The 72089-nt window shown below is 37.0% G+C and overlaps 1 protein-coding gene and 2 pseudogenes across 1 annotated transcript; 2 read left to right on the top strand and 1 right to left on the bottom strand.

The window, feature by feature from the left end:
* The first annotated feature begins 37140 nt into the window (after window positions 1-37140).
* LOC149214455 (lysine histidine transporter-like 8) lies at window positions 37141-44327 on the top strand. The gene is made up of 5 exons (XM_089392310.1): window positions 37141-38150; window positions 41009-41142; window positions 41451-41878; window positions 42745-42876; window positions 42982-44327. The coding sequence occupies exons 1-5, from the start codon at window positions 37600-37602 to the stop codon at window positions 43465-43467; spliced, it is 1731 nt and encodes a 576-aa protein (XP_089248436.1). The 5' UTR covers window positions 37141-37599; the 3' UTR covers window positions 43468-44327.
* Window positions 44328-53248: 8921 nt separating this feature from the next.
* On the top strand, window positions 53249-53713 carry LOC149214454 (cytochrome P450 94B1 pseudogene; annotated as a pseudogene).
* Window positions 53714-58493: 4780 nt separating this feature from the next.
* LOC149214453 (chaperone protein dnaJ 10 pseudogene) lies at window positions 58494-60117 on the bottom strand (annotated as a pseudogene).
* Window positions 60118-72089: the final 11972 nt, after the last annotated feature.

Here is a 72089-nt window from a genome sequence, read left to right as displayed (position 1 = left end):
GTGAGCCAGTTGAAGCTACCATCCTCACTCTCCTAGGATTGCATCAGCCAATGGTAACAAATCATGCTATTATAACTCCCTGCACCCAAACAAGCTCGAACCATTGGCAACCTTCACCAAATGGCTTCATCAAACTCAAATTTTATGTAGCATCCAAGGGAAACCCGGGGCCTGCAATGTTGAAAATGAAACAAGAAAATCCTAATTTAATTTTGTCTTTGAATTAATTAGGAATAAAATTGTAATTTAACGTCACAAAACAATTTGTACGAGTTAGCTAAGTTAATTTTACTTAGTTGGCTCAGTTAATTCGAGTTAAGGGTCTAACTTGATTCATGTGGAGTGTCTCCTACTTTATAGGAGCCTTGGTTGAGTTTATTTTGAGTTGTAATTAATTAATTCAGTTTAACTGAGTTAAATTCAGCTAAGCTAGTTCCAACTGATTGAGGAACTAGTAGGAGGTCAAACAATGGGGTGTTGCTTCATGTGTTCAACAAGTTAACTAATGATTCACTCACAAATAACTCATGCATGTCAAATCTGAGAGTTACCCAGTTGAGATTGGAGTTCAAGGGTAGTGTATTATCAGTTGTATAATCATCTAAACTGTACATGTGGTGCATGCAGTTAGAGGAATGCCTATGAGGATTGTACAATTCATATTGAGGAATTTCCCTAATTAATAGGGGGTTAATTCCCAAGGAAATGACGTAAGGAAATAGGGACTTGGGAAAGTGAAAAATTGGTTAAGTATTGGCCTAGGCTTGTCTAGGAAGCTATGAGACATATAGAGATAGTTCAAAGGTTGCTCGAGCTTGAGCAAAGCATTGTAATCTTCCCAGATTTTCTGATTAATGCAATATATAGGTTGCAAGGGTTTTTAGTTGTGGCTTTCCCCAGGAAATCATTGTGTAATGTGTTGATTTAATTCTTTCTCTTGTATGCTTCTTGGTTTTGTGATCGTTTAATTATTTTCGTTGATGAGTAGAGTAGAGTCAAGTCTTTTGTTTTAGAAAATCACATAAGCAATTTGAATCTACAAGGAATTTCTACATGGTGTCAGAGTAGGAATCACTCTAGAAGAGAAGAATATGATTTTTTCTTTTGTAGTTGAAATCGAATTTGTAGTATGATTCTTCAGAGCCAACAGGATGTCATTCTACAAATTGAGACTCGAATATGCCCTTGAGGGTAGTTCGAACTATATTGCTTGGAAGGACATGATGGAGGTTGTGTTGGAAGACAATGGGCTGAAGGAATTCATAGACAATGATATTCCTAAGCCTCCGACAACATATGCTCAAGATCTGGCAGAGTGGAGGTAATGTGTTGCAAAGGTGACAAGGATCATACTATAAGGATTTTGATATCATATTGTCTCAAACCTCCACAGGAAGGATACACCATATGCAATGTAGCAAGCCTTGATTGACTTGTTTCAAAACAACTGTGACCACAGGAAGATTGAACTGAAGGACAAGATTTGGAAGATCAAGATGGAGAAGGGTGACACAATACCACAATACTTGAGCAGGTTCACCCAATGTCAGGATGAGTTTGGGAGTGTCGGTATCATAGTTGTTGAAGATGATATGGTCCACTTATAGGCCTTCCCAAGAGCTGGCATAACTACCAGGATTCAGTAAATGGGAGGCATCATCTAACAAAGTGGGAGTGTTTGTGGTATGACTTGGTGCAAGAAGAGATAAGGCAGAGCACCAAAGATGGAACCTCATCCAAGCATGATGATGAGGAGAACCGTGCCTCAGATGGAAAGGAGAAGAAAGGGAAAGGAAAGAAATTCCAATCCAGAGGATATTCTGATCAGGGTGGCAAGAAGAAGGACTTGTCGAAGATTAAATGTTTTCACTGCCATGGGTTGGGACACTATGGCACAAAGTGTCCGCATAAGAAGGTTGACAAGAAGCCCTCATGAGGAGTGTCAGGTGAAGCTCTTGCTTCACAATTCGAGTTAGATTTCACCCTCATTGCTTGCATGGTGACATCGGTGATGGGTAGTGTGTGGTATCTGAATAGTGGAGCTTCATTCCATATGACAGAAAACAAAGAATTTTTCAATGACTTGGTGGAGAAGGACCTCCAGATACACATTGAGATGGGAGATGATGGAAGGTAAAGTGCAACCGGAATTGGTATTATTACCTTTTAGAGGGATTTTGGTTCTCCTCTCACATTAAAATATGTCATGTATGTTCCGGGAATGAAGAAGAATTTAGTTTAAGTTCCTATGTTGGAGGACCGTGGCTACAATGTGTTTTTTTATCAAAGGAAAGATTTTCCTTTGTCACATAGCCTCAGTACAAGTGAAGTGGATGGGCGTTCGGGTGAAGAACCTCTACAAATTGGATGTAGAAGATTGTGTAGCATTGAACACAAAAGCAAAGAAGGTGTAGAGCTGAGACATCAGTGAATTATGGCATAGAAGATTGGACCATCTTCACTATGTAGCTTTGAAGATCATGAAACAAATTTCTATAGGACTTCCCAAGGGTGCATTAGAGTAGAGAGATACATGCAAAGGGTGTACATTGGGGAAGTGCACCAAAGCCACCTTTCATGATAAGGACAATCGATCGCAAGCAATCCTTGAAAGAGTTCACTCATATGTGTGTGGATTGTTCTCGACATCTTCCCCGACCAAGCACATGTATTATGTAATATTTGTAGATGATTTCTCACATAAGTGCTATATTTTCTTCATGCAAAAATAAGATCATACGTTCTCTAAAATTTCTGAATTTAAAGCACTTGTTGAAAAAGGCACTGGCAGGAAAGTGAAGGCTCTTAGGAGCTATAATGGTGGAGAATATGTGTCAAATGAATTCAAGAAATTTTGTGCATGAGAAGGAATTCGACGAGAGTTAATAACACCCCATAACCCACAACAGAATGGGGAGGTTGAAAGGAAGAACAAAAGTATTGTGGGAGTTGCACGGGTGATGTTACATGCTCAAGGCCTGTTGTTGCACTTGTGGGTTGAAGCATCCAACACAACTGTGTATGTGTAGAATATGAGTCCTCATCAAATTCTCAAGATGAGTACACTAGAGGAATCTTTTTCAGGGATGAAACCAGATGTGTCACACTTCAGGATCTTTGGTTCATCAATTTATTGTCATGTTACAAAGGATACAAGGAAAAATCTAGAACTGACAGTTGATTTGGGCATATTTGTGTGATACATTGATAAACCTCACAACTATCAAGTGTACCTACCATCTCACAGGATGACATTGATTCATAGAGATGTGAAATTCGATGAAGAGAATGCCATGAGATGTTCCCTTGAGAGGGAGATTCAATTACATGCAGATGAGGATATTTTAGCTCCAAAGGAAGAACCTCGAGATGTTGTGGAGCAGCCACAAGTAGAGGAGAAGAGAGTGGAAGCACCCACTCATGTAGAGACTTCCAAAGAATGAATTTCACCAGAGAAGCTGAAAAATTGATGCATGATTCTAGAGCGAATGTGGGAGTGCCCACATCACAGCGCAGGTAGAGGAGATCGCTAGATCGGTACACTGGCTACATGGATCTAATGAGCGAGAGTGTAGAGATTGAGCGATCCTCATTCGAGGAAGTAATTCAGCAGCCAATATGGGTTGATTCCATGGTAGATGATTATGACTCCATTATCATAAATAGTGTTGGGAAGTGGTCCCAAGACCATCAGACAATTTAGTGCTGAGTTCCAGATGACTTTACGAGGTAAAGAAAGCAGTAGATGGGAGTGTCGAGAAACACAAGGCCATGTTTGTGGCTAGAGGGTTCTCTCAGGTGGAGGGAGTTGATTACGAAGAGACATTTGCTCCAGTAGCAAAGTACTCTGCAATCATATCTATTCTAGCACTTTCAACGCATATGGGATGGAAGATACATCAAATGGATGTGAATACAACATTCCTCGATATATTAATTGAGGAAGAGGTGTACATTGAGCAACCGGAAGGATTTAAGATGTTCAACAGAGAGTTGCATGTGTGCAGACTCAAGCAAGCATTGTATGGATTGAAACAAGAACCTTGTGCTTGGCACACCATGATTCACAACTATTTCACCAAGTCGGGCTTCATCAAAAGTGAAGCAGATGCAAACCTTTACCATATTGTGGTTGAAGGTAAATTATTGATTATAGTATTATATTTCGATGATTTAATTCCAACACGTGATGAGAAGTTGGTCAAATCTTGCAAAGAGTATCTTACAAGAGAATTCGAGATGAAGGACCTGGGGCTGGTGCATTATTTCCTCGGTATGGAAGTATGGTAAGAAGATGAGGAATTATTTGTATCTCAGGGAAAGTATGCCAATGAGATATTGAAGTTCCACATGGAGAGCAACAAACCCATGGAGACTCTTCCAGCAGGAAATTGGAGGAAGGAAGATGTTACTTCATGTGAAGTAGTGGAGGCTACTATTTACAGGAAGCTTGTGGGTTCACTTATGTATTTGGTGAACACACGACTGGACATATGTTTTGCAGTTAACCAACTTAGTCAAGCAATGGTTAAGCCAACCAAACTCTATTGGAAGGTCGTTAAACATGTGTTGAGATACCTCAGCGGCACCACTCAGTTTGGTCTGGTACATATGCACAGAGGGAGTGAAGTTGCAAGGCTTCATAGATGTAGATTGGGTAGGGAGTCCATCTGACATGAAGGGAAATTTAGGGGGAATCTTCAGTATTAGGTGAGTAGAAATTTATTGGTACAACAGGAAGCAGAGATCAGTTGCACTCAGTTCGACAAAAGCAAAGTACATGATTTCTATTCAAGCAACTTGTGGGGCTATATGGATGAGAAAAATCCTTGTTATTTGTCAGCAGATGGATCCTACAATGATTTACTATGACAATCGGAGTTGTATCAAACTCTCTGAGAATCCAGTTTTTCATGATCGGTCCAAGCATACCTAAATTCGGTATCATCATCTACGATATTGTGTGCAGAGGAGAATCATGTTGTTGGAGTAAATTCCTATAGAGGAACAAGATGTAGACATCTTGAGTAAGGCACTGTCAAGAGGAAAATTCGAGTTTTGTAGAGGCAGAATTGGGGTATCTGATAATCCATTTCTTGTTGAGAGGGAGTGTTGAAAATGAAACAAGAAAATCCTAATTTAAATTTGACCTTGAATTAAATTAGGAAGTGAAATTACAAACCCAAGAAAACTTATACAAGTTAACTAAGTTAATTTGACTTATTTGGCTCGGTTAATTTGAGTTTAGGGTCTAACTTGAGTCATGTAGAGTGTCTCCTACTTTATAGGATCCCTAAATGAGTTTATTTTGAGTTGTAATTATTTAATTCATTTTAACTGAGTAAAAGTCAATTAAACTAGTTCCAGCTGATGGAGGAACTAGTAGGAGGTCAAACAGTGGGGTACCACTTCATGTGTTCAACCATTTAACTGATGATTCACTCATAAGTAACTCATGCATGTCATATTTGGGAGTTACCCAATTGAGATTGGAGTTCAAGGGAAATGTACTATTAGTTGTATAATCATGTGAATTGTACATGTCATCAGAGGAAGGCCTATGAGTATTGCACAATTCATATTTAGTAATTTCCCTAATTAATAGGGGTTTAATTCCCAAGGGAACAACGCAAGGAAATAGGGACTTGGGCAAGCAATAAATTGGTTAAGTATTGGCCTTGGCTTGTCTTTGAAGTTGTGAGACAGATAAAGATAGTGTAAAGGTTGCTCAGGATTGAGAAAAGCATTGTAATCTTCTCATATTGTCTTACTAATGCAATATACAGATTGCAGGGTTTTTTATCTATGGATTTCCCTAGGAAATCATTATGTAATGTGCTGATTGAGTTCTTTCTCTTGTATGCGTCGTGATTTCGAGATCGTTTAATTGTTTCCGCTGATGAGCAGAGTAGGTTCAAGTCTTTTGTTTTAGCAAATCACATAAGCAGTTTGAATCTATAAGGAATTTCTACATGCAAGTTATGGTGGAGTGTTCAAAAGTGAAATATGAGAAATACAACATGTTTATGTTGGATCTATTGACCATGACACCAACAACACGACAGAGCTTTATGAAATTGAACTAGGAAACCTAATTACAAAGAGAATAGGTATTGACATGTTGATTGTAAAAGGGGATTCAACCATAATCATCAATATGCTCAAAAAATCCAACATGGCTCTAATCCAACCAAAGTCACACAGAGTTGGAGACTATTGGCCAGCCTGGAAAATATTGTAGAGTAGCTGAAAAACTTCACTGCACTCATCCTTTAACACATATTAAGAAAAGTAAATAAGTTAGTGGACAAGCTTTCAAATGAGGGCCTCAATCACAATTCAAAGAATTTGGACTCATGTAGAATGTAGCTCACATTAGAGAAACTAAAAGAAAACTTCCATGATCTAGCGTAGTAACATATGATTCCCTACGGAGAGCATGCTTCAACATCCCATCAAGTTGAAAATGACATCCCTAACAAAAAGTGGTTCTCCATATATCTGTAGGTGCTCCAATGCAGGTCTCTGTACCTCGCAATGAAATGACTCAATGTGGCACCAAGCATGATCCTAAAATCACGAATGGTCACTATAGCAAATCCACTCGAGCATGGAACCCAATGATTTTTGTGTCATCGATCAAGTACATAAAATCTTGGCCATCGATCAAGCACATCAAATATTTTTGGTCAAACGAGCACATCAAATCCTAGCCATCAATTATGTGGTACAAATCTCAGTCACTCATATTTTACATTGGAACATTGTGATGGATCTGTGAGTGCAAACCCATCTTCCCTCCATTGATGTCAAGGGGGGTTGCATTCCACCCATTTCATTGATCTCGAGACTCAATTCGCAAATGTCCATCAGATCTATTGTAACCCTACAATGGATTTGCAAATGTGGACCCCCGACAACAAATAGTTGGCCTACCAATGGGCAGTAAATGCGTCAGGGTTGTATATGCCCATCGTTGGCTATTCTACTTGCTTAAATCCAACGGTGAGCACATACACCCCCAGTGCATTTACTTCCCATTGGATGGCCAGTCATTTTTAGCCCCCGCTAACATCACAAGTTGAGGGGCTCTGTACTCTATCCAAATCATTGATCTTGTGGTGCAAATCAATGTCATTGATTGATGTGGTTCAAATCAATGTCATTCAAATTGATCTAGTGCCAAAATAGAAAGAGCAAGGGACTTGGTCCCATGGAAAGCAAAGGACTATCGATTGGATATTTCCTATAGGTGCAAGGTTCTAGGAGAGATAGAACTTGCATCTGGTCTATGGGAGTGTTGACTCTTCCAATTGTTGATTAACCTAATGCACTCATCCTATTGGCTATCAAGTAATAACGGAGCCCCTAAAATCATTCTTCCTCGACCACCCAATGAGATCTCCATGTCAATTTTGTCTAATTGTGACCACATATATTCAAGTTCCAACCCTTGAGTAAGAGATCCTCATCCTTTATAGTGGAACCTGGCAGAAAAACCAAAACTTGGTGGTATCAAGGGAAGTCACAATGGAGTATATCAATAGCGAGACCCACACACTAGCACCATCCAAGCAGTCATTATGAAGCTAAGAGGTTGAGGATACTATAATTATTTTATGGCATGGGAGGAAATTGAATGTGAGATGAGTGAAAGAGGATTGGAGGCTTGGAAGCTCTTCATTTTGGATTACTCTATGTTTTGGTCCATCCACTCATGTAGCTATTTCCATGCAAATAGTTTGATATGTTTATGGTTTAATCTTTTTTATTAGCAACTGAAAACAACAAGGGAAACTTAAAATCTTTATGTCTATGTTATTGGTCCGGCCTTCCTAGCAACAGACTAGTAAGCATCATCTATGTTGTAATTTTGAATTTTTTTAATTAATGCAATCCTTCTAATCTTATAAAAAAAAGAAAATTATATTTGTTATATAATTTTTTAGCTAAAATATTATTGAAAAAAATTATGAAGTTTTCTAAATTTCCTAAGAGGTATTATAAAAATATTTAAAAATAATGATTCAATATTTAAGGCTTTTGTGCATAAAATATATAGTGACAAGGATCTTTGTTAAGACACTCTGTAGTGAAAAGGTCACTGATTCGAAACTCCATGGCAAAATATCCAGTAATGTTAAGAGTTGGTGTGGCCCATGTCAGGTGCGATCCCCGGGAAATTTCGACAACTTAGATGCCTCTAGATCGTGGCAACTCAAGCCAGGTTAGAAAATCAGAAAGACATAATTTTTTTCTTATACTTGATAATTACTTGTGAGATTCTTGTGCTCTTATTAATTTTATTATGTTCTTCTTTATCTTAGTTCATCAAGCAATTACCAAAATAATAGCACAAAGATCAAGGACACCAGATGTAGGCGGACAGCTAGGCAAAACCCCAATCTTGGGGAAAACCCGATCAACAACTCTTCCTTCAATAGTTTTTCTGAGATAATCCAAGACTCTTGACTTAGACATAGACTTACTCCACACCAAGTCAGCCCTTTCCTTTTTCAGCAGATGATCACTTTCCAGTATTGTATTCGACCTAGATGCAGTTGTAGAAGCAACAACACTTCGATGCAATAGTATCTTCGACCTAACAACTTCAATCTTAATGTAACAGCTTCGACCTTGAAGCACTTAGCTCTTCGAACTTGAAGCAAAACTTCGACCTGGATGCCATACTTCGACCTTGATGTCGTACTTCGACCTTGATGTTGTACTTCGACCTTGATGTCGTACTTCGACCTTGATGTTGTACTTCGACCTTAATGACGTACTTCGACCTTGATGTCCTAGCCCAAAAAATCACACGTTTGAGAGAGAGAGATAACCCAAAACCTTTGATCTTGCAATTCTCCTTCTTCCACTGCAACTTCACACTTTTTCACGGCTTCTTCTAGGAGATCAAACTTGTGTGAGTGATTTTTCTCCAACTGCTTCAATATATAAGCTTCTGGTGAGGTAGAATTACCTTTCTTAGGGCCGACTTTATCTTCTTGAGGCCGACTTGGTGTGGAGGTGACATAATTCATTTTTGACTAAAAAATAATTCTTTTTACATTATTCAAAAGCCCAAGAAGGGTCTCTTTAAATGTACAATGACTCTATCGACTTAGAATAAATCCTAGAAGTCCTCAATGGGGACTTTGACCTAAAACATGACGACCCAAGCATGAAACCCATGCTTTAATAAGTCATAATAATAATAATAATAATAAATTATTTTTCATTTTTTTTCATAAGTACATTTTATTGTGACTCAAATACAATTATGAAGACCGAACCTAGTTACATTTTTCAACAAGCCACATGTTAAGCGTGTCAATCATCTGACGACTCACCTTAACTAACAAACAAACAAAAATATTTAAAACTTATGTTATATTCTCTACTCTCAAATATGAAAATTAACTATCATCTCATGCACACCTTCAATATAACTATACACACCTAAATGTAACTATTAAAAAACATAAATGGATGGTTCAACATGAAAATAGGTGGATTTTCTCATTTCCCATCCAAGATGGAATTTCATTGAGGCGGGATACAATGGGAACATGAGAAAGTTTTCACTTGCATATTTAATAAAATTTTATAAGGAGCATGTTTTGAGTTGGATATAATAGGAATATGGAAAAGTTTTCACTTGTGTATTTAAGAAAATCTTGTGGGGAGTATGTTTTGAGTATTGCACCTATTTATAATGGCAACCTCTCTTTAGTTAACAATAATGAAGGAGATTCAAAGTATGTAATTGTTATGACAAAGATTTAAGTTCAAATCTTGTAAATGTGATTTCAACTTGTATAGTTTTTTTTGAGTATGACTTGTGGTTTCATTCTTTCTTATAAAATAAATTGTCTACATTGGTTTGTATTCTTATATATATTCATATGAACAATGTAAGTTATAATTAACATATTATAATTTCAACATGGTTACAATAAATAAAGAATTAATTCATTGATCAACTTTCATTATCTATATATATCTATAAAGTCTTTTTTTTTTTTTTGGTAAGGTAATTATTCCATTATCAAAAATTCAAACAAGTACAGAGAACAAATAAGTATTCAACACTACTCTTCCTCCAAGAATCCTTATAACTAGAATTTCAGACTATGTCCTAGGTACAGTGTAGATAAGAAAAATCTAATAAAGTCCTAAAAAAACATGCCTTAAGCGAAACTAATTTGGATAGAGTCAACCAATATTAAGTCTACGTATACAGATGTTCAAACAAGCAAAATCACCAAAATAGAAACCAAAACCACCAAAAAATACTATGTTCATGGACCCAAACAACTAACGCCTTGAAGATATGCAATCAAAACTTGAAACTAATAACTTGGAGGAGTCAATTTGGATAGGTCAACTATAGGGATATCAATTGGATGCTCCTTGATTCCTATAATCGATTCCTTGGTGACGAATCTGTTGTATTTCTTTGCAATCCAAGAAAAAATGGTGAAGAGAAGCCATCCCTATTTTTATAGACAATCCAAACAAGCCTTGAGTTTATTGTGATCAACTTCTTGTCCAGAGAGTGTGTGTGAGTCACAAACAACTTGGTGTGCCAATATAACTCCAAAGTCCTAAAGAACTTCATGTCACAGGTACAACTAGTGCCCAAGTTTGGAATGAATTCTACCATTCGTAAGTGGACATCCTCATCTTAAGGGATGGCCATTCGGATTTCACCGCATCTTCTAGCAACTTGAGCTTATTTTTGGACATCGAAGAAGCAACATGATGAAAGGTTTGGGTTGCTTCATGGCAACTGATTCTGCGTGGGTGCTATAAGTAGGAGGGTAACCTCATTGACCTAAAAGGGGAGCATGAGGGAGAAGGATAGTCAAACACTACATATAAAGGATTGGAAGAAGATGGAGTTTTCAAATAGAAAAACAATAAAGTAAAAGTGATAGCTAGGAGATTAGCTTAGAAACCCACCATTATTAAAAAAAAAAAACCAAAAACATTGAACAACTGGCATGTGTGATTGATTAATGTTGTTAATTCTAAATATCATCTTGCAAATAAGTGTTATAGGAGCCCAAAAAAAACACGAAAACAAATCACTTCATAGTTATTCTAACTTAAATTTAAAATAAAATTAAATTTAAATAAAAATATCGGCATTCCCATTTAATAAGCAATAAATACTCTTAGTGATAAACAACCATACACTAAAGTTTGAAAAAAAACCGGTATATAAAAAAATAATTTGATTGTTCACTAATGAATATAATTCCACTATAAGACAATACAGATTAAAGATCATGTCACTTTATTTTTTAAGCAACCTATAAATTCAATGAGATTAGTACTTTTTAGTGAATTGTAATTTCATATTTGAGATACCTTACAATAAGATATAAGTGAACATAAATTTGAAAACGGAGAAGTTAATTATTATATTTATACTAAAATGGATTTATTATATTATTTTTTAGAAAAGAAACTTGTATTTACATTTATATAATAAAAGAAAATACATTGTATATATACACTTAAGGTGTATTTTTTAAGAATTAACTTAATTTTTGTGTGGAAAAAATTCAAACCAAAGATCCAAAATATTGTTCTAACACATTTTGTAACAGATCAAAATATAGTCATGAACCTGAGTTCACGATACATCTAGTAGCATAATATAATTGCATACAAGAAGCTGATAAATAACCATACAAAAACTGTAAGCATAAAATATTAAGAAGTCATATATAATAAGTTAAATATCGACTGTGGTGAGCTCATCTAGATAGGGTCGATGGTAAAATTGAAAATGATCGGTCCTCGGATCTCAGTCACCAACTAGAGTCCCTAAGCCAAGAGCAATCCATCTTTAGAAAGTGCATCAACGAGCCCATTTTGTGCCCTTAAAACATGGCAACATGAAAAAGATTTAAAATTAAATTTAAGACACTAAACATCCTCCACAAGATGAACAAGTAAAATATTTCTGCAACATTGAATCATGTTAATCCAATTAACAACTAATAAAGATTCCTTGAAACACTGTAGTTGAGTGTATCCTTTCTATGTTGCAAAAGAAATAAGGGAGTGACATGCAAGAACCTTCGCCCAATTATTAGACCCCATGCTCAGTGCCATCCTAACTTGAAAGCTATGTCTTTTTAAAAGATGAAGCACAAATACAGCCCCCAGCAAGTTTTCCTCCCCTTGTGAAGCACCATTGAAAAATCCCCATGGGATAGAGACATCAAGATGTTCGATGCGGACAGGATGACCACTCAAGGAGACTTGAGATTATGGATAATGGGAGAGAATTGCTACATCCATATCCACTTGCTCTACTTAAGAAGAGAAGTCCATGAAGATAGCCTAGGTGCGAGCAAGCAAAAGCCCCCAGCAAAGGATAATAGGAAAAGCCTGAAAAGGTTGAGCCACCTTGCACTCAAACCAACGACGCCATGTAACTTCGAATGAAACACCATCCCATATACAGGTCATCCCAATCATTGGGAGAACAACATCCCACACCCTCCAAGTGAAGGGAAAGAAGATAAATAGGTGATAAATAGATTCCAAATTTTTCTTACAAAGTGCACACCAGCGCGGCGCCGTGAGAAATCTACGTTGCAGAACTTTCCATGTAGGGACCTTTCGATCCATAATACACCAGACCAATCATTTTTATATTAATAGGCACTTAGATTTCCATAGTGCTTGCCACCACCAAGCCACCCCAACATTCAGATGATCCTCACTGAGACAAAGATAGCCCATTGTTGGAGTATAGAAACCATGAGGGGTGGCCGCCCAAATCAATTCATCCTTGCCAACATATAGTCTAATATGAGCATATCTCAGAGCAGAAATGTAATAAGACCAAACCTCCCAAAATTGATTCAGTAAAAATAGATCATTTGCATTCATCTAGCCCTATTACCAAATTATGGACCGAACCGAAAAATTAATATGTGCCAATTGATAGATACAACAATCCCTTAAGAATGTGATGATCCCTATGTTACAACTAAGCCATATATCTAATCCAATCCCCAAATTATTCCCATCACCAATCATCCAATCCAAACCGGCTACCACCAGGTCAAAATAATTAAGGACAGAATGCCAAATCACCAAAATATTCAATCTGGATTTATTTGGTACCCATGCCCAGTCAATCAGAGTGAGTGTAGCAATGTATTTTTGAAAGATCACCCTCATCCAAAAACTATCTATGGAGAGGAGTCTCCAATCACACTTAGTAGTGAGGGCTTTTGAGAAGAAAAAAACATTCTTGAGTCCCTATCCTCCCAAGAGTTTTGGAACACCTAGTCGACTCCAATGGACCCAAGGAAGAACAGAATGATCTTGAGTACCTTCCCATTAGAATTTAAACAAAATCCATCTAGCTTGATCCAAACCCCCCTTAAGTATCTAGTATTAGAGAAATTTTGAGGTCTAAAATGGATCTCATAAGGGATATTATAAAATAATAATGGAAATAATAAAATAAGATTAGATTACATCATCAAAATTTAGAGGGAAAAAGGAAAAAACTACTTTTTCTACTTGTATTTCAACTTACCTTCCTACGGTTTTACTCAAATTTTGAGCGAGAGAACTTGCAATCATGTTTTTCATGTATTTCTCATTTTTCATGTAACAGGGTCCATCAAAAGTATGAAACATGGGCACTCCTTGGATGAGGAATTAAATTATGCATCTAACGAGTGATCTTGCTTGAAATTTTAGTAAAAGTGTAGGGAGATAAGTTTAAAATACGAGTTGAAAAAAAATAGTTTTTTTTTTTAATATTTTTACTTTTTTACTCCAAAAATGGTGAATCATCCCCCATGGTTGCCATCATCATCTTGAATCCTATTAGTTCTTATAAAGTTGATTTTGGTTGTCCATTTTTGTTTTGAGGCCCATTTTAGACCTCAAAATTTCTCTAATGGGTCAGAGACATCCAATATACTACGATAGCCTTAAGTATAGACTTAACCAAAACCAGTCTACATGCTCGGGACAACCATGTGAAGCTTCTCATTTTTTATTTTTTCCATCTTGGCCAACAACCAATGCCAATCAAATTTTTTATAGCCATTGGGTTTCAAATGGAAACCCAAATATTTTAATCTGTCATCTAAATTAGAGATTGTATAAGGGAAGATAGAATGAATAAAATCAGTCTCCAGAGCATCCAGTTTTGTACAAAAATGGAATATTTACTATCATTAATCACCATCCCCTTTGTAGTCCCAAATATAATCAAGAGCTCCACCAAAAATAAGTGTGTGATCTTGAGCAACTATGTCAAAGCAATACCATAAAAGTCCATTTTGCAACACACATCCTTTATCATAAGACTCATCCCTTCAACTATAAGAGTACATAATAGTGGGGATAGAGGGCAGCCTTGATGCAATCGTGCTACACATGGAAGAAATTTGAGGCAACATTATTGATTAATAACGCAAAGGATACACTATTCAGGCATCCCATGATCCAATTGACAAATTAAATGCCAAAAATGACATGAGTGAGGAGTAGTTTGATGAATGACCAATTAACCCAATCGTATGCTTTAGAGAGGTCGATTTTAACAACAACTCCCTTCAACTTCAATAATTGGATGTTGTGCAAGCCCTCCCGTGCCACACCAATGGCCTCATGAATTTGGTGCCCCACCAAAAACCTAAATTGTTCTTGATACGTCAAGCAATCACCTTGGATATAACCTTATATACACAATTTCACAATGAAATAGGATGAAAATATTCAAAATATTTCAGATTATCGAACTTGGGAACCAATGCATTGAAAGACGAGTTGAAAATAGGGAGAACCCTCCCTTCCCTGCGTGAATCATTGACCACCCACAACAAATTCCTCACAATTGGATCAGAAAAAATAGAGAAGAATTCAATAGCCCAGCCATCAAGACTCAAGCTCTTATCTTTTTAAAATATAGAGAGAGAATATTTCAAGTCCCTCTCTATGAATTCAACCATTAGCTCTGCATTATTTTCCTCCTCCTCGAAGCATGGAAAAAATTGAGCCACTCGAACAATCACTGCTAAATTGACCCTCTGAGGCTCCTTAAAGATATTATTGAAATGATTTTGCCCCAAGGAAGTAAGACCCTCGAAGGATGTAACATCTCAACCCTCCACATTAGACATACTCCAAATGGTGTTATTATTTTTCATCCTTTTGCATAAGCATCAGAAAACTTATTGTTTTCATTACCACCATCTAATCAAATGGCCATGCTTTTTAGCTTCCTCACCTCCTCATTTTTTGCAAGAATCAAATTCCTCATGGCCACAAGTCATTGTAGGGCTTCACGAGATTCAATATAATGCTAATCGTATGTTCCATTTTCGGAAGAAACTTCAATCATATGTTCCACATCCCTCAATTCCTTGTCCTCCCGGCGCCTCACAAAAACAACCTAATCCTTGATAAGAGATTTGACCAATTTTAATGCGGGAAAATTAACTGGCAGTAGAACGCTTAGAAATGCCATCAAATGGCCACCAATTGTCTCTAACCAATTCAATGAACTCCTTTTCCTTGAGCTAAGTGGCATTCATTAAATGGGCATGCAAGCTTCTAAGAATCCCCTAATATTTCCAACACAATAGGAGCATGATTTGAGCAGCCCCCAAAACCAACCCATTCTATGATAAGAAGAAATTTTTGTATCATAGTATCAACCACTAGAAATCAGTCCAAGAATTTGGCAACATGATCTTCCCCCACTCACTTATTGCTCCCAGTGGGCTTCAACCTCACAGGTTCGCTATCAATCAAGTGACAACATGATAACGTATTAGTGAAGAAATTTTTAAGAGAATCAACCCTCGCATTAGGTCCCCATGATTCTGCGACACCCAAGGGAAAAGTCAAGTCAACACCCAAAACTGAATGATCATTCTTCAATAAGGAAGACTTTGTGACAAAACTCCAAAATGAGGCATGATTGTCATGAGGCCCATAAATGTTGATTTAGGTAAAAGTCTGATCCAATTCCAAGGAGAAACTCACTAGACCCACCCCTGAAGAAACACTCCAAGTGTTTAGAACCTGGATCTTACAAACATCCCATCCAAGTGCCAATCCCCCAAACCGACCACAGACATCAATAGAAAAAAGTGCTAAGAGGAAAAGGAGGATTCTAGAAAATGTATGATACAATAACATTCCCCAAGGGCTTCCTGGAGGAAAATAACATCAAGTCTCTTAGAAAGTATAAGTTGTTTAACTGCCATTTTTTTAGGATTATTGGCTAACCCACGACAATCGAAAGATAGAGTCTTCATAAGGTAACCTCATGAAGGGCCTGCATTGCTCTAAGTGCCCCACCAATAGATGTTTGACGAATCACAGCCATGTCCACATGGGCCTTGGCTTTGGTCAATGAGATGTTTGATCTACAACCTATCCCTCTACTTGATGATTCAAGCCCTGGAAACAAGCCAAAACCCCTAGGAGACCCCCCAGCTCCTGAAATGACAACTTGGGACCTCAAACTGTGTAAAATATCACCCTCACAAGAATCACCCGAACATCCTGACAATTTAGATGCCCACATGGAAGAGTAACCGAAAGACCTTGATGGGATAGCACAAGGAGCATGGGTAGGAGGAGGGAAAATAAAAGGCAAGGTAGGATGTCCCAATCCCATCATTGAACAAATATGCATCCCAATCTCAAGAGATTCATTAGAGTCACCAATATAAAAAAAAAAAAAAATGGAAAGGGGATCTGATTTACCAGGAATTGAAGAGACAATAAGAGACTGATCAACCCATGTTGTAGTAGTCGACAAAGCGACCACTAGAGAATATCTCAAGAGTGGCACCAACATCTCACAAGGAATGACAAAAATAGTCGACACATGGTCTCTCTCCCAGCCACTATCATCAGTAAGAGCACCTGGATTAGCATTATAATGTGCCCCCCCAATCCTCTGCTTTTTTGTTGATTTTCCCTTGTTTGAATGAACTTTAAAGGGAAGACCACAACTATTCACCAAATGTCCCACCTTATGGCATCTACGATAATGGAATGATATTCCTTCATAGTCTAGATCATCTAGGCACACCTCACCTTTCCCAATATTCATAGTTGCAACATTTTTTTACGAAGGTCAAGGCATACCAAGATACAAGGAATCGACATGTCTCGAGTCCCACAAAATGTGTAGTCCACATCTAGAAAGTGGCCCAAATTGTTACCTGGATTAGTGAAGCTTTGAAAATTCCACATATTCAATGGAAACCCATGAAACCAAACCCAAACCAACATCTCATCCATGTGTTCCTTCCATGCATCAAATAGTGGAGTCCAAAACTTAAAGATGACTGAAGTATAATCAATAGCCCATACCTCCTTAACCACACACTCCACATCTTCCTTAGACTTGAAAGATAACTGGATCCATCCTTTAGCCAACAGAAATATTTCAGTGGAAACAAACACAATAGGGGAAATGGCAAGGTCCCACCACCCCATAATGGTACGTAGGAAAAATTCATGCCCACAGGCTCTACTAACAAGTGTCTTCTATGCTAAATCGACAACAACCACCATTTCAACCTTGTAACTGAGGCATAAGCTGTATGGAGTGGGATAAATTTCACTTCAAAGTGCCCATAACTTATTTTTTATTGTTGAAGTAGCTTCCCCCTCCTCTTCCATGATACCCTTAGATGGAACATCTTGAGCATAAACCCCCTATCCAAGCTTGGGTGACGACATGAAATTGGCCCCTCCTGGTTAACAAAAACTTGAGGACCCAATCCCCCAATAGGTGGAACCCCGAATTTATTATCTCCCCCAATGGATATACCTGTCACTAAACCTACAAAAAAATTTGGAAGAGAAACCAACAATGAATAAACCCCACAAATATTTTATGGAAACAGAAAATTTTCGTTGGAAAATCCCCCACAAAGGGGCCTTAAGAGATCAAAAATCCCATCCTCGTGCAAAGAAGAGAATTGTGGAGGAAAACCCCCCACTAATGCTATAATCTAAGAAACCATCAGAGAAACATTAAGGCTGCAATGTGGCATCACCAGAGTGAACCCTGGACAAGTGGCACCCAAAGTTGAGTGCACCTGAACCCCCGAGGAATGGTTCCACGAAAGCCCAAGATTTGAATTGGAACCCCATTTGAGAACCCCAAATACTAAGGGAAAAATCCATTTGTGGTAGAAACACCACCACCACCCATTACAAAAATCAGACCCCGACTCAGACTCATAGTGTCATAATCAACCACATCTTTGAGACCCATTTTGGACCACCAAAGTATCCATCTCACCAAATACTGAAAAACCAACAAATACTAGACAAGGCAAAGCTCCAAAAAAAAATCGAGGATATTCTAAAGAATAAACCCACGAAAGGAACACAACAATGTAAACCCCAAAGGATATTCCAACATTTTGAATATATAATTAGAAAGACCACCATTTAATCTGACATCATCGCCCCAAATACGAAACGTCGTAGAGCATAGGAAAACCCTGATGTCGCTATTAGTAGTGATGTACAGTAAAAACCCTAACCTCAACTTGTATCACCTCGCATCACTCTAGCGCTTAATCCCTCCCTTAAATTTTATTTATAAAATGATGTTTATAATTATAAAAACAAAATTTAAAATAAAATCAGCCTAGATCCATCTTAACTTCAGATCTACCAACCGTCGAGAGGGATTAAAGCTCTCCCTTGAGGTGCAAACCTCTTTTACAACAAAAAAATATTTGATCTTGCTCATAGTTTTAAAAACTAGAACCGTTACCAGATCGGTCCACGTAATAAATCGAGTTTCAAATCGGAACCAGTCAAACTGGGACTGGTCAGATCTCAATGAACTAGTTTTTTTATAAAATACATTAAATAACCAATTTTTAATGAAAAAAACTATTTTTAAGATTTAAAACCATGATTCCAAGCCAATAGAGACAAAATATGAAAAGTTTTTCCATCTATATATCATGTAAAGGTGAATTTTGGAACACTGCCTCGCATAGGGAGGGTTGTCTGAGAACTTTAGTGGAAGTAGTCGACGACGGTATGGAAACATTACATGTTGTAATGGAATACATGACGATAACTTATTACATGTTGCTTTGGAATAAGAAAAGGTAGGTTTATTAATGATCTTGAGTCAAAATACACAAAATACAAGGGATCTTAGATCTACGGTAAAGGGAGAGATCTAAGGTAATGGCGAAGGTCTGTGATGATGGAGGGTTTGAGGTGATCTAGGTTTGTGGCGATGGAAGATCTGAGGTGATGGCGAAGATATGTGGCTCTCTTCTGCATGATGATGTGAATCAAATCGTTGGTTGGCTTCAAGGGTTGGAGAACGCTCGGGCTTCTCTGCTCTCTTCAACTGAGGGGATTGTCGACTTTGGGGTTGGGTCTCTTAGCCAGTATGTTGAAAGAAAGATCCAAAACCAATTATCTGTGCCAAATGGGTTAGGGCACAGTCGGATCTCCCTCCTTTGGCTCTCGAGCATCAGCTCTATACCCTTGATTGTCTGTGAAAGAGAGCAGATTTTTTCCCTTTTATCAATTTTTTGTTTTGGGCCAAATCTGCTCTAGCAGCATTGTGACATTCACATGGATCTCCCTTTTATGCTGCTTATGGATATATCAATGTAACCGTGAACAATCTCATTGGGAACTCCAAAAAAATTACTAAGGTTGTTCTTCTTGTCGACATTCGCACGTGATCTGCACAGGTCATACGTGATGAGTGGAAAACCTATTCAATGATAAGATGTTACATGCTATATCTGTCGTTCCAGAGGTTGGCTGGTATAGATCTGATCACTTCTTCGTCTCGGTCTCTTGTCTCAATAGATCCGCCACAAGAACTTAATCAATGGCCCAAATACATCTCATCAATATCTCCCATGTCGGATCTAAAACCTTCTCCCATCTGGCATGCAATAAGGCTCAGTGATCCGGATTTAAACAGGAACGCAATAGATTACAGAGATAACCATAAATACAGAGATGCGATAACCATATACACAAAGATGCAGCGGAAATAATACTTCATTTCATTACTGTAAAATACTGAAATATGCTTACAAACAGAAATGGAAAGAAACCAGCTAGGGCGATGGTAGCTTATTTCTGAGAAGAGATGTGGCGGCTACATGCCTCTGAACTGTTCCGAACTGTATTACAATGAGGCTCGAAGGCCTATTTATTGTTGAGAAACAATGGAAAACCCTTCACATTCCAAAACCTAACCCTAGAAGATGAAACGCCAAATTGTGGGCCCCGTTTGGGTAAATTGGTACATCAATTTCCCGGGGTCGTAACTTTGGCATACGATCTCCGTTTGACGCGTACGATAGCTCGTTAGAAAGATCTATCCGAGTACTACCACTTTGGGAGGCAACATCAATCCATGGACCCATGTTGCCCCAGAATCCCAAAAAAACGTCGTTTAGGGCCTCAAAACGGCTCCGGAAGTTCAGGACCCGAAAAACTGCTAAAAATAGTAAATTGTGCTACAATTTAGGAAACTGAAAGAGCTGAAAGAGACAGTTGTGGGGGTCCAAATAGGATAGGTGGGTGGCCACCAACATCCACCTGGATCACTCAGGCAAGATGGATCGGGACAAATAATGAGGTTATTGGAACCCTTGTCATCAGTTCCTCCCTCAATCATAACAGATCACAAAACAATACGAACTTCGCAGACGCAGAATATACCCACAGTATAGTCTCCAATGCAGGCATCAGAATCACCATATGACATTGATCCCAAACTCGTTTCATATGACCTCTTGGACTAGGAAGAACATAACATTATCCAAAATTTCTTGGAGACCCTCGTAGGTAAATCTACATCAGTTTGGGTACAGGCTTATGACAAGGTATTACAAATGAAGCAGAATATTATGCACAATCTGGGCTATCCATCTCACCTACAAAACTTGATCTGTGGTGGTAGATCTCTATAGGATGATCACAGTCTACATGAATACAACATTCTACTAGCGACCACCATCATCCTCAATTTGAGATTGAGAGATGGAGCAGCGGGATCAAGTAAGTCAAAGGCAACAAGAGGTATTGTTGGATCTAGCTTACCCAAAGGTACAAAACCAAACCAAGAACACATAAATGTTGGAATCTCCTTCAAAAATATCCTCCAAGGGAAACCAACAACTACAACAAATCCAGAACAAATACATAATACTCCCAGTCCCTACATAGTGGAGCAAGCGAATTATGTTCCAGAACTGATCATAGATACTCCAGAAAAAAATGATCTCCGCACAACCTATGAAGCACAAGCCATCATCTGTAGATTTAACAGTTTCTGGCCAAAACCAATGGATCTCTTCCACTGGATCTTCACCAATTGGACAACAAACTGTGAAATACACCTCTGCTCCAAAGGTTTCTTCATTGTAAAGTTTGCATCATCAGAGGAATGAGAAGTTATCCTTTAGGAAGGCCCATGGTTTTGGGGATTGACGGGACTTTTCATTACCCCATGGTTCCCATATTTCGATGCTAATACCATGATTGTATCAAGAATGTTGGTATGGGTTAGGCTACATAACCTCCCCTTCATTTTTGGCATAATCAAGTGCTAGAAGGCATTGGGAATATCTTAGGACGATTCATAAAGACAAACATACAAAGAATGGAAGAACAAATCTATACTTTCACACAAATATGTGTGGAGGTGGACCTCAGTAAAGGCTTACCAGATCGCATTCAGTTGCCACATGACAAGCAAAGTTGGACTCAATTCCTAGATTTAGAGAACACAACTTTCAGATGCAAAATATGTCGACAAACAAGACATCTACAAAATACGTGTCCTGATACCAAGAAAGATCCGCGAAGGAAGAAGAAACCAAGAAAGCAACCCAAAGGATGGAAATTTCCCCTAAATGAGCCAAAGGAGGAAGAGGATGAAATAGAAAAGGATCCCATTCCAAATGTGGAAGAACAAAACAAACAAGAAAAAGAAGGGAAAGGGGAAACATCTCAAGAACTAGAATTACAGGTCGCTATGACACAGCTAATGAGGATTCCTAAAGCAAAGGATACTAGAGGATACAAACGTCATCATGCATCTGATAATTTAGATCCAAAAAAGGAAACTACAAGAATGGAAGGAAATTAGTTAGCTATTGTTTCATCCATGCCATCTCAAGGAGAATGGCGGAAGGTTGAAAAGAAGAAATGGAGAAAAGGTTAACCTTTTCTCCTCATCTTTTAGTTGATTATCATGAACTTATGATCATCAATCTTTGACTAGATGATGGAATGCATGTAAGCATCTACAACATGTAATTTCGTTTTCATTAATAAAATTATGATTTTTTCCTTGGAAAAAATAAATATACCATGTAAAGGTGAATATATCAAAATGGCACCAAGTGCAATACACATCATCGACAAAATGCATAAGCAATGAGGCTCTAAATGGCTTATAAAGTCCAAAAACAATGCTACCAGTTATGAGGCCATTGTCCTACTGCAAGACTACAAGTCTACACATGATCAATCATAAAATTCATCGCCACTACTAGACACATGATCATCAACGAGAGCTACATAGACATCATCTGGATCAAAGTCTAAGGATGCCTCAGCCTCATCTGCAACTTCAGTGGTAACACTGCCACCAATAAAAATAGAAGTGGACCTAATGGAAGCACGAGTTGGTCGAGTTGCATGACTAGTGCCTTCCATTAGTTGTTTTCCTTTACTTAATGTGGTTACTAATCTTGGTTCTGATGGCATTACCAAATCTGCTTCATCCCCCCTTAACAACATGTCAATGTCAAAATCAACATCAAACTTAGGATCTTCAGTCTCCTCCACCCATTTTGATGTTGGATCAATATCTTCCAGCACAATGGGATCTATATCAGGTATTATGTTCATCATTTGGTTGTGCCTTAGTCGAAGGTTGTATTGCACGAAGACAAGATCATTTAACCATTTTTGTTCCAAACGGATTCTCTTCTTCGTGTGTATGCGCTAAAAAATAGACAAATTGCGCTCACAACCTGAAGCAGTGCAAGTTTGGCTAAGGAATCTAATTTCAAACTTTTGCAATTGAGGACATTGGCCGCCAAATGACTCCCACTAATGTGCTGCAAAGAAAAAGACATTAATTGGCAACTTAGTTCATTTCATTACTTATTTACAAATTACAAGTATTTATAGATAATTTGAATTGTAAATTTGTAAACAATTTAACTTGAAAAGCAAAAAAAAAAATTGGAATTGCTTACCTGGTTGATCCACATCTCTTTCCATCTTTGCCAAGTTTTTCCAAGGGTACCAATTGCCATATTGAAAAGAGTAAGTTGTTTATGTATTTCCAACTGGTATGCATGGTTAGGGACCATGTGCTCCAAGCAATCAATCAATCCATCTCTAACCTGCATATCTCCTAGCCGAGCTTTATAATGATGCTTTGGGATCAAAAAATACCCAGCTTCATGTATAGGACGATGGAGTTGATTGTTCCATTTGTTATCAATAATCTCCCATATACGACCATATTTAGATAACTTATCCTTGTAAGTTGCCCGTATCTATTCCTTTGCCTAATCCATAACCTCATAAATGTAGCCCATGGCCAATTTTTCCCCATCCACCATCCTTAGCACCTTAACAAGGGATTCGGTAATTTTCACAAGCTCTGCAGACATTTTCCAAAAACAATTGTCAAAAACTTTACTTTTTGTGTCTTTGTCATCTTGTTTATGAGTCCACCGAGATTCAGTCCAATCATCAGAATAAAACATTTTATGCAGTTTTTTTGTTGAGAATTAAGACATTGCAACATGAGGAAGTGAGTTGCAAATCTCTTAATTGTAGGCCTAACAAGCTCTTTGCCCCAGTGTTTTTCCTTATTATGATCAATACCCATGAGTGGTCATAGATCTATTTTGTAATGCACTTGGCATGATCTACAATGTTTTTTACCCACTCCACTTTGCCTATGTCCTCAAGCATGAGGTCTATGCACTGTGCAACACATGGTATCCAAAATATGGTCTTCTATTTGGACTCAAGCATCTTTCTAGAAAGAACATAGCTTGAGGCATTATCTGCGATGACTTGCACAACATTCTTCTGCCCCACTTCCTGAATAATATTATCGAAAAGTTCAAACAGAAGGGTTGCATCCTTCACCTCATAAAATGCATCAATTGATCTCAAAAGCATGGTTCCTTAAGGGAAAGAAACAATATTAATGATAGTGTGGTTCTTTCTATCAGTCCATTCATTTGACATGATGGGACAACCTATTTTGAACCATGACTCTCTATACTCAGCCAAATACTCATCAATGGAAGAAATCACTTTTTGCAAAAGAGCTCCCCTCAAGTCATGCATAGTAGGGCCTTTGAAGCCCTTTCCTGCATCTATAACATAATCCCACATAGCTTGGTAATAAGGTGAGCACGCAACATTAAATGGGATATCTGCATCATACCACCATTTAGCAATGTATTGATAAGACTATTTTTTGCATTTTTTTTCCAATGTTCATCCAAAGTGGGTTGACGACTTGGCGGGGAGGAAGTGGGATTAACAGAGGTAGTGGTGGCAGAGGATGATAAATAACTATGGATGTTTGTTCTCTTTGTTCCTTTGTTCTCTTGAATCTCATAAACATCATACCCACTCTCTTTCATGGCCTGTAATAATTACCTCTTCCTTGAAATTTCTTCTTGGATGGCCTTCTCCCTAGCCTTATTCTCCTCAAACTTTTCAAACTTGGCAAGGTATTTTGCCCTAACAGGACCTAACACTTCCTTTGGTGCTTCACATGGCTTTACTTGGCCTCTTATCCCAACCAAGTGTTGTTTCAATCTGAGAATACCCCCACCTCTAATAGATTTATTACAAAATTTGCATATCATTTTTCCATCAATCACATCACAGTGAACCCATGCAGTGTCCTTGGCTTTTGGAGCCATGTTGGCTTGAAATAATAATAATTTGCAAAGAAATATGCCATTTAAAAAAAAATTGCAACTAAGAAAAATGGAAAACCTAAGATAAATTTAGGGAAAAAATGCATATGCAACCTACAAAATTTGATAGCATAGAACATATAAAAAAATGTAATACATGGACAACAATGAAATGAGGAAATTTTCAAGTGAAAATCCTTATCTGGAAATGCAAACTAGCTTCCTTAGCCTCCTCTTGAGGATGTGAACTCTACTAACAACTCCAAAATATCTCCAAAATATCTCCAAGTCCAAGTCCAAGCCTCTAAGATGACTACTCCAGTAAAAACTCAACACTCTCCAAGCTCCCAATCAAACTCACAAAAACTCCAAATTAGATGTGTGAGGCAAATAAGAGGGGTGAGCACCTTTTAAAGGCTTGGAGAGGGTGTTTTTGGAGGGAAACATCCCTTACTTTCCTTCCAAAACACCCAGGAAGCTTCCAAAAAGAGTTTTTGTATGTCTATCACCATCTTTCACGGCCTTGGCAATGAACAAGCTGGTTTAGGACGGAACCAGCTGGTTTGACCATAAACCGGTCGGTTTCGTTATAAACCAACCGGGTTGGTCTGGTTTTTGTCATTTTTTGGCAAAGTCAGCTTAAAATGGGTTTTTTGCTCGGTTCGACCCGATTGCCTAATGAACCAGTCGGTTTGACTAGTTTTCAGTTCATGTCGGCCGATTTTTCAAACTATGATCCTGCTTGGTAGATCCAGAGTTAAGATGAATCTTGGTTTGTTTAATTATGAGAATTTAAAGATTCCACATTAGAGAAGAATACCATAGGAAGACATCATGGTTTTAAAACATCATGGAAAAAATGTCATGGTTTGAATTCATTTATTTATTTTTTTAATATGGGCATATCACCGAATCACCGAATCACCGAAAGAGCGGAATCACCGAATCTTTAAGGATCATCTTCTCCCCCAGGAGGCAGTATGGAAAGGGATCATACAAAACATTGGGGAAACAATTCTGGCAGAGAAGTGGCACCCAAAGGACTGGCACGTCCCCCTCCATGAGGCTAGAATTATGCAGAGATTGAACATATCACCAGCAATGATAGCCTCGTCCTCTTGGAAGGTCACCTTGATGGGAGCTGACTCTCTCAACTACTTCACCCCCCCCCCCCAAAGTGATTTATGAAGTTGAGCTTCGACGGAGCTTCGAAGGGCAACCTGAGCCCAACAGGCATGAGAGGACTATTCCTGAGACCCTAGAACCAACACCACCGTTATCTATGCTGACCATTGTGGGTATGATAGCAACAATGAAGCAGAATTTTCTGCTGCCAATCAAGGCCTACAAATCGCTATCAAAATGGGATACAAGAATATTGTAGTTGAAGGCGATTCGAGGCTTGTAATCAACACAGTGAAAAAATTAAATCAAGGAACTAAATGAGAAAATCTCAGCCATAGCTAAAGAATTGTAAGGTTAATCCAGGAGATAGGAAACCTTATCATCAACTTCAACTATATAATGACTAACCACACAAGAAGGGATGGTAAATGAGCAGCAGAATTCCTTGAAAATTGGGGTTGCAGTCATCAAAATGCGCCTCTTGAGAAAATATGGTTGTGTCAACCCCGGGATGAATGATTTTGGCCCTTTAGAGAGATCCTAGAGCATGATCGGAGACATAACTCCCAGGACATACAAACCCTCGATTGGGGTGGGAGCTGTCGGACGGAACCAATAAGGCAGTCATTATGATAAGGACTCAGAGGAATGTTGCCACCATCCCTCACACACTTGAAGCGAAGGGTGTGATGACCTTCGACATGCTTAAGGCAACATGAATGTGGAAAGTGGCAAAAACATTTGGGCAAGTTTATCGACTATGGTGAAGGATAGAAAGACGGGGTTTGGAAGAGCAGAGGTTCCAAAGTTGAGAGTGGAGCAGAGGCTTCGGAAGGAACAAGGGCTCCATCGACTCCAAACGTTGGCTATCGGGTATGTAATTTGGATTCTCCTCCACTACACCATGATTCCCTACCTCTGGTTTGATAATTGGGGTATGTATGGGGGCAATGGGTTTGTGGACGAAAGTGATTTGGGCTGGAAGAGATGCATGGTGACGGGTGTCTGCTGGAATAATCCCAGCTCCATGGGTTCCTCCTTGGTGTCAATCTGTTATGGGATTTACCTCTCTCACATGGGGCTTATCAGGCTTTGCAGGGAGGGTGACAGTCTGGGGGAATACCTTTGTCTTATCTGCATGGAAATCATGCGGGTCGAGGACTGGGATGATATCATTGTCTATGTCTTGGTGAAATTCAGTTTCCTGGTCTGCTCCATGGGTGTTGAGGATAATTGGTAGGGATGGCTCCTCAGGGTCGATGCTAATTTCCTGAGGAAAGCTAGTAGTGGGGAGGTTGTCGTGGGTAGGGGTATTATGAAGTCTGAGAATTGACATGAATTGAGTGTTGGGTGTGCTTGCCTCAGCTGGTGGAGGGGAAGTAGGGAGGTAAGTAGAGTTTGGGTTGGGTGCATCTTGGAGCCGAGGGGTCATATTTTGCATTGCAATGCTGGTCAAGGCAAGGCTAAAACGGTGATGAGTCAAGGTGGGTGGTGGTATGGTCATACAAAGGTGGGTAAGGAAGGTGAGGGACTTGGAACCCGTCAGCTTGGCTACCAGGCTACAAGATTTGTAGCTGGCCAACTGTTGGCACCTCGCTTCTAAGGCTGAGGCCGAAGCATTTACAAATTAATGGGCATGTCGGGGCGTCTGCTGGGGAAAAGCTACCAGGGTGAGGGTCATGGTCATGTTGGGTGGGGGATCCTGCATTTTGGGGGTCATACAAATGAACCAAGGGTGGCGAATTTTTTGAAAAGGCAGAGCTTTTGGGTGTTGTAAATTCAAATCATAATGTTATGGCAATCTTGTTTTCTTGTCCCCTTAGCAAGTCCACAAAACGGTAATCATTCTCGAACGTGAAGAGCACAGAGGCGATCTTCAGGCCATCCTAAGGATTTAGCTGGCAGGTACTGTGACAGGGTGACACTGGGCAGAATGGAAAAAGGTAAGGGCCGAGGAAAGAGGCCACGAGCGACCGAGGCCGAGACTGAACCAAGCACCTTGGGTAAACGCAGAGGTAGAAAACATGTGGCCAACCTAATAAGTGAAGTGGTCGCTGCATGGAAGGAAGGCACCAAGGAGGATATCAGGCGTGATAGCAGAATGGGAGGAAGACATAAATTGACAAGCGAACTTGGATGACACTGAGCTGGAGGATTGGAAGCTCTTGGTTCCAGATCCAGGCAACACAAGAGGAAGAGGGACTCAATTTAAACATACCATGCATCTTTATTGGCTGAAATGCCTCCTTGGCAAGGCAATGGAGCAAATTTGGATGACTGTTATCCAGGATTTCTCATATTATAAGCAAGAGTTTCAGAAGTTGCAATTTCAATTGCAGAAATAGGACGGTCGCCTTAGCTGCATGGAGAGACACTTCCCCTGCATGTTCACGCATAGAGAGTTGCCTGGCTCCAGTGCTAAAGACTCGACCCTGATGGCATTGGCCTCCGCCGAGAAGGATGGATATAATGTTGCCTTTCAGTTACTAGTGTTCATGCGAATAGCTTTTAATTTCCAGATTACAGCTATACATATATATAGGCAAATAGAATATGGATGTGGACATGACAATTGAACTTATCTAGCTTGGATAGATAGACTCAATATTTTTTGTTACTGGATGGCTTATCATGTAGTTAGGTGGTCAATAGACTTGGTTTCCCGCCAGGCAAGTTGAGACCACCTAACCTAGTTCTATATAATTCTAACTTGCTTGTTTTATAATGAAAAAAAAAAATCTACCCAACTTAACAAAAAAAATATTTAATAATATTATTAAATTTTATAAAATATTTTAAATTTTATAAAAAATAAAAAAATATTTAATAATATTATTAAATTTTATAAAATATTTTAAATTTTATAAAAAAATAAATTTAAATATTTTTTATTATATTCGAAAAATAATAAGCATAATCCTTATCATTGAAATTGCTTTTCCTTTCGGTGAACATTATTTGTGAAGTGTGGGGAACACATGAGGACTCTTAAATCAAAGCAAAATGATCATGTTTTTATTTTAAAAATCAAAAGTTTACTTTGTGAAACATCAAACTATAGATTGTATTTTTCCTCGCATCATGTTTTTATTTTTAAAACCAAAAGTTTACCTTTACGAAACATCAAAGTGGAGAATGTATTTGTCCTCACCTCACGTTGGGACTTGAAATTCAAGCAAATTATACTTCTAAAGAGGATAAAATTTGTCAATATATTTGAAATATATATATATTTTTATTTATTTATTCAAATAAATAAATAAATTATTTATTTATTTGATGAAATGGTTAAATAGATTATAATAATGATATATTTAATATAAAAGGTAAAATAAATAATAGATATAATGAGAGGTTTTTAAAGTTATTCCAAATTTAATTTAAAATTATTATCGCTCCCCATAGGTGACACGCATAAACATATTTAAGTTTTAACTAAATTAATAAATTATTAGGGAGTAAGAAATGATTTTATGGTCTAAAATGAGAATAATATTAAAATTATTATTATATTTAAATATAATGAAAATTAGGGATGTTATAAATTATTACAGGATAAAAAGAAATTAAGATATTATAAGGAAGAGGTCAATCTTAATCTAGAAAATCAAAATTATCTTTCTCTTTTTATTAGCGCAAATAACATATCAACATAAATAAAAAATGAACCAATTTTCAACTCTCATGAACTGTATTGCAAAACTACCCAAAACACCTAGGGATTAAAAAATATGAAGGTTGTTGTCACAATATCAATCTTAAACCTTATAAGCCATCCAAATTATGGTGATTTTGAAACGCTTCTTTGAACTTTTTAACCACAAAAACTAAAATCTTAAGAAAAAACTAAATAATCTCTTATATATATAATTGTATTATAATAATGATGGTAATAGTTAACAATTTTATAACCCCACCCTTGAAGATCAAAAGTATCTCTCTATTTTAACTAGCTCAAAGAAGAAAACTAATATAGCAAAGATTAGAACGAATTCTCATGAGCTCCATAGTGAAACTGGCCGTTGGGCAGTTCCTAAAACGCCATGGATAGAAAGGATCTGCCGCATTTGTGAGAATAGGAGCATCGAGGATGAAAACCACTTCCTCTTAGAGTGCCCTGCATACAACCACATTAGATCTCAATTTCACAACCTTTGTTACAATACTGACCTTCCTAGCCTTTTACAATGCCAAAATTATAGTGAACTCGGGAAGCTTCTCTCCAAACTTTTTGAGCATAGGAATAAAATCTTAAATCAAAATAAATAATTTGTCTTTTTAGGTCCGATAGATCATTATTTGGTCTCATCGGACGTTAACCATCATCATCATCATCAACAAAACATTAAAATTATCAAACATTATATTATATATATCGTTAAATTTAATTTACTTTATATTCAATAATATGTACAAAACATTGTATAATATTTAATAAATTTAGTCTAACTCATAGACAAAATGATCTTGTAACTTTTTGAGTTGGTTTAGTATGATCCTTAGAAAGTTGTGACTAACCAAGCAGGAGCACAAAAGGCACGCATAACATAGGTACTAAGGGTATAACATAGGTACTAAGGGTCAAGTCAACAATAGAAAAAGCAATATACCACCAATTTTATCAAAATCCGGTAGAGATTTTTTAAGAATAATAAATTTAAGTGGTTTAATTTGCAAAGTTCAAGTGTTTTGGGGTTTTTTAAGGTGTTGAATTCGTTTATGCATTCAAAAACACATTTTGAGCAATAAGAAATCATAATCTCATTTGAAATTTTATCGTCAAATCATATATAACATTTAATACTCTAACCATATATACAATCACATAATGTAATTAATAGATGAAATGACATTTTTCCAGAGTTTTCTTCTTATTAATTTTAACTTATTAATTAAACTATATCTATTTAATATTCTTCAAATTTGACAAAATATATAGAATCCTATATAACATTTAATATTTTAACCATATATAAAATCACATAGTGTAATTAATAGATAAAATGATATTTTCGGAATTTTTTTTCTTATTAATTTTAACCAAAATCTGGCAGATATTTTTAAAAACTTGAATTTAAATTGTTTAATATATAAAATTCAAGTGATGTTAAATCCATTTATATATTCAAAAATATATTTTAAATAACAACAAATAATTGAAATTATATAACTAAATTCATATGAAAAAACATTTCATTTAATAAATTAAATTGTATATTTAATATTTTATCATAAAATAATTATTATATAGACCATAATAATCCCATCTATATAGATATATTTCCACATATATATCTATATATATTAGTTATTACATATATAATATATATATTATTTATTATATATAAAATAATAATCCCTCGAACAATAGAATCGCATTGGATGATTTGTACCTTTAACGAACCATTTTCTCAATTAATTATAAACGGTTTCATTTAGTTATACCTATCCCACTCATTAATACATTGAAACCTCCCAAAAAAAATATATATCACCAAACGAATACCTAATTTAGTAACTGTCAATGTCAATTGATCATTTTAACCTCAACATAATTACTTCCAAATTTCTTTTCTAATTCTCATTACTATATAGAGGAAAAAAACTGCATTGATTTACCTACCGTGTAACCATTCACCTACCTTTAACTTTGATAGGTAATTAATTAAGTTAGCCTACTGACAACGTGGAAATCAAAATGCTTTCATTTTATTCCGTGCTCAAGTTAAGTCCACTGACATCGTGGCAAGGACCACTGACAAAACATATATATATATATATTCAATGGATTATCAAAATGTAATTAGACACCCATCTTACTAATATGGTTTGTGAAGTCTGATTTAGTTCATAGGATTATGATTATAATTTTTAATTTTTATATAAAAATTATAATTTTGTATTAAAATTAATTAAGAGATTTGAATTAAAATAAATAATATTAATATTATTAATTTTAATGGCTAAAATTATTTGGTAATGGGTAGAAATTATTTTTTAATTTTAATTTTATGAGAAATATCTTTATTTTTCTAAATCATAGTGATTTGGTAACTCTTTGAAGTTATATGGATAAGGCCCACAATAAAACCTTGAGTCTACCACTATAAAACCAAGAGTATATCCAACAACTCACAAGTTAGATATACCAATAAACTTATGACTTAACAAGAGCTGAGACATCCTGACTCCATCGGAGTGGACTCTATCCCACAGGGCACATAACCCCACCGGAGTTGACTATCTCCCAAGGGACACATGACCCCACTGAAGTGGACTCTATTCCACGAGGCACATAACCCCACCGGAGTAGACTCTATCCCAAAGGGCACATGACCCCACCAAAGTGGACTCTAACTCTATCCCAGGGAATACACGACCCCACCGAAGTGGACTCTAACTCTATCCCAAGGAATACATGAACCCACTAGAGTGGACTTTATCCCAAGGGACACATGAACCTGCCAGAGTGGACTCTATCTTAAGGGGCGCCAACTCTTATAGCATCATCACAATCGGCCAAACATTTCCCTTAACCTAGATAGATGAGAGAACAAGTCGTGCTCACAACCACTCCATCCACTAATTAACCAAAGCTTCCGTGAGAAATATATTTATATCCTATATACAGAATATGCATGATTGTTTAGACAACAAAGTTGGAGATTAGCCCCAAGGGTTAGCTTAGTTGGTCGAGTTCCTGTTGCTAAGTACCTCACCAGTTGGGAGGTCACGAGGTCAAATCTCCTCGACGCCCTTGGGGTTAGGCCTTGCTTGTTTGGCCGATGGGTAGATCCCTTCAAGTTGATCTACCTGGATTTTCCTGTGGATGTAGCAGCCACTGGTCCCTTCAAGTTGATCTACCTGGATTTTCCCGTGGATGTAGCAGCCACTGGTCCCTTCAAGTTGATCTACCTGGATTTTCCCGTGGATGTAGCAGCCACCTAGTGTCTGTGAACCACCCTTAAAAAAAAAGCAAAGTTGGAGATCATTATAAGAAATACAAACAAAGGATATTTTACTTTATTTTGACTTTTAATTATACTTTAATATAATTTATAAATATATTAATTTATTAATAATAATTTTACCAATATATCAGTTAAAATATTTATAAAATATTAATCAAATTTTTTTTATTTTTTCACTGGCACAACATTGTATATTCTTTATTTTTTGGTAGGTAAGCACCCACGGGGAATTTTAACCAGTGACCTATCACAAGGAGTGTCTTAACGGTGCACCCATTCACTGTCAATCCAAAGCCCCATGGGCTTGCACAACATTGTATATTCAATATGTGGGATAATCATGTCACTTCCCCAATCGGGGTGAGAGTTGGGAGAAGGATTGCGGTCAATTTTGCATCACCACCATGAAATTAGTGAAGGTACAATGAGGGTGGTGGTGTGGCCATCCTCACACAAGCCTCAACATGTGTAAGTTGTCCAGACGATTTAGATCTAGATGGAGAAGGTTTTTGGGGAATTTGTAATTAAGATTGAGCAAACTTCTTGTAGTTGGCAAACTCGTTCCCTCCATAGGTTCTCGGTGGTATACTAAGCTTTGGCAGGGGAAATATCAGAGGTAGAATCTATGCTCAGGCTTCGGCGACTAAGGCCATGACAACTACCTTCCATCCCAACTCTACCTTATATGTTCACATGGGTTTCTTTATGAGTCCAATTCTTTCAGTGATATTTATGTATAACATATGGTTAGGGGTAGTCAGTCCCAATATGGTATTATGGGTTAATGCATAATGTAGTCCTTCGATAGCTTGGGGGGGTACGGTTCACCCTTCTACCTGCATATTGGGGGTTTGGAGGCCTTGCGATTAGAAACCCTTGATTGATTTTAGTAATATCCACTCCCAAGGAATTTGGAACCCTTGGGATATGGATACTTTCTGGTTTTTTATAGATTACATAATAACACTTTTCTTTTTTTATTTGTTTCCATGCATTTTCTGAGAGAGTCAATTTGGGACTGGTTCATGAGCGAAATCCCTTTCTTTTATGATGAATCCATATACCAAACAGAAAGGAACTCACAAGAGAACAGGGATTGGTCCTTATGTCAAATCCATGAAGCTAATATGGAACTATTCTATAGAAGGAAAATTAATAGTTTTTTATGTTATGTTTATGCTCGTGTAGACCTTGCAGGCCACCTAACCAGACGTATTGTCAGGCCAGACTATATAGGTCACCCTCCAGATCACTTCTCTAGGAGACACATTGCGAGACTTGAAAGTAAGACTCCCTCCTCCTTGGTTTTAATCTAGGTCTCCTCATAGCAACAATCAATAAGACTCATGGCTTGCCCAACCACGCACCGTGGTTGCACTCCTAGTACAGGTAGGGGGAGTGGACGTGGTCGCAAGAGTGGGCAAGGCCAATCTTCCAGAGGTTAAATTTTTGGGACCAAAACTCATTCTATTATTGCAGCTGCTAGAGCATATAGAAATAATACCCTCCTGCAGGCCTGCCAAACAGTCAATGCATGGGAGACTGAGATTGTTAACGAGGCTAACATCAGTGGCCAGGATATCTTGGAGGAGTTGGAGGACACAATTCCAAACCCGGGACATACCTGTGGATGATGATCCCAATACCAACAGTCCTTATTTATATTTTGGTCGATGAAGACCCTACTTGCGAAAACCTTGATGATGAGTAGTATGGGCATATTAGGCTTGACAGCTAACTCCAAGAAATTCATTAAGAATTTCAGTTAATCCAACACCAGATCCAACATTAAAATGCCCGCCCTTGCACACATAGAGAAGCACATTCCCTGCTTGCCTCAAACTGAGCGCTGAGTTCCAGTGCCAAAGAACTGACCCCAGTTGAATCTTTTGATGATTAGTATGGTCTCTAGAAGCGTATGGCTTTATTGTTGTTTCAGTCTCGTTTTGTTTAGATGATTAGGAAAATATTCTGGGACATATGGTATAGGTCTTCGATTAATAGTGGTTATAATGACTGTCAAGTTTATCTTGCTTTATTGAACAACCTTAAACAATTCAGATTTTGGATGACCTATAATGCAACTAGATGGTCAAAAGACTTGGTTTCCCTTTGGGCAGGTTGAGACCATCTAGCCTTGGGAGTTGACCTTGTAATGCCTACTTATTTTTGAAAAGTAATAAAAAAGTGTTGCCAAGCTTACAAGAAAAAACATTTATCATATCACTTGCAAAAATTGAATCTAAATAGAAAAGATTTCATTCCTTCCTCTGACTCACTTAAAATAACTCCAATTAACAAAATATTAATCAAATAACTATTTTAAATTATCTATATATATATAAGACATCTCAATTAAAAATGTTATCTATATCACATTGCCGATACTAACACACATTTCTCAAAATGACCTGTAATTTTTTTTATTCGAAGTAATAATATGATGGAACATATTTTTGTAAAAATCAAATGGTAGTTTAAAAGTTTTATATTTATTGTTTTAAGATATATTATGTGATTAATTTATATTAAAATTTATTTAAATAATAAATTTAAGTTGTTAATTTTATATCATTTAAATGCCTTAAAATTTATGTTGTATTATTTATATTTTCTAAAATATAATTTAGAAATTAAAAATTTCTATATCAAATTTTAATTTCAAATTTAAAATGCAAAATATTTTGTTTTTACTTAAATAATTCGTTATTTTAATGGTGGAGTCCCTGTTACTAAATACCTTGCCAATTAGGAGGTCACGAGGTCAAATCTCCTTGACGCAATTAAGGTTAGGTCCGACCACATAAGCTGACGGGTAGATCCCTTGAAATGAATCTACTTGGATTATTACCCATGGATGTAGCGACCACTCAATGCTTGTGAACCGCAGTTGAAAACAAAAAAAGATTGTTATTTTAATATTTTATTTCTATGATTAAAAAAAGGGAAAAAAAAATCCTAGATCATGATAGTTTTGCTCACTTAACAAGTCAAAAATGTTGATAGTGTGGCAAATGTTTTGGAAATGAGAACGGATATGAGTGAGAGTCGAGCAATCCAAGAGAAAATGTTGTTCATTTAGTGACAGATTCTTTTATCCCAATATATGCTCCGTTTCACTTTAAAATTTATGTGAATTAGTTCTTATATTAGTAATATTCAAATATCTTTATTTTCAAAACAATAATAAAAAAATACACGTAATATTAATTTTAATGTCTATTTAATTATTAATTTTTAAACATATAACTAAATTTGATACATTAAAAAACTATTATACTACTTCGAATTATATAATCTCTGTGATTAACATTTACCGTTATTTTAAATTATTAATTAAATTTCATATATATATATATATATATATCTATCTTTTCTTAGGAGATTAAGTATCCTTATGATTGATGTTACCATCATACTATTAACATAAATGTGCCAACTTACTTTTAACCATGCAATTAATCTGTACCCTTTTAAGTCAGAGCATGCGGATGAGGTGCCTGAACTATGAAGACTTTCAGCAAAATTTTCAGCAACATGACACTAGCCGACCTGGCATTCAACAACCATATAAAGTTACAAGGTCTGATTGAGGAATCCCTTGTGGGTTGTTGGTGGATGTCCTCACTATGTCTGAGCTGACAGTTTAGGTAAGTCCTTAAATTTACAGCCCTCCGGTGTCTTTCACTGTTGTATCCATGGCAATTCATCGCGTTGAATATCAGAGCCGATAATACCGTAATTCTGTATTATTTTGACTTTGAGGGCATCTACGACAAAAAAAAATATATTCCCTGTTTTCTACATGGTCCACCTGCTTTATTTTATTGAATTCTGGAGATATTTCAGCCAGTAGTTCACGCAGTGCTGTAAAAGTCCTGAATTTGGACCTGGAGTATTATAACAAGTATACCTAACAATGGAGAAATACATGTACTTCCCTTTTTGTTTTAAAATAGAATGTCCATTTCAACAATATACATACTTTTGCCAGTTGTTTTGCCTGGATAAAGTCCCCACACACCAACCCACCTGCAGGTTTTACTGGAATGGAAGGATACACAGTTAGCATAAACCGCAAATGAAGAAATAGATGCACCAATACTACTCGTTTTTCAATATTTCAAACTACCCACATGGATTAGTTTAAGGGAATCCAATAATAAGTAATCTTGATAGTTGTTTTGAATTTTCCAGTCAGACCCAGCGATAGTGGCCTGGATGGAGTCCCTACACACCAACCGACTTGAAAGTTATGTAAGTATACACAATAAGTATATTTAAAGATGAAAATTAGACAGATAGTTCATTTTCCCAAGGTCCATATTCCCCGCTTGCATTGGATTAAGTCCAAGAATCAATGCAACCACCCTGCATTGTTTTCCAGTACTGTACTACAGTGGCCTAGATGGAGTCCTAACACACCAACCCACTCTGGAAGTGCTGTGCTTGGAGTATGCACAGTAATTTTATAGACATTCAAGAGGCTATTTGCTGATCATATTGCCATGGAACCATCAAGAGATGTTCAAGAGGCCAGTTTCAGACACCAGGTTTTAGCGGAGCAGCCAGCAATGGAGGAAAGTAGTGGAGCAGGGGATCAAGTAATAAGAGAAGTGGTTTCAATCCCACAGACACCAAAGGGCAGTGCCACTCCCAATGGCACACGTTCCCCTCACCATAGCAATCATGTGTCCACGGCACAGTCCTACGCAATAACACCTGCCGGAACTCGGCCTGCTTCAGCATTGGCATCTCCTTCTATGTCAAGGTCTCCTCTACTCAAAACACCAAAGACTCCCAGGACTCCTAGAACTCCTAGGACTCCATGGACCCCCTCACTCAGTCCAATTGGGACTCCGATGAGGAGGGTGCTGACAAATATGAAGGCTTATCTGGAAGATATGGGTCATATCACAAGGTTAAATCCTCAGGATGCTTGGTTACCCATCACAGAATCTAGAAATGGAAATGCTTACTATTCGGCTTTCCATAATCTCAATGCTGGCATTGGGTTCCAGGCCTTGGTTCTGCCCGTGTCTTTCACTTTTTTGGGATGGTATGTCTCTTTTACTTCAGTTATAAGTTCTAATACTCTGTGTGTGTCAACTAGCTAGATTGCCCATGACTCTCAAATTTGCAGGTTGATGTTTGCGACTGATCAGAGGTTGGCTCTTTTCCTTTGTTCTTCAACATGTTAGAATGGCCAAACATCTGAATTTTAGGAACGGATGGGTGATTTAAGTAAGGGCGGCCATGTTTTGTTTCCCCCTTGAGTTGAATGGCTAGACCTTTCAAACTTCAGATATATTGATGTCTGCAGCAAAGTGAAGCAAACCTCTGGCTTTTCTATTTTCTTTTTGCAGCTAGTTGGAAGGCCCATGCCACTTAAGAGTTACAGAGTGATGCCCGTGACTAATCGAAGCAGACCTTTCTAATTCATGTGTATGTGTCTGGGTCTATATCTAAATGTAGACACACATACACCACAAGTTTGGATAGCAAGGTCCTCTGAATTTTAGTGTTAGTGTGGCTTTTCATTCTTTTACTTTTTGGAATGCTAGTTGTGCTTCCTTTAAATTTACCAAGAGTTATGCCAGTGAACAATCAGAGCTAGGATTCTTTTATTCATTCTTTATTTATTTATATGTACACACACATACACAACTAGTTTGGACAGTAAGGTCCTCAGAGCTGGAATTCTTCTATTCATTCTTTATTTACTTATTTATAGTTGCACACATACACAATTAGTTTGGATTCGAAGGTCCTCTGAGTTTTACCATAAGTGTGGTTCTTCATTCTTTGTCTTTTTGGACAGCTAGTTGCGGTCTTTTAAATTTTCCAGGAGTGATGCCAGCGACCAATCAGAGCCAGATTCTTCTATTCATTCTTTCTTTCCTTTTCATATTTGTAAATCTAGTGGGAATGGTTCTGCCCTCTGAATCTATGAGCGATATCGGAGATTAGATCAGGGTTGTCTTCTTTTGTTTCCCTCTTGACTAGGAATGGCTACACCCTTTTAATTTTTCTGTTAGTGATCTCTATGACTGATCAAGACGGGCCTTCTTCCATAAGCAAATTGGAATTGTCAGGTTTTTGAAGTTTAATAGCAATATCAGTAGTTAAGCAAGCTAGTCTTCTTTTAATTTCTTTTTGAGATGTATTGGCTGGGCTGTTCAAATTTTACATGAAGCAGTATGTGACTCCGCAAGGCAGCTCTCTACTTTTGTTTATACTTACGAGTCGTGATCAATTGGAATGTTTGAGCCCTTTGAGTTTCAAAAATAATATGGGTCATCAAGCAACATTAGTGCTTTTTTGTCTTCTTCCTGAAAGAATGGCTAGACCTTTTGTAATTTGTAGAATCATGATTTGCTTGCTTTTTTGGGCAACTAGTTGGGCTGGCCAAGCCCTTTGAATTCGAAGAGAACTGTAGATTGAACAAGGCTGCTCTTGTTTGGCTCTCTTCACAAGTTGGATTATCCTAGTACTTTGAATTCTACGAAAAAGGATGTATGTGACTAATCAAGGGATAAGTCCCTTTTACCTCTTTTTGTCAACTAGTTGGAATGGAAAAACCCTTTTAATTCTCTTAGGCGATGTCAGAGTCTCAGACTCAGCAGTATGATCACCATTCTTTTTCTTCTTGACAACAGTTGTTATAGGCTATAGCCATGCCTTTAAATGTCACAGAGAATGATGTTTGTGTATCTATTTTGTTGCTTTCATGGGCTCTTTGGAATTGGTTGGGACCTTGGAATATTAAGATCAGCTATATCTAAGTGAACATGGTAGATTCGGAGAACTAGCTCAGATAGCTGGACCCTGCTAATTTTGAGCATAGTGAGGTATAGGGCTGAGCAAGGCAGGTCTCTACTTTCGATATTTTTCATACACAACAAGTTGGAATGTCTAGCTCTCTTCAATTTTAAGAGTAATATTTGCAACCAAAGAATGCTATTTGTCTTTTATTTGCTTATAAAGAACTAGTTGGAGTTGTTAGAGCCATTGGTAATGCTTACGTAATGCAATACGTTTTATCAATGCAAAGTATTTTGTGCCTTTTTAACTACTAGTTGGGGCCAGGTCTTTTGTATGAACCAAGACGACCATCTCTCACTTTCTTCTCAAACATTAGCTGAAGGGCTAACGATTCCTTGTTTTACTGAATAATATGTGATAAAAGCTAAAAGAATGTTTTAATTTCCTGTGTAAGAACTATACGGAGTTTTGGTCCTTGAGACATTAGTGTGAACAATCACAACAACTAGTTGGCATGGACAAGCCTATTGAATTTCCATATTGTAGGTTGTGTGATAAAGCATGGGAAGATATTATTTTTTCTGAAGGACTACCTGAAGTGGCTTGGCCTTTTGAAGATAAATTTGTATGATGTTGTAAGGCTAGTTATTACTAGTCTTTTTCTCATTTTAACCAAGAGGACAAGTAGGCAGGTCATTTATATATCACAAAGCTGTAAATGTGATCAAACAGAGAGAGCCTTCCCCTGTTTCATCTCAACAAGGGAGTCTCATACCTCAATTTGGCCTCTGGCTAGTCTGTAACCTTAAATTATTATTATTATTATTATTATGCCCCCTTGACTTTTATAGACTACTCTCTCTATCCCAAAAAGGCCCGCTTTAGCTCTCTTGACAGGCACTTTGAATTTTGGACAAAGTAATATGTGTGATTAAGCTAGACTGCGCTCTTTTATTTTATTTTGGCAAGCCCTTAAGGTTATGCCTTTTGAGTAACATAGTATGTCACCTTCTCTTGGTCGAGTTGCTGAAAGTCTTCTCTTTTGGAGACACCTTGCCTTTCTTTTATTGCTTTGAAAAGTTTGCTCAGGAGTCAGAACACAACTTTGAGTTCTTGCAAGTCAAGTTGATTTCATTATGTTGAATAATACAGGACATGGGGAATCATCTCTCTCTTGGCAGCATATATATGGCAACTGTATACTTTATGGCTTCTGATTAGATTACATGAATCTGTGCCGGGGAAACGATACAACCGATATGTGGAGCTTGCTAAAGCTGCTTTTGGTAAGACATAAAATCCCTTTCTTATTGAAATTATTTGCTTAAGCAATATTTTTTCCAATTTTGAGAACTTATTTGGCCTTTCTTGCCTATCAAATCGAACTGTTTCTCATGATCTCTTTACTAGACATACAAGGAAATGATAGTAGAATTCTCTTATTCATAGATTTGGGCTGTTATCTACAAAATAAATTTTCATTTTTGCAAAAAAATAAAGCCCAGTGTGGAAGTTGTTCTGTTTCTATTTAGGATGTTATAGAGTCACCAAAAGACTGAAGAATGACTTGAGTTAAATTACTTTAATGGTGCAGGTGAGAAGCTGGGTGCCTGGCTTTCCATTTTTCCGACCCTTTATCTATCAGCAGGCACTGCAACAGCTTTAATCATCGTTGGTGGGGGCTCAATGAAGCTATTTTTCCAAATAGTTTGTGGCACAATTTGTCAATCCAATCCACTAACAACAATTGAGTGGTATTTGGTATTTACATGCCTTGCACTTGTTCTCTCTCAACTGCCAAATCTCAACTCCATTGCATGGCTTTCCTTGATTGGAGCAATAACTGCTGTGACCTACACTACACTCATTTGGGGTTTGTCAGTAAGCAAGCCCAGGCCAATGGGCGTCTCTTATGACCCTCTCAAGTTGAAATCTGATGTTGCAACAAACTTTGCAATCTTGAATGCATTGGGTGCTATAACTTTTGCCTTCAGAGGCCACAATCTCGTCCTTGAGATTCAGGTGCAAACTCTGCCCATCCTCTTTGTTTGTGTTTATGCTTTGATGATCAAGATTACATGTCAAATAAATCTACGAAGGCTTATGTTTAACTCACTGTCTGTGTGAACTACTATACCCTACATAATACATAGGTTTCCTACATTTGAACGAAGTAACCTACATCATGGTGTTAGTGGACCTAGTTCCTCATATGCATACGCCTTTTTAGTTAGATATGGTTGTTATCATACTAATTACTTTGTCTTAATGTAATGTCTTAACCAGGAAGATTCGACTCAGACCATTTGCATCACACCTTTCTACACATATGGGAACACTTTAGAATTGTATTTTCATCACTTGAACAATAACCATTCACCCAGTCGGCGAGGATCTCTGAAACCCTTGCATCCTCTCTAAAGTTTTAACTCTTGCACATGTCTGTAGGCAAAGGCCAAACGCTATGTATGTGCACTATAGTTGCATAGTGTTGAGTGAATCTGCCCTCTCTTTCATTCAATGTGCACCCAATTTAACTCAGCTTTTTCTTTAGTTGTGTTACATACACCTAGGCAGCATTTCAAGGTTAAGAGGTCCTTCAATAGAACCTCTGTGCCAGTGTGCAGATGATAGGAAGCTGGAATAGTTGGTAATCACATTTTTTTGGCTCTAATTAATGAGCTCCACTTCATGAGTCAAAACCCAGGCATACTCTTTTTTTCTGATCTGCAACAACCTAGTTCAAGATGTAGTAGGCCCATTCCGGCTGAGTATCAGTACCTGTTTGGATTTTTGGTCAAATTTGATTGTGAGTATTTATTCACAGCAAATGCTATTTAGATAATATGTTTCTTAGTCTGATCAGATTCATGCCCATGACATTGCAGGCCACAATGCCATCAAGCCTCAAACATCCAGCGCATGTACCAATGTGGAGAGGAGCTAAGGCTGCTTATGTATTGATTGCTCTCTGTTTGTTCCCTCTTGCAATAGGAGGATACTGGGCCTATGGCAACATGGTGAGTGTTGTTTTTCCAATTGGAAAGTATGCACTGATCAAGAATAAGCTACAAAATTTTGAATGATTTTGCAAGTTCTTGAATTTGGTCTCGGTGTAATTGCAGATACCTCAAGGAGGAATTTTGAATGCTTTATATGGATTCCACAATCAAGATATAGCACGGGGACTTCTGGGCCTAACGTTTCTTCTCGTTGTCATCAATTGCCTAAGCAGCTTTCAAATTTACTCCATGCCCATGTTTGACCTTGCTGAAGCAGGATACATCAACTCGACCAACAAACCCTGTCCTCAGTGGCTTCGTTCTGGGTTTCGTATTGTATATGTGTTCTTTGCCTTCTTTGTTGGAATTGCACTTCCCTTCCTTACAAGCTTAGCTGGTTTGTTAGGAGGGATTACACTGCCAGTGACCTTTGTGTACCCTTGTTTCATGTGGTTATTCCTCAAGAAGCCTGAAAAATACAGTGCTAGCTGGTATTTAAATTGGGGACTCGGGATATTTGGCGCTATATTGAGCATAGCATTTTCAGTTGGGGGAATTTGGAGTATTGTTGACAATGGCTTAAAGCTTAAGTTCTTCAAGCCAAGCTAACCATCGAGGAGGTTCCATCTTCAATCCATTGGATTTCCAAGATTCAGCCGTAATATCATAGGTTTCTTTGTTTTTCTTTTGACTTGTCATTCTAGGTGATAAGAGTCCATATAAGACTGCAGGCATTATGCAGTAGGCACAGTTAATATGTATGCCAATGCCTGTTCTATGTGGAAGCATGGTGTGCATCCTAGGCAAAATGTTTAGTGGGCTTTCCCAATTCAAACGCAGGGTTTGGGATGCAAGCTTCCAAGTTGTTGTGTCAACATCATCCCCTCCCCATTACTAACACCACTTAATTGGTCTGTTTGAGTGTATCCCTTTAGATTTGTAGTTACTTTACTTGTGGTTATGGTGCAAGGAGGAAGGAGGTGTATCCATTCCCACCATTGTATGTTTCCTTGCTCTAACTATGCACATTGCTCAATAGCCCATAGCTTTGAGGGCACCTGATAGCAATCGTTGAAGACCCTAGTCTCTTTTGTGTGTCTAGTCTCGTTTGTTTCCTGTGTACATAACATGGTGAATTTGGGATGGAAGCCCTGCACAACCTAAAATGGCTAATGCCTTAACCTCTAAATCAGGCCACAAGTCTGCTTGTTTTGTGTTGTTGTTTCTAAACTATATGGATATTGCTCAAGGTTCTAGTTCTAATGTAATTTTGGTTTGGTGAGTAAGGAATGAGTTATTGTTGATCTGAATATTCATATTGAGCATGGAGCAGCTAGTTCCTTAATTATAGAGGAGAAACACAAGAGAACAAGAGGAGATTATTGTGTTGAGGATATCCTTATGCCTAAATATTGTGAAGTGTTGGTGTTATTAATTTTGCATCAATTTATAAGGATCATCATTTTCCACATGGAGGACAAGTAGTCCTCATCTATATTGTCTTCTAAACTATCTTGTGTGGCCCAGTTTTCACTATGAAGTAAAAAAATCATCAATTAAAAAACCAGTAGAAATAGTGGTTTGAAGCCACAAAACATAAGTTAGTCCTACCAATAACAGTTACTAAGCATAGCATTTAAAATTATGCACATTTAATAATAAAAGATAAGTCAACCTTTATGGGAAACTAAGAAAGAAGAAAACACATGTGATCAACCAAATATGCAATTGCAATTTGGAACATGGCCCATCATCCAAATCAAGGGATTACATAAAAGGGCCAAAAATTGTACATAATCTTGTGAATTTAAAACAAGAAGGTTTTGAAAGGACTATTTGAAGTCCAAAATGCAACTCAACTCTCATCCAGCAAGTTTTTAAGCATTCACTTCTCGAAATACGGTCACCAATGCTTCTCACATACTAGTTCTAAGTTGATTTTGTGTACATCTTGATAAATTATACAAACAAAGATTTTATGCACATACATTTTTCTTCTTCAATGAATGATAATTAAAAGTATTTTATTCTTATAATTTACCATATTAACTTGTTATTTATCTTTAACTCTGTTTTTTTTTAACAAAGAAAACAGTGCTAATCTTATCTATAATAAACAAAATCGCATTTCCATATGCTTTAAAGCATTCATAAAGTGCATTGTAGTTTGATTGAACATAACAACTATGTATACATGGCTTACATATCATAACAATTATGTATACATGGCTTACATATCATAGAGCTAGAGCTAAATCAAAAAAGAAGAGTTGTTCCTCGACTTAAAAGAAGCTAAACTACATCATTTAATAGTAAGATCTAAATATTGTCCACTATCACAAACTACATCATTTAATAGTAAGATCTAAATATTGTCCACTATCACAAACTACATCATTTAATAGTAAGATCTAAATATTGTCCACTATCACAAACTATAGCAAGATCTAAATATTGTCCACTATCACAAAATTAGATCTAAATATTGTCCACTATCACAAAATTATTAGAATTAGATCTAAATATTGTCCACTATCACAAAATTATTAGTTGTATTAGTAACCAAATATCATTTTTCATGGTTTTAAAAGACAAAATTACATTATTGCAAAGATCAAAGTAAAAAATGTAGTCCCTTTAGAAAATTCATAATTCATATCCACATTGTATGAAAGAAATCATTTGTATACATATTTTGAAAGATGGAGACGGTCCAAGCACCCTACCCCAATGCCTCTTTGGAAAGGGGCTATTAGCTACCATGTTCATGTCCTTGTATATCTGAGATAAAGACGTGTGAGAAGGTTGTTATTTATTGTTGGAGAGAATAAAAAGTGGCTATAAAGTGAAATTTTTAAGCGATGCTTCCATTGAATAAAAAGTAGAGAATCCCCAAAAAATTGTAACTCTCTAGTACCATGTTCTTGAGCCAATTGTAGGGCTAATTTCAGAAGGATTAGTTCACAGTGATTGTTAGTTTCATGCCTTATCCTAGCGTTGAAGGTTATATTGTGATTTGAGGAGGAATATTGAATTCCTCTCAACTTCATTTTGGGGGATGCCCTTTAAAAGAAACATCAAAGTATGCTCAAGGATTGCCCTTATTAATGACTTATTCTTTTGACCCATATATTTTTAGCTCTCTCTACATATGCATATGCATTTAGTATATTTAGAAATTGGATTGTACATTTGAAGGAAGTGCCTCCATCCTTTAAATAGCTTCAAGTTTATGGCAAGCCATCTTTTGCAAGCTTTTTAAAGTGGAAGAACTTTGATCTTTTTTGTAGTATTGTTTATAAAACCAAGTTCTAAAGGCTTCTTTAATACATCCTCTTTCACATGCATTCTTTAACTTTGTTGTGCAACAAACTTCTTTCTAGACATCTTTGGAGAAAGGACAAGCCATAAGTAAGTGTTCAATTATTTCCTTTGCTTGTTGGTATAGACTACACCCTAGACTAGTAAAATTATTTTTTTGTAGAATATCCCATGTGGGAGTCCTGAAATTTGACACTGGCCACATAAGAAATTATTTTTAGAGGGGCAATTTAGCTTCCAATTGATTCTCCACCATCAAGCTAGTTGTCCATCCTGTTTTCGCCTAAGATGTAGACCTAAATGCGGGAAAAGTTTTCAACCCCACAAGGTATAGTCTTTAAGGTGCAACGCTTAGAGAATGGGTTGTCACTTGTTCCCAACTCTCTTCGTTTAAGCTCTCTTCTAGGGAAACTATGAGGGATAGTCCCTAAAGATGATTGTTAAAAGAAAACTTGTTGAAGACAACAAGTTCCAGGAGATAAAGGGCAAGACGACTACCTCTAAATATAACTTGAATTAAGGATTAATTAGCAATTATGAAGAGTAATGAGCAATATTAATATGAGAGATTTCATTAGATAAAATCCAATGAGATAAAATGATGAGAGATGAGTGCCTTATAACGATGTTCAAATTAAATTACAATATTTGCAAAATAAAATGAATTTTCAAGTTACAAATAGGCAATGCTACAAGACAAGTGTTAATACAAGAGATCAAGAGATTATATGCAATTAGAAATATGAGCAATAAGACTTGAGATAGAACTTGCAAGAGAAGAAAGCTTGTACTTCAAGTTGATGATTTATTATAATATGGCATTCAAAAAACACCAAGTATGAAATTGACAAGTACAAGGATATAAAGTAAAGAACAAAGTAAACTATTAAATGAGAAGTGTACTAGGTACCCATTTTTTGAGGTAGCGAAAAAATCATCTGATTTTGAAAAGCGCTGATTCAGAATACACTTTTTTTTTAAAGTTATTTTTGACACTTTAAATTTTCTTTAACCTATTTTTGACACTTTAAATTTTCTTATGTATCAAGTATGAACATTTTTTTTAAATGTTAGTGATTTTCATGTTGATTTTGAAAAGGGGTTGATACCGCATCAACCCTTTTTTTAGAAGACTTATTTTTTACACTTTAAATTTTTTAATGTATCAAGTCTGGATAAGTTTTTTTAAATGTTGGTGATTTTCATGTGGATTTGAAAAGTATCAACATTTTTTTAAAGCATATTTTTGACACTTTTAAATTTTCATAGTTTTTTTTATTTAAATGTTGATTATTTAATCATTTTTCAAGTTGTTTTATTTATCATCTTGTCTTTTGTCCTAAGATGTTTGTCTTTAAGGGTTTTCCAAACATGTGTTTTTTGTTTTTATTTTGCAATGTATTTTTATAATTTAATTTTATAATTTTTTTGCAAAGTTTAAAAAACAATAATAATATTAATATTTTGAAATTAGGATTTTTTATATGTTTATATATCATTAATTAATATTTTAATAGATATAAAATAATTGTCATTAAAAAATAATAATTATAAACACTGGACAAAAAATACAAATTTTGCATATAGATATTATTAAAAAAAATACATTTTTTGGCTAAAAATAACATGTTAAATAAAAGATTTTTGTGAAAAATTGAATAAAAAAAGTTGGAAAAATAGCAATTTTTTTTTTTTTAAATTGAAGTTTTTTTCCAAACAAAAATGATTTAGATAAATTTTAAGTAAAAATTAAAAAAAAGAAAGACATACCATTAAAAAAAAAACAAAATCTTTAAAAATTAAAATTAAAAACATAAAATAAATAAAAAATAATAATACAATTAAATTAAAAAAAATAAATAGAAAATAATAAAAACATGAAAATAATTTTTTTAAATACATAAAAAATAAAATATTAAAAAATAATGAAAAAAATCACTGCGCCACGGGACTTATGTGGGGCCAAGCCCAATTCCTAGAAACATATTTGGCACGCTCAAGGCCCATGGGTCGCGGGCGTGGGCTTCGTGCAGTCACCCAGGGCCCGTAGGTAGCGGCCTTGGATGGGTGGGGGCTTCGTGCAATTGCCTGCCCCCCAAGGCTCGCGCAACGCGACCCGTCCAAGGCCCGTGGGTCACGGGCCTGAATGGGGCCAAATCCGATTCGCGGAATTGGACTTATAAGGTTATGTGGGGCCAAGATTTTTAAATTTTTTTAATTATTTTTTTTAATTTGTTTTGTTTTCTAATGTTTTTTTAATTATTTTTTAATGTTTTAAATTTATGTTAATATATTGTTTATTTATTTTAATGTTTTTTTTTTGGTTAATTATTCAATTTGGTATTATTATTATTATTATTATTTTGTTAATTTTTTAAATGTTTACCTTATATTACGTTGTTTTGAAATATTTTCTAGTTTTTTTATTTTATTTATATTTTCTTAATATATATATTTTTTTTTAATTGTGTCTTTTATAAATTAATTTTGGTTTTTACATTTTTTATGTTTAATTTCATTTTTGTCTTTTTTTTATAGTTGGTAGTAATGATATATGTTTTCCTTGACCAAAAAATTATGCTGCTTATACATAATTTAACATTCAAAATTCAATTTTTGTTATTTTTATTATTATTTAAATTTATTTATTTCTAAGGTGATTGGTTGAGGTCTTACTATGGGTAGTTTCGTAACTTTGATTTCTATTAGTTACTAATTTTATTTATTTATTTTATTTTTTTTCATGAGTTGTAGTTTTTCTCTATATTTTCAATTTAAAATGACTTATTATCATATTAAAAAAAAATATTGTAATAAATTTAATTATAAAAAATTATATATCTTAATAAAAAATAAAACACATGAAAAAAATACATATATTAAAGTCTATATATGTTAATATAAACCATAATAGGTAATCATATTTTTAATTTTTTGTTATAACATTCAACAATACATTAATCTCTCTTTATTAGTTTTAGTTTAATTAAGCTAAACAAAGCTACAATGTAACCCTTGTTTATATATATATATATATATATATATATTTATTTTTATTTTTATTTTTTTCTTGTCATTTTTTTTTAATATATATTTTTCTTTACTTGTTATTTTTTTTAACTTTTTGTATGTGTGCGCTTTTTTTAGGTTTTTAATTGACATCTGGCTGACTATTTTTAATAGATCATAACATGACATCTGTCCAATTATTGATATTTTATATCATGATGACATTTGTAAAATTACGCTTCCTGTTACACTTGTCGAGCTTGCGAGGGTCGATCTCTACACTCGGCGTACGACTCGTGTTGTTTGCCATCTGGATGCGCTTGCGAGGGTCGATCTCTGCACTTGGAAATCCGTTAATTGTTCTTCGGCGGACGACTCGGGTTGTTTGCCATCTGGATGCTTCCTCAATTATTTGCCTATGCACTAAATTTTCCAATGCCTAAGTTCCTTCAATCGCAGAGAAAGGTCATGGCCATGGCCTGGATGGCTGCAGTGGCTTTAGTCATACACGTTTTCTTGAGCTGGTTCTTTATTTTGAAGCTGGGATGGGTTTTCCCAGGAGAAGCCATAACTCTCAACCTTGCATGAGTGATAGTTGATGCAAGGCAACTGATATATATAATGTCGGGTGCCTTTCCTGGTTCATCCAGTCACGGTTGGCATTCCAGGATTTGCCTGCTGCCTTGGCTTCCGCTGTGATGCTATTTCTTCAATCATTTATTGCTATGCTCTCTGGTTTTACTATTTAGTTCGTTCATATCTTAGCAAAAGTACTCGTTCTCATCATGTACTCTTAAATTGGCAGCGTAGAGTTCTGGTATTTTATGGTACAATAATTTGCAAAATCAATTTATGTATATAATATTCTTTATCGGTACATCAATCTTACAGAGTATAGTAATTATCTTACTGGAAACCATTATGCCTTTGCAGTATGAATTTGAACGGATGAGAAATGATGATAGCCCTTCGATTCAATGATGTTGTCAGGTCTGTTGGGACTGTTGGGTGGTCCCAGTTCTTCCCTATGATAGTCTAATTGAACCAAATAAAATCATTTGAGTGGTGCCCAAAAACCAGAGTATGACTATCTATCTCTCTCTGTATTGGGTGTGTTGTGCTGCAGTGTGAGAGTATGGAATGAACTTGGAGTTGGGTGCCCAAATGCTGGACAGTTTGCAGTAGCGGTGGCAACCTTGAATGATGGATGACTTCACCAATATTGCAGAATGTGAGGAATATTTCAAGTTCATTCACAATACATAGAAGTTTTGGCCAATGTGAACTTTCTACAGCCGAAGCCTGAGATAGTGTTTGTAGCTAATCGAAAGTCAAACAAGCAAGCAAAGGATCTTATGGAAGACGGCAACACTGACGGCAAAATTTGCAAAACCCTAATGAGGTTTCTGGTAGATTATAGAAAGTCCTCAGAATGTGTGGGTATACTGTCTGCAACATCACAATATCAAAGAGGTTTGAAATTTTTGTGTAAAGTTTAAACTACAACCTGGCGATGTATCAGACATGGAGAAGCATTTTATATGCGCCATAAAACCGTTATGGAAACTGACAGCGGTGTCATTGATCAATATAATCGTTAAGCTGTCTCCTAGGTGTGAGACAAATGCATTAAAAACATACTCTGAGGCAATTACACCTGAAGGAGATTATTTTTCCCCGAAGCAACCACAAAATTGATGCAAGGGATAATCAGCAAGGACATTATGCTTAGCTTAAATATACAAATCATTTTTTTACCAAGGTGCCCCACGGAGTTAGTTTTGCACTCTCTCCTTTTAGATAACTAATTAAAAAGAGTCGTATTTACAATTTAATAGAGGTGTGTTTCATCATCTAAGAAGGTTCGATTCTCTCTGCGTATTAAGATTTTGAGGGAGCCGGTTAGGGTGGATTTCGATAGCTGTACTATTATGGTTTACAGGTTTGGTTTGGTTTGAATCCGCTGGGTGGCAAAATCTTAAAGCGTACACTTCCAAATCTCATATTAATCTAAGTTTCAATTTTATATTTATCATGTATTAAGAAGTATAAAATAATTGTTGTCTACGTTATATGAATATCGATTTTAATTTTAAACAAGAAGAGTTGCACAGCAACTAGTCCCTGCGTTAAGTGGGAGAAACAGGGAGCGGGTTAAGTGGGAGAAACATAATTTTAAACAAGAAGAGTTGCACAGCAACTAGTCCCTGCGTTAAGTGGGAGAAACAGGGAGCGGGTTAAGTGGGAGCGGGTTAAGTGGGAGAAACAGAGAGCGGGTAGTCCATGCCTTCAGCGGGTGGTTGAGAACTGCATACTGCAATATACCAGCGGGTGGTTGAGAACTGCATACTGCAATATACCAATATAAAAGGGCTGCATCTAAATCTTTGTTTTAAAACTTAAAAGATACGAATCTTTGTGATGCGAAAGAACATAAATCCCATGCTTATATTTCTATTACTATTAGAAGCTTCCGGAATTCCAAGACAGTCATCTTGGTTCAAGCATTTAAAAGAACCGGCCTCAATATTATTGCCTGGTTTGGAAGAACACGTGACTTGCATTTCACGGTGAGTTTTACAAAGTTTAAAACAACAAAACTGCGATAAAAAGGAAGGAAATAATAATACAAAGTTTAAAACAATAAAACTGTGGTCAAGGAAATAATAAATATTAAGGTAAATTGAATAAGATATAATGTCATTTTCTTTTATAAAGAAATGCAAGACATTTACTTTAACATAAGATTAGCAAAGGCATTGCAAATGAATACCAATCCCACTTCTTAGGTTTCAGAGTAACTAGATAGCATGCCAATACCCAGCTAACAAGTCTTAATCATTAAAATGCCAATACCCAGCTAACAAGTCTTAATCATTAAAATGCTAATAAATTCAGCTACTGCAAAATATAGTAAAGGAGACAAATTCTTAGAAAATGAAGAAATATATACCTTATTTATTTGACATTGTGACATAGGGAAAAATTGTAACCCATAAATAGAATCTTAAGAATGAGAAACCCTTTCTAAGGAACTACGATTACACAATATTATTTGAAACGAAACTCAGAAATAGAATCTTAAGATTGACACTAATGCCCGTATAAAACTTGAATTAAAAAAAAACACTCCTACGATTACACAATACTATTTTGAAAAACGGAACTCTACAGAATACTATTTTGAAAAACGAAACTCAAAACTCAAACAATCTTAACGACATGGCATATAATAGATGCTATAATATTGTAGATTTAAAAATAGAAAAATCTGTTGTTGGGTTCATCTAAAAGGGAGTTTTACCAACGAAAAAAGTTTATATAATGAAAGAAATGATTCATAAATCAAATCATATAGATTCTCTGTGACGAATAAAATAAAAACATCATTTTTTCAGGAAGTGATAGCACTTTGTTATATAAACTTTGAAAAAAATTGCATGATAGAAAGTCAAAATAATATGCACATACATAGCTACAAGTCTTAAGTGATTTTATCTTTTAACAAGGTATTGGATTAATTGAAATGCGCTCAGCCCAATTGACAAGAGTAACTTTTATACAACGGAGTCAATCAGGATAGTACATTTTATTATTACTCCTCGCAACGTGGAAACACTCATGCAGATAAATCATGGGCTGCATGTGCGGCTAGGGTAACTTGTCAAATGCGTTCCGTTGTTTCATTGTCATCCCAGGGATTGGTTTAAGGAAGGCCAACAAGCTGTTCGTGAGTAGTGTAGCCATTATCGGCTTCCGTGTGAGCAACCAAATGTCTCTGTCGCTCTCCCTCTCTGCCCAAACGACACACTGCAATGTTTAGGCGAGGCCAAATAGTATGCTAACTGCCACGTAGCCCTGTTGTTGCTCTGCTGCTTGGGGTGCTGCTGCTGGTACTCATGGTTTGCATTTTCTGTACAATTCTGTCTCGTCCCAAGCTTGTTTCCGGCCCGAGATCATATCCAGTCGTGGGTTAGGCCGCCTGCTTCAATGGTATGCAGAAATGCTCGCAGAATCCCCCATGCAGACCATTCTGGTCGAGTGACTGGGAGCTGTTCGGATGATTGTGAAGGCGAATCCTGACAATATTAAGTATATACTGAAGACCCAATTTGACAATTATCCAAAGGGGAAGCCCTTTACGGCCATTTTGCACGATCTGTTGGGGAAGGGGATCATTAATTCCGACGGGAATGCCTGGAAATTGCAGCGCAAGGTTGCCAGCTACGAGTTCGACACTCGCTCTCTGCGGGAATTTGTTCTGCGAGTCGTTGAACAAGTCACGGATCGATTCCTGCCAATTCTTGACGAGGCCAACCAGATGTGCAGAGGATTGGATTTTCAGGACATTCTGCAGCGTTTCGCGTTTGATAATATATGCAAAGTTGCATTTGGGATCGATCCGGCTAGCCTTGATGCCAACCTTTCTGTTTTGGAGTTCGCGCAGGCTTTCGATGTAGCAACCGAGCTGCGGCCTTTCAATGGTAATGGTGGGCTAGTCACATTATGTTTAGCAGAGATTTAATCCATTCTTCATATTAAATTGCCCAATTTTGAGGGATTTTCACGACGATTAGACTGACGGGGCGAGCTCGGCTGAATTCCGGTGGAAAATAATGGTGAATTCCTGCATTATTCTATGAACTTTTATTTTTGTTCAACTTTTCGCGTATATTTTCACTCATTTGAACCTTTCAAATCAAAAGAGTAGTATGTGATTTCTTTCAGAACCTTGACTTACTATTCTTAAGTCAGAAAGAGAACAACTTCTCACTGGTTATTCAAAGATAACACTATAACAACTGGCACCTTAGTGAGTCCCTTAGCGAGAAATAAAAGATATAGCCTATTTACCGGAGGACCAGTAAGGCGTAGTTAAGGATTTCCTGAATAGTTAAGATCGATGGTATTTGCAGTTACAAGTGTGAATATTTATATTTATATGTGTGTGTTATTACAGAGTCCCATGCGAGTATCCAGGCAAAAATATGGCTATCAAGGTAGACGAAAGCAGTGCGTACCCGAACTTTCTTGCTGTCAAGTTTCTGTACGAAGGAGGCCAAACAGACATTTCCGCCGTTGAAGTTGCCCGGGTGAGTAACCACCTGTCATTTTCATATCACTCATTTTTCTAATTATCTTAATTAAGAAATAACATTAGAATCTCACCGAAAACAGAAATACAATAATTGAGAAACACGTTACAAAAATTTACAAATCACACCATCTGAACCTCAATGGACTGACTGGTATCGCAGGTAGGACAATGGAGATGGTACAGTATGAGTCCACGCAAATACACGCAAATACAGTGCAGTTTGGGAGATTTCCAACAGTGATTTATTCGATGGGCAAGGCCAGCCCCCTTTCCAGTTCAGAAAAGAATGCCTCTGCAACAAAAAGCCCCAACAAAGATAAGGGAGCTGAAGCCTGCAATGGAAAATCAGCTTCCAGCCCCAACAAAGATAGCGGAGTTGAAGGCTGCAACAGAAAATCAATTCAACAGAAAATCAACTTCCAGGCATGGCGGATGCAGCAAAAGGAAAATAGACAGAAAATCAACTTCCAGCATGTGGGAAGCGGTCTTGTTATTGAATTGTCGAATTTCCCTCTCATGCATCACCGATCTTGTTGTCGAATTGTCAAAGCTGGCAGTTGTTGCACCACATGGCAAGTTCAATGCACAAGAACAATTAGAACATGGTTAGAACATGGGAACTTGGTTACCAATATAGCATTTAATATCTGTTCAACTATGAAACTAATGCTAGCATTATTTTTCATTAGTTTCAAATTTGCGAAATAAATAAACATAACATATGGTTTTTGCCTCTATGCCTCAGGAAGAGGCCAAATAAGATGGCAAAACTATATGCCTCTGGAAACTTTGCTTTATATAAAATAGTAAAACCATATGCCTTTGAAAACTTTGGTTTATAAGTGGCAGCGACTAATAACAAACAGGTGAATTAATGTTATGACATCGCAAATCGATTACTCCCTGGCCATTGCCAGAGGGCAGGGACTAATAAAAACAATGTTTTAAGAATTTATACCTTCTCAAAGATTGATCAATTCGGAAATAAGATATATTAATATTGATTCTTATTTTGTAGACATGTTTATGGTGTAATTTTTATTTGTTTGTGTTTATTTTTATTTTTTAATAATAATAATAATAATTTATTTTTAAATTTATTATTATATAAAGCAGTAAAATTTTTTATTAATATTAATAATGAAATATTTTATAGATAAAATTAATAAAAAAAAATTATATATATAAAATGGAATTTAGAAATATTTTATTTATAATAGATATTGAAATGTTTTTAGTTATTAATATCTTTGAAATATTATATGTCAACTCTTTGTTAAGCATGAAAGGAATTACACATTTCTTTCATATTGGGTTTACAAATTTCGTATCCACACTAGATATTAAAAGAAAGGTAAGAACTAGCAATTGTCCCAAAAGGTACAAAGAGAGGCCGATAGGATTATTAAATTTGAATTGTTGAATTTCTCTAGAAGAGATGTTGGTTCAAGCCTAACGAATGAGCAATTTGAGCTAGCTAAAGGCCTTCTAATTACACTATTGTTTGGGTCTTGAAGTCCGGAGCGACTCTGCTCGAACTTTTCTATCTCAAGGAAAGTATGTCAGGAGGTTTTTGAAAATGTTCAGAAAGGATCGGTGCAAAGATGCATCGGTGCCTTTACAACAGAATACTAGACTTCAAAATAATTATGGTTCTAAGAGGTCGATGCAACACTGTATAGAAAACTGGTTGAGAGTCTAATTTACTTTACTACCAGTAGGCCCGATTTGGCTTTTGCAGTGAGTTTATTGAGCCAATTCATGTCAAAGCCCCTTGAGAATCATTGGGTTGCAGCGAAAGGCGTCTTAAGGTATCTTCAAGGAACCTTAGACTTTGGTATTAAATATACTAATTCGTTTGATGTTAGATTGACAGGATTCTCAGACTCAGATTGGGTCGGAAATATAGATGACCAACAATCCATAACAAGTTATGCATTCAACATTGGGTTCGGGGTTATTGAATTGAGCAGCGACAAGAAGAACAATGTATCCTTATCTTCAGCTGAAGCAGAGTATCAAACAATGTGAGGAGCAACATGTGCGGCAGTTTCATTGAACAGACTTTTCCAGGATGTTAAAGAAGAACAAAAGGATGCAACAGTTATCAGGTGTGACAACCAGAGCTCAATCAAACATGCAAATAATCCAGTGTTTCATAAAAACACCAAGCATATTGATACATAGTTTCACCTTGTTAGTGAGAAGGTTCAATAAAAGGAAATCCATATTGAACATTGTAATACTTGTGATGATGTTGTAGACATTTTTACTAATCCTCTTGTAAGAATTAAATTTGAGTTATTTAGGGAGATGTTAAGAGTGCTATGGAACCCTTTCTCCATTAAAAGGCAGTGTTAAAATTAATGGACAAATTTATTCTTGGAGAGAGTTTTTTCATTAGTTTCATGTGAGACTTGGATTAGGAATTTGTTCCTACATTCCAGGGTGTTGTTCTAACTTCCTTATTTGATTGTAAACTATATATTCTTGATTTTTAGTGAGAAGATCGTAGATCGTTCCGCTAGAGGCAGTCTCTAGGTGAAGCTCCTCACTTGAGATTTGCTATGTTTAATGAATAAATTCTCTTTCTTCCATTTTTTAACAATTACTTCCATAAGTTGCACCGCCGAGTAACTGAATCTCTGATTTAGATTCTTGCATAAACACTACCTTGTCACCTTGTAAGTAACGATTAAGAAGATATTTCAAGATATCTATAAGTGTTTCTTATGTTTCCTATTGGATAAAACTCATATTCTTTAGAGAAGCTCAAGAGGTCCTAAAAGAGAGAACCAACTATACCAAAAGGACGAGCTTAGAGATAGCTTGGTTAGGTATTGAAACAAGTTAAGGAGTAACTTGTTATTGCAATGTACAAGTGGACAAGGTAAAGTTCACAGAGAAACTATTGATAGTCATGACATGGGTTCAAGGAGAAGTCATAGTAGATGAAAATAAGATGCCAAAGTAAATAACATAAGAAGAAGGATGATTCAAAAAGAAGTTCACTGAGAAGTTGTTGAGATAAAAGTGCACCTGAATGTACTAATGTAACAAGAAGGTAAAGAAGACCAAATGTTTAATGGATTATGTGGAAAAAAATAAAGTGGCATAGGTTACAAGTGAAGCTGGAGCATAGGTTTAATGCTTAATTGAATGATGAAGAGCTCACAACAACCTAGATGGAAGTTTACTTTTGTGAACTTAAACACAGACCAATCCTTAGTAAAGATAAGGATGAAGAAGTTGATGAGATCCAAAGATATTGTGATTTTAAAACTAGTGAATTGTTGGTGAATACAAATCATGTAGTTGTAGATGATAGAGAGTTTCCTCATGAGGTAATAACAAGGAAATTCCAATCAATGTAATTGTAAATGAAATTCTTATAAAAAAAGAGACATCTATGAAAAAGGGGATGAAGAGAATGACAAACTTATTGCAAGCCTCATGAACTTTGCGGAAATATTTCAAATTAGCATGATGATTTGATGTCTGAAACGTCAAACAATGCCGCACAGCCTTGTGATTTTAAATATGACATTTTTTTTTTCAAGTTTGGTTGAGGATTAACTACCAAAGTAACCCAAGATCCCTAGCATATTTGATTTTCACCATGCTTTTAAATTGCAAATTAATAATTTGTATTTCCTTTTGACACTTGTGCTTTCCATGTGATTTCTTCTAGAAATCATTTTCGTTAGTGGGTTGATGCTCTTGCATCAGACTTAATTATGATAAGGCTGAAGCTTGGGCTAGTTTATTATGCATAGACAGTTATAAATTTCTGCACCTGAATTCCGACTTCTAATCAAAGCAATGTAATAAAATTCGATGCAAAGGAAGCGTATACTAAATATAAAAAATGAAGTAAAGAACAATTAGCTAAACAACTACAAGAATTTGTTTTCTTGATTTAATTGCAAGAACATATACAATAGATTCACGTGACCTTATTCAAGTATTTCACCAAATTTGTTTCCTCAATTTACAAAAGCCTCATAAAGAGCTAAATACCATGGACAAACGCGTTGGATTTATGAGAATGTGTGAGAAACAAACCATGCGAATATTTTTCATTACTTCATATATGCCATTCAATTCCACTCGCTGGAGGAGGAGATCTCTGAGTCCCTTTACATTTTTCGTCATGTGAACAATTAACAGTGATAAAGATTTAATGAAAATGTGAGAAAATGTTTCTTCATAACATCAGATATGTCTTTAAACAAAAATAAAATCCACGAGAAGTGTCTTTTTCTGAAATTCGATCTCTGTTTTATAGTTTTGCGGTTTGTAAAATCTTTCCCAGAATATTTAAACCTTTCGCGCGAGCTTGAAGATCTTCTTTCTTTGCACTCTTATCTTGCAACACCGTGTGGCACACATATGACAAGGGCTTATCTTGCAACACGATCTGGCAAACATGCGAGAGAGTGCGTTCAATGTCAGGCACATTTACTTTCCAAAGTGAGTTGACAATCAATTCTTTGTTGGACTGTAAAAATGCTCCAAAATCGGCTTCACTATAATTCTCCTCCGTACTCCGCTGCTCTTTGATATCTTCTAAAAACTGTAACAAAGCAAAAGCACCTGTTCCCGCTGTTTCTGAGCCATTCGGCTATAAATGACAAACCCAAATATAAGTCTCCGTTCTTTCCAAGTTCCTTCGCCGCTTCTCTTTCATACATATAACCAATTGTCTGCAATATACTGTTTCCATTAGCTGCACCGCCCAGCAATTTAACGTCAGATTTAGCTTCTTCTATAAACCCACCCTTCTCATCTTGTATGTACAGATAAAGATAATCTTTCAAAACCTATGCAAGATTTTCTTCTCTTTCCTCTTGTACTTCCCTGTTATCCGTGTGCTCGCCTTCAGTAAAGATCTTCTCAAAAGAAGCCATAGAAGCAATTGTGAGGTGGCCTATATAGTCTTCAAATAACTTGCTTCCAAACAACATCGCAAAGACTGTTGCTGCCTCTATTATTGTTTCCATTGATACAACTGCATTTCCATGTGCATCATATGATCCCCGATGTACTGGATCGCTGGGAACATGGTAAGCTTCTCCTAATCCCTGAAAATTTTGTGCCACCTGAGCATCATTTGTATTTTTAAGAGGAAAAAACCTGCCTGGCCTTCATGTAATAAGCATTCTTGATCTCTGCTTCAGTGGTCATCGCACTCACTGCGAGTATGTCGTAGTAACCAGTTTCCTTAACCAGTGCTAAAAGTCTACAACAGATTCCAGAGTTCTGGCAGAATCAGATGACAAAATCGATGTCCACCAAGAGATCTGGTTGTTCATGATGCATACTCTGACGGGTGCATGGTGTCCCTAAAATCTTGCGTTTTGCCAAAACGAGCACCACGTCTTTTTGTGTTTTCTTGGTTTTCCCATTGATAGTTAGTTTGCAGCTTTACCAGAATAAACTTGAGGGTGAGATTCCTAAAAATATTCGTACGATGGCCTTACGAGCCAAGGCCCTGTTAGATTATTCTTAGATACATCCAGAAGCTGAAGTTCCCTCAAATCCCCAATAGAAACAGGAATCCTCCCCTGTAAATTACACTCCATTAGCCACAGATTCTGCAGCTTAGTCAATTTCCCAATCTCCACAGGAATAGGACCACTTTCAAACGGATTAAGGGCCAGATTCAGCTCCAGCAAGTTTGTCAGATTGCCTAGAAATCCAAGAATAGTCCCACCCAACAAATTGGAAAAGAGATTAAGTATCTGCAACTTCCTCAACTGGCCGAAGGCAGGGGGAATGGGCTCAGTAAAATTATTGCCTAAAAAATCCAAGAGTTCCAGGTTGGGCATCTCTGATACAAAGCTAGGAAGAGAGCCTACTAGATAATTCTGAGACAAATCCAAGCGCGTCAAATTAGCACAGTCGACGAGATCCTTTGGGACTTCCCCCTTGATTTCATTGTTGGCAAATGAGAGGACTGTGAGATATCTCAGGGTGCAAACTTTTGATGGAAACGGCCCTGCGACTAGAAAATTGTCAAATTCTAATCTCACAATGTGCCCTTCTCTGTCACAGTGGACGCCATTGAAGGCGCATGGAGAATCGCTGCTAACTTTAAACTGATTTCTCAGTAATTTGTAACGGTTTGTTCAGGGATTACAGGAATTTGTAACAAATTTGTGGATATTTTTGTCGGCTTCATGTAGTGGGTGAAAATTCGAGACCGCCATCATTATGGAGAAAGGCGTTGGCATAACAGTTTTCCATTGAGGTTTTGCCAGACCTGGGCAATAGAACTCGCGCCAGCGGCAAAGATAGACCATGACAAGTAATTGAAGAAGACGTTGAATACCCGCTGAATGTGGATGCCAAGTGTCAATATAAGAAAGAAAAGGACGACGAAAATCTCTTTCAAAGGAAGGCCTATCGGCCTAATTATTTAGGAAGCATGGCATCCGCACTAGGGATATTTACTTAGTCATTATGGCATTACCAAGGATGTCTCACTCTTTGTAGTTGTAAGCTTGAAACTTGGCACCATTGGCAAGGGTACACCTTCAAATTCTAAGTCCAAGTCTTTCAAGGATGCCCTCAAGCCAGGATCTGGCTTTCCAACACATAAAAAAAATCTTAGGGCCTACTTTCATTGTGGACGAGTTAGATGAAACCCCAGATTTTTTTCTAGAGCAGTATATCATCTATAAATCTAGGAAGGATTTTATGAGGTATGTAGTGATTTTCAGGTTCAATGGGTTTTGGCCTTCGACAAATGTGCTTCAGAATTGGGTACATCAGACCTAGACACCGGATGCAGAGGTGTTGCTTTACTCAAAAGGTTTCTTTCTGGTGAAATTTAAGAATATCCAGGATTACAAGAGGGTTTTCGATGAAAGGCCCTGGTTTTTAGGGAGGTTTGAGATTTTCCTCATGCCCCTTCACATTCTTCGTTGATATATGTTAGTTGAAGTGGGAAAATCCATCGGTTGGTTCATTAAAGTATATATAAAAAGGCTACAAAAGGGAATAAATACTTGCATATGTGTTGAAGTAGATCTTACCAAGTTGTTCCTAGATAAAGTTTATCTCCACTGGAATGGATTAACTTTTACGAAGCTATTCCATTATGAAAATATGACTTTTTTGTGTAAACTCTGCCAACCACCTGGGAATGTGTAGAATGTATGCCTTTTTTCTTAGGGGCACCCTTCTTCTCTAGCTTTCAAGAATAAATGACGATGCAAAACATATGGCCTACACGTCTACAAATGCCTTTCTCATACAACTTTTCCAAACCTAGGATCTAATGCATGACATTTCATCTTCAAAAGTTGACCTTGATACTTTTGAAAATGCAAAACATATGGCATACACGTCTACAATTGCCTTTCTCATACAACTTTTCCAAATTAACAAACCTATTGGCCTCTTTTTGCACCTTTTGGGGCAATTGCTAGTTTTATTTACTTGTTATTACTTTTTGTCAACTTCTTGTATGTTTTTTTTCAACATTTTAATTTTGTTTTCTTTTGTATTTTTCATTTTTATTTATTTATATATTAATTTAAAATTATTATTATTATTTTGCAGGGTTCGTGTCGATCATCGATTAGCAATCTGATGTCATTATGTGTCAATTTGATAGTTGATTTTAATTTTTTTGTTATAATGGATCAAGTGTGCCCCCACAATGTGTCAATTTCATGGTTGGTCTTGAAGTTTTCATTACAATGATTCAAGTTTGTTTACACTGCATGTCAATTTGATGGTTGTTTTTTAAAATTTCGTTGCAACGTGTTAAGTTGTTTTAGGCTAAGATTTTAAAATCGTTATACTTTTAGCATTTAAAAAATAAATTATTCTTAGTATAATGACTCTTTCACACAAGTTTTCATTTTTAAAGCTTTTTTAGTAATAATTTTTTCCATAATGACATGGTTGAAATATGTTGAAAACTTAAGGTTTTATGTAGTCATAATCTTTGGTTTTAATTCCATGGTTGAAAATTTGTCATTTTTTTTTAGTTATGGTATTTTATCTTTCATGCTATGGTTGAAAACAATTATAAGTATTTTTGGACGAGTAGTCAATTTGTGCTTCTTGGCGGTCGAGGGCTCTGCAATCTGAACTAGGGTTTTGCGTTAGGGTTTTGTCGTTGGTCACCATGGAGGGGTGTAGAGGAGGGAGTTCAGCTCCCTCCTACAATCAAGTAGTTGCAGAAAGAAGCAAGGGAGCTAGAATGCATCGCTTCAAGAAACCAACAGAGGTGGCAATAGAGGCTATTAATACAGAAAAATCGGAAAATACCAGACCTCATGGACAGGGAGAGAATCATGAGGAAGCTCGTAAGGAGAAGAGGACAAAGGTTAGTAGTCAGAAAGATGCTCCTATAAGTACAACAGGGGTCTGTAAACCCAAGTCGACCACTATTCCTCGGGTCGTTTTAAGTGACCCAGCGCTATAGGTACACAGAGATCACATGGCGGAATATGTGGTTATCTGCAAATTTATGGGGATTTGGCCGACGAAGAAGGTTTTGCAAGCATGGATAAGGAATCACTGGAAACCAAAGGGGGAAATCAACCTTCACCTTGGGTTCAAGGGCTTCTTCACGGTGGTGTTCACAAGCTTAGAGGACAAAGACAGAGTGTTTGAGGGAGGACCCTATTTTTACGCTGTTGCAGGCCTTTACATGCGACCATGGGTGATGAACTTTGTCCCAGAACGAGAAACTTTCACATCTGTACCGGTATGGATAAGACTTTACTCCCTTCCTTTATATTATTAGTTGTTGGAGACTCTAAAGGCTATCGGCAACAAGCTAGGGCATTTTATAAAGATCTCAGATGCTACTCTAAGAGGCAAATACATTTCCTTCGCCCAGATATGTGTGGAAATGGACTTATCTAGGGCACTCCCGGATGTAATCATTTTAGAAGTGTATGACGAAGAATGGGTGCAGGCGGTGGACTATGAACACGTCCCATTTAGGTGTCATAAGTGCCATGAACATGGGCACCTATACAGGGACTGCCCATTGAACAAACTGGAGAGCAACATGAAAGACACTACAGGCAAAGATCCTGAGGGTTTTACTAAGGTTGGGGGCAAAGGGAAAGGAGGCAAGCGGTACCAAAAGAAAATTAATGAAGACGGACAACCGAGCCACAATAGTTTCAAGATCTTAGAAGAAGAAGTTGGAAACAACGGGACAAACCAAGAATCGGAGAATAATCCCACTGAGAAGGAAAGGGATGCTAACATGGAGGATATACCAGAGAACAACCAACAAAAGGATGATCTGCCGAGCATTATGGAGCTCAGTAGGGATCATGAGATGACCCCAAGTGAGTTTGGAATGAAGGACCATGAACTGCAGGAGATTCTAGAGAGGGAGAATTTAGATCTAGAAATTTTTTTGGAGCAGGGAATCACCAAAGGGGTAGACTCTTTGCCAAAGGAGGAGTTTGAAAGGGTTCAACAACTCTTCCTCTGGAGATCACAATCGAAGGGTTTTGGAGTCAAAAGAAACCATGATAGCCAAGAGAATAGAGGGGTGAAAACGATGGAAGATACACCGATGCATTCTTCAAGGAACCCAAGTAGGAAAAGAGGAAGAAAAAGACAAAATGAGTTGTTCATCAAATGTGGGAAAATTATGATTAGCTCAGGTAAGATGAGAGATCTTACAAGTTACTCCTTTACAAACCTTTCCTAATGAAGCTTAAAACCTGGAACAATAGGGGTCTAGGAAGTAAAAGGAAACAAAGAAATCTTAGCAATAGAATAAAAGAAGAAAAACCAGATATGGCTTTTATTCAAGAAACAAAATGTTCAATGGACAAGATCAGAGAGATACACAACAAATGGTTAATCAAGTATGAGTATCTAGAGGTTAAAGCGGACAACTCGGCGGGAGGGATTCTTATGCTATGGGATCCCCAGAAACTTGGAATCCTAGATGTTGAAGCTTCTAGGAACTATCTATCGTTGGTGATTCAACCTTTGGGTGATAAGGAGATCTACATGATCACAAATGTCTATGGTCCTCAAAAATTAGAAGACAAACTCAAGCTTCTCACCTCCCTTCAGGAGATGAGAGAGAGAGATCCTCATATGCCCTGGATTCTGGCAAGGTATTTCAATATGATCAGATCTCTTACAGAGAAAAAAGGCGGTACCAGAAAACTAGGCAGAGAATCCATTGCCTTCCAGAACTTCATAAATAACATGGGCCTAGTGGACACTTAAACAATAAATAGCACTTTTACTTGGAACAATAAGAGGGGAGGCTTCTTAAGTCGCCTCTAAACTCGATAAATTCCTAATCTCATAGGACCTCCTTCTCACAGGCCTTGATATGTCAGCTTTAATCCTTCCCTTTGGAGGCTCAGACCACTGGCCTGTCCAGCTTGAAGCTACTTTTATGGGTACACCAAGGAACAAACCTTTTAGGTTTGAAAATGTCTGGCTCTCTCACCCTGACTTCACCAACAATATTGACAAATGGTGGATGGAAGATATGCTCGTTCAAGGCACTAAAATGTTCATGTTACAACAAAGACTTAAACACATCAAATCTAGGCTTAAAGATTGGAACAAAAAAGAGTTTGGTAATATTTTTAAAGCCAAAAGAGAAGTTGAGCAGAAACTCCAGGGGATTAATCAGATCATCATCACAGAAGGTTTTACCGAGGAATGAAAACTCAAGCTGACTCTCTTCAGAACGAATGGGAAGATCGATGCATGCAAGAGGAGATTTTCTAGAGACAGAAATCAAGGGTGCAGTGGATTAGAGAAGGAGAAAGAAACACAAAGTTTTTTCATATATCACCCTTGGATCACAAGTCACATAACAGAATTTCAAAACTGAAAGATTCTCAAGGGAAAGAGGTCGTCTCTCACAAAGAAATGGAATATGCCCTAGTTCAACACTTCCTCAGCATAGCAGAGGAGCCTCTCGTCGACAGATCTCGGTTCATTAACAAATTCGCAAAGTACATTCCTAAGCTTGTAACAGGGAAGACAACCACAATCTTAACAGGTTAGTGTCTGAAGAGGAGGTCAGTGAATTTATCAATGAGATGCAAAATGGGAAAGCTCCTGGCCCGGATGGGTTCAATGTGGACTTCTTCAAAGCTTGCAGGAGAACAGTCAAACAAGATATCCTTGATGTTGTGGAAGACACTAGAAGATCCAAAACAATTTTGAAGGCTCTTAATGCCTCTTTCATAGGTTTGATTCCAAAGCAGGAAAAAGCTATGACATCGGACAAATTCAAACCCATAGCTTTATGTAATGTGGTGTACAAAATTATTTCCAAAGTGATCGCTAACAGACTCAAACCCCTTCTTCCAGCTCGTCTCAGAGGAGAAAACTGGTTTTGTGGAAGGAAGACAGATTCTCAATAACATCATACAAGCTCACGAGGTGGTACACTCTCTTAAGAGCAATAAGCAAGCTGGTATGATCATATAGCTTGACCTAGCGAAAGCTTATGATAAGCTAAGTTGGTCTTACATCAAGGCAGTGCTAAGAGCTTATGGCTTTGACCACAACTGGATAAGATGGGTTATGGCCCTTGTATCCACAGCTAGTTTTTCCATCCTGCTTAACGGCTCTCCCTCTAGAACCTTTATGCCTTCTAGGGGTCTCAGACAAGGGGATCCGCTCTCCCCCTTCCTCTTTGTTCTCATGATGGAAGGGCTAGGCAGAGCGATCAAAATGGAAAATGTTGAAGGAAGAATCCAGGGTCTGAAACTTACCCTGGATGGTGTTGCTTCTACTCATCAACAATTTGTGGATGACACAATGTTGCAAGGTATTCCCACGGTCAAGGAAGCCAGAGCTTTCAAACAAATCTTGAACGACTTTTCTATGGCTGCTGGTACAGAGGTAAGCCTTGACAAATCAAAGGTTTTCTTTTTTAACACTGACATTTCTATTCAGAGGAACCTCACCAGAATTCTCGAGTTTCAAAGGGATCAGTTACCTTCCAAGTACCTTGGAATGCCTCTTACGGACAAACCTCTAAGCAAGGGAGTGTGGGAGCCGGTAACTAATAAACTTCAAGACAAGGTCAGGAAATGGACATGCAGGTCTTTGAATTTGGCAGGGCGTCTTGTGCTTACAAAGGTTGTCTTGCAGGCTATTCCCATTTTCATGTTTTCAGCTCTTCCTGCTCCTAAAGGAGTTATGCAACAGATCAGGAGTATTCAACGAGATTTTCTTTGGGGCAAAGGGGAAGAGAAAAAGAAGTGGGCTTTGGTAGCTTGGGACAAGCTCTACAAACCTAAGGCCCATGGTGGTTTGGGGCTTCATGACCCTAAAACCCTCAGCAGAGTTTCGGGAGCCAAATTTTTGGTGGAGATAGCTTAAGGAATTGACAACCCCTTGGGCCAAGCTCTAGAAATAGAAATATGCAAATAATTGGCAGGAGAGGGATCATATCCAAATGTCAAGGCTCATCAAGGGCTCCCACATTTGGAACCTTACTTGGGAGAATAGAGCCATTGTCCAGCAGCATAGTTTCTGGGAGATCCGAGCTGGGAACCTAGCACGGTTTTGGGAAGATAATTGGTAGCAAGAACCAAATTTGTTTAGGGAAGAACTAACTGCTCTCAAGAATGACACTGAGAACAAAGGTTTACTTTTGGTAAGTGACTTCTGGGATCAGGTAAGGAACAATGGAAAATGGAGAATATGGAAGGATCTGGGTTATGGTGAAGAGAGCCTTTGAAGGCTCAGGCAATTTCTCTTACTCTTGACTTGGAACAGAGGAAGATTTTGGTGTCATCCTCGTCTGACCAACTAAGATGGGGAAGAAACACCGAAGGCACCTTTAACCTCAAAGAAGCTAAACGAATGGCCCTAGGGTTTGATTATCAAAACCCTGATCAGGTATGGAAGGACCTTTGGTAGAACCCGCATTGGATGAAAATCAAGTTGTTTATGTGGTTGGTTCAACAAAAGAAAATTCTAACTTGGGAGAATCTTCTGAAAAGGGGATTTGTTGGCCCATCCAAATTCCATCTATGTGGCTTACAGGAGGAGACGATGGAACACTTACTCAACCTCTGCCCATTCACCTCTACCTTGTGGGATTGGGTGGCCTCAGTCTTCAGGCAAACTGACAAGGACAGACTCAGCATCACCAACACTTTGAAGAATTAGAGGAAAGACTTCTCAGGCAATGAAATCATCAACAAAGCTTGGACTCTAGTTCCAAGCTTTATTATCCAGGATGCCTGGAAAGAACGCAATGGCAGGATTATCAAGAAAAAACAGGCTTGACCCAGAACATCATTGCACAAATATTACGACGGCTCAAAGACACAATTGGAGCCCTTATATGGAAACTTCGTGAGAACCCTCCTTTGCCCCAGGATGCTCGCATACTGCTGCAGTTGGGTCTCCATTCGCTAGTTCCCCAGGGCATACACAAGGGTGTGAGACAAACAACTGCGGGTAAAGATATCTGGCAGCCTCCTCCTCATGGTTTTTTGAAAATCAATATAGACGGAGCCTCTAAGGGCAACCCAGGGATGGCTGGATTTTGCGGTGTCATAAGAGATGAGCAGGGGTGCATAAAGGATATCTTTCATAGTCATTTGGGGACTGCCACTAATAACATGGCGAAGTTCATGGCCTTAGAACAGTGCCTGGAAATCCTGATCGAGTCAAATTTACACAACGCCATCATTGAAGTAGACTTTGAATTGGTCATTAATGCGGCCAAGAAGATATGTAATGGAACAACACCTGGAAAAGTATCAAAACATTGGAGGCTATCGCAGGTCTTTCAACGTATTCATTCCCACTTGCGAACCCTAAGAACTGTCAGCTTCGTTCATGTGCGAAGAAAATCCAATATGTTAGTTGATCATTTGGCGAATGAAGGAGTGCTTTGTAAGGAAAGTTATATTAGGTACGCTTGGGATTCGACACCCTCGGGTAAATTGCATGAAGATTGTCAAAAACAGGCGGCCAAAGACATGGAGCACTTCCAGACCATGAGTAATGAGCAGGAGGAAGACTAGTGGAAGTAGGAGAGAGCGGAAGTAGGAGTCAAACATAACCGTCGATCCCACAAAGAATGCTTAAGTCAGAGCTAACTACAGGGGAGGAGTACATGGTAAACAACAGGCTAGTTGAAGGGCCGCCGACCATAGGTTTTGATGGCCATTGTTATTGAATGGCTATCGGGTGGAAAATGATCAAAGGTTAAGTCTACAAGCGGACCCAAAGATTTGTAGATCAATGATTTATAATCTTTATCGCCTTCGTAAAGCGGGTAAAGGTCGCGTTAGTCTCTAATCTAATATCATTGCGGACCGTCGGATCAAAAGGGGCTTGATCGTATGGATATCGAGTTTTAAAAGTGATCAGAGATTAAGTCTTAGAACGGACCCAAAATTTTATAGACCAATGGCTTATAATCCTTATCGGATCCATGAAGCGGGTAAAAATCGCGCATGTTTCCGGGGTGATATCATTAAGGAGCATTATTGATTAATTGAAGGCTCCACTCTTACTTGACAAAAAAAAATTATAAGTATTTTATCTTTAACAACATGGTTGAAAATTGTTAGAATTTTAAGGTTTTTAAAGATGTGATATTTTATCTTTCATGTCATGCATGAAAATCGTTGGAATTTTAAGGTTTTTTGGAGTCGTGATATTTTATCCTTAACGTCATTGGTAAAAAATGTTGAAAATTTACTTTGAAAAAAAACGTTATTCCAACATCAACACTTTTCGTTTGCAAGGTGTTTTTTACACACAAAAAAATTGACTTTTATTGGCTTCTACTGCCATTTTTAAAAATTGTTGAAATTTTACCCAAAAAAAAGGAAGTGTTATTCCAACATCAACACTTTTTTATTTCAAACCATTTTTTAATTTTTTTAATTTTTTTACTAGATTTCTCATTTTGAGTTTACAGTTCCCGTTTGATAGTTTACATTGTTAAAGCTTGCAAGTAAATAATTAGTCCACAATTCCATAATGTAAGATGAATGAATGCAATAGATCTTGGTTGATTTAAAATAAATGTCTAGTCTAAAATGAAAACTTCCCCTCAATTCATCAAAACTTGGTAAAAAATGAGGTGAATTGCAAGAAGGCTAGGTAAATGAGGTGTTTAGTCCATGATTAACGATACCCACCTAGACTCCTTGACAGCCCACATGTCTTAATATAAAGTGCTCTTAGAAAATGTTTCTTCACTTATAATATGTTGTGATAAATAGAGCAAGTGAGAATTACATAACGAAGCACAATAGATTATGGCAAATGAGATTGCTAATCGAAGTTTGTTGTTAGGAAAATCAAAAAATTGGAAAGAATATTTTAATCTAAGATACAAGTGAGATGAAGACTAAAATTACTCAAATGTTAATTAGATCAAGTAGCCAATGAAATCGCAAAAGCAATTAGATCAAATAATTAGCAATGAAGCATAGATCTAAAATAGCCATGTGAAGTAATTCAAGTGATTAGCAATAAAATGCAATGAACATGAAACTAATCTAATCCAATAAGAGCAAGAAACAAATTAGATGTTAGATCTAGAAACTAAGACAACAATTAAGAATTTAGTTACCACCACATGAAATCCTCCCTTTTAAATAAGGAGGTTGGATACCGCGGTAATATATCCCAAGCTCCCTCAAGAAACCATATTATTTTATTATTCATATTACAAAGATAGAGACACTTTTAGACAAAAAGAAAAGCTATATAACGTTGAGGAAGTTTACAAATAATAAATCCTTGCAACAAGGGGAAAATCCTTCCTCAAGCTACAAAGAAACCACAAGGCACAATGAATAATCTCCCACAAGAAACTCGCTCTAAACCCTGACATGCTTGCAGCCTTCTCAAAGAAAAAAGGGGAGCCTCCTTATGCTCATGGCCTTGGAGAAAAATGATCCTCAAAAGCCCATGGCCAAGTAGGAAAAATGGCTCAAAATATATTAATTTTAATTTTACAAAAATTTATGATTAATTCGTTGAACTTTTCAAGCTTCAACCCTTCAAAAAAATTTAGCTATCTCTGCAAGAAAGTATTTCGCACCAAAGAAGATAGAAAACCTCTTTGAGCCTTCGTCTAGGAGAAAAAGGCTCAAAAGGCTTGCAGCCTTCCCAAGAAAATTTTTGATTTAAAACCAAGCCTCCAAACAATTGATCCTTTGCCAAATTTTGATGAAAATTCCCTCCCACAAATTTGTTTTTCTCTACATAATGTCCAAAGGGTTAATTGTTTTGACACCAAGAGAAGAATCAAGGTTCCCTAGGCTTGCGGCTCAATGAATTGATGCCAAAAATGCTTGCGACCTACCCAAAAAAAATTCCAATTAATTTTTTTTAAGCCACGAAAAAAAATATATTTAAAAACCCCTTCACTCTAGAGGCTAGGGAAGGCCTCATATGCTTACAGCTTCACCAAAGATTTGTTTCAGACCTACAAAAAAAAATGTTGAAACCCCAAGTGAGATCCTTCCAAATTAATCTTGAGCAATAACTTAGAAAAAATATTTTTAAATTTATAGAATAAAGACCTGGAAGGATTTTCAATTTAGATGCGCCTAAAGAAAAAATGGTAGACGACCTCCAAAAATTCGGTGCACTTAGAAACCTTAGCCATATAGAAAAGGGGATGGTTTGGCTTCAAAATAATTTCGATTTTCCTTTAATTTTGAATCCATTTGAAAAATATATTTATGAAGAGTTCCAAATCAAACCCTTACTCTCGTCTTCAGATCTATCAAGAAAACAATAAGAGAAAAGCCCCAAAAATATATACGCGATGAACAAAATTATATACAAGGATTAGATCTATATACAAAATTAGAAGTGTTAAATCAAAGGAGTGTGAGTACAACTCCGCTCCTTGATTAGCAAACCATAAACTCTTAAAATGGAAAATCTACTCGAATAAATAAAGCACAAAATGGATAGAATAGATAAATCATTTTTGTTACAAGCAATAGTTAAAAAACTCTTGCCAAATCGTTATCTAAGTCTTTGGTAGCAAGCTACCAGCTAACTCAGCCCAACCCAACTGCTCTCATGGCTCAGCCAATCTGCTCACTATGTAGCACTCTAGGAATCTCATTCAGCCCTTAAACAGCCATAGCACTCTCTTCCATTAAGCTACAAAAAAAATCTCTCTGCTCAACAGTCCTGGCCCCTGGGGGATGCTCTTCCCTTCCAATGCTCTTCGGGGTAGACAGAAAAGAGTCCAATCTACTGAATGCCTTGTGGGAGAAGGCTGCAAATAACACTTGGCTCTAAAACATCGAATGAGCAGCAATTACACGGTGGGTGAAGGCTTCCTAACTGGCCCAGCCTCTATTCACAACTACAGACATGTATCTCTGTCATCCAATTTCTACAAAATTCCCCTTCCACAGTGCTGATTTAGTCAATTTCCTGGTCAGTTCATCGTTAACCAGGAAGAAGACAGCATGAAAATCATAAAACATGAAAATGAGAATGTTAGCATGAATGACAGTGAGTGAATTGAGGGAATGATGACTGACTTTTCTTCTGAAGGGACATAGTACTCCTACATTTTCAAACAGTGATTAAACCCAGCCTATGCTCCTAAGAGAGCAGACTTTCCCACCAACTTCTATTTGCATTCAATGATAGGTTTTATAAGTCAATGGAGGTGGATGGGTTCATTAGAAGCATATGATGGAAAAAGAGATGAGATCTTAGACTGAAACTTAAAAATAGAGGTTTACTTTACCTTAGGCCTCCATTCATCTTCCCTTTTGGTGGAATCATTGCCCATCTCATGCTCTCCGCAGCCATC

Source organism: Pinus tabuliformis, chromosome 1_1 (assembly GCF_031772625.1).
Source record: "Pinus tabuliformis cultivar Carrire ecotype Pingquan chromosome 1_1, CPIR1, whole genome shotgun sequence".
Taxonomy (NCBI): Eukaryota; Viridiplantae; Streptophyta; class Pinopsida; order Pinales; family Pinaceae; genus Pinus; species Pinus tabuliformis.
Note: the sequence above shows the minus strand (reverse complement) of the source record. Positions and strands in the feature narration are given on the sequence as shown.

What these genes read in the sequence shown, in the direction of transcription:
- LOC149214455 (XM_089392310.1), top strand. Translation starts at nt 37,600, where the DNA reads ATGGAACCATCAAGAGATGTTCAAGAGGCCAGTTTCAGACACCAGGTT. An exon ending in GCTTGCTAAAGCTGCTTTTG is followed by an intron (nt 41,143 to 41,450) that starts GTAAGACATAAA and finishes TTAATGGTGCAG; the next exon opens with GTGAGAAGCTGGGTGCCTGG. An exon ending in ATCTCGTCCTTGAGATTCAG is followed by an intron (nt 41,879 to 42,744) that starts GTGCAAACTCTG and finishes ATGACATTGCAG; the next exon opens with GCCACAATGCCATCAAGCCT.